We start from the raw sequence: 72089 nt of genomic DNA, 5'->3' as shown, positions 1-72089 counted from the left end.
CCGGCCCCCCCGCTCCGTGCCGAGTGTCCGGCCCCCCCGCTCCGTGCCGAGTGTCCGGCCCCCCCGCTCTGTGCCGAGTGTCCAGCCCCCCCGCTCTGTGCAGAGTGTCCGGCCCCCCCGCTCTGTGCCGAGTGTCCGGCCCCCCCGCCCCGTGCCGAGTGTCCGGCCGCCCCGCTCCGTGCCGAGTGTCCGGCCCCCCCGCTCCGTGCCGAGTGTCCGGCCCCCCCGCTCCGTGCCGAGTGTCCGGCCCCCCCGCTCCGTGCCGAGTGTCCGGCCCCCCCCCCCCCCCCGCTCCGTGCCGAGTGTCCGGCCCCCCCGCTCCGTGCCGAGTGTCCGGCCCCCCCGCTCCGTGCTGAGTGTCTGGCCCCCCCGCTCCGTGCTGAGTGTCTGGCCCCCACCGCTCCGTGCCGATTGTCCAGCCCCCCCGCTCTGTGCAGAGTGTCCGGCCGCCCCGCTCCGTGCCGAGTGTCCGGCCCCCCCGCTCTGTGCTGAGTGTCTGGCCCCCACCGCTCCGTGCCGAGTGTCCGGCCCCCCCGCTCCGTGCCGAGTGTCCGGCCCCCCCGCTCTGTGCAGAGTGTCTGGCCCCCACCGCTCCGTGCCGAGTGTCCGGCCCCCCCGCTCCGTGCCGAGTGTCCGGCCCCCCCGCTCCGTGCAGAGTGTCCGGCCCCCCCGCTCCGTGCCGAGTGTCCGGCCCCCCCGCTCCGTGCCGAGTGTCCGGCCCCCCCGCTCCGTGCCTAGTGTCCGGCCCCCCCGCTCCGTGCAGAGTGTCCGGCCCCCCCGCTCCGTGCAGAGTGTCCGGCCCCCCCGCTCCGTGCCGAGTGTCCGGCCCCACCGCTCCATGCCGAGTGTCCGGCACCCCCGCTCCGTGCAGAGTGTCCGGCCCCCCCGCTCCGTGCCGAGTGTCCGGCCCCCCCGCTCCGTGCCGAGTGTCCGGCCCCCCCGCTCCGTGCCGAGTGTCCGGCCCCCCCCGCTCCGTGCCGAGTGTCCGGCCCCCCCGCTCCGTGCCGAGTGTCCGGCCCCCCCCCGCTCCGTGCCGGGGTTTATGCTCCACACCAGCCCCCTCCCACCCTCTCCATCTCCCCCCATCACCATATCCTTCTATTCCTTTCTCCCCCATGTGTTTATCCAGCCTCCCCTTAAATACATCGATACTATTCACCTCAACCCCTCCCTGTGGCAGCGAGTTCCACATTCTCACCCCGCTCTGGACACAAAATGCAGCAAGGGGAAAAAGCAGGAATATGGTATTGAGATAGAGGATCAGCTATGATCATATTGAATGGCGGTGCAGGCTCGAAGGGCCGAATGGCCTACTACTGCTCCTATTTTCTATGTGTCGGAAGAAGTTTCTCCTAAATTCCCGATTGGATTTATTAGTGACTATCTTATATTTATAGCCCCTAATTCTGGTCTCCTCCACAACTGGAAACATTTTCTCTACGTCTAACCTATCGAATCCCTTCATAATCTTACAGAGCTCGATTAGGTCACCCGTTAGCCTTCTCTTTTCTAGAGAGAAGAGCCCCAGCCTGTGTCCTGGGGACAGCCCAACCAAACCTTTGCCCCTAAATCCCTTGGCCCGATGAACAAAGGGTGACAGGTGAATGAGTCCAGTGATGTAGACCTGCCAGTGTGAGCAATCCGACAGTCTAGCAGATAACGGACGTGCAAACAGGGCACTTAGAAAATAATAGGATTGGGCAAAGTCAACACGGATTTATGAAAGGGAAATCATGTTTGACAAATCTGTTCCGAGTTTTTTCAGGTTGTAATGAGTAGAATAGATAAGGGGGAACCAGTGGATGTGGTGTATTTGGATTTTCAGAAGGCATTCGACAAGAGGCTATTTATCAAAATGAGGGCTCATGGGATTGTGGGTAACATACTAGCATGGATTGAGGATTGGTTAACGGACAGAAAACAGAGAGTAGGGATAAACAGGTCGTTTTCGGGTTGGCAGGCTATAACTAGTGGGGTGCCACAAGGATCAGTGCTGGGGCCCCAGCTATTCACAATCTATATCGATGATTTGGATGAGGGGACCAAATGTAATGTATCTAAGTCTGCTGATGATACAAAGCTCGGTGGGAATGTAAGTTGTGAGGAGGATGCAAAGAGGCTTCAAGGGGATAGAGACAGGCTCAGTGAGTGGGCAAGAACATGGCAAATGGAATATAATGTGGAGAAATATGAAGTTATCCACTTTGGTAGGAAAAATAAAAAAGCAGAATATTTTTAAACGGTGAGAGATTGGGAAATGTTGGTGTTCAGAGGGACCTGGGTGACCTTGTACACCAATCACTGAAAGTTAACAGGCAGGTACAGCAAGTGATTAAAGCAAATGGGATGTTGGCCTTTATTACAGGAGGGTTTGAGTATAAGAGTAAAGATGTCTTACTGCAATTATATAGGGCCCTGGTGAGACCACACCTGGAACACTGTGTACAGTGTCGGTCTCCTTATCTAAGGAACAATATACTTGCCACAGAGGGAGTGCAACGAAGGTTCACCAGACTGATTCCTGGGATGGGGGGATTGCCCTATGAGGAGAGATTGAGCAGACTAGGCCAATATTCTCTAGAGTTTAGAAGAATGAGAGGTGATCTCATTGAAACAGACACAATTCTTACAGGGCTCGACAGGGTAGATGCAGGGAGGATGTTTCCCCCGGGCTGGGGAGTCTAGAACCAGGGGTCAGTCTCAGGATAGGGTTCAGCCAGTTAGGACTGAGATGAGGAGAAACTTCTTCACTCAGAGGGTGGTGAATCTTTGGAATTCTCTGCCCCAGAGAGCTGTGGAGGCTCAGTCTTTGAGTTTATTCAAGACCAAGATTGATAGATTTTTGGATATTAAGGGAATCGAGGGATATGGGCACAGTGCAGGAAAGTGGAGTTGAGGTAGAACAGCCACGCTCACATTGAATGGTGGAGCAGGCTCGAGGGGCCGTATGGCCGACTCCTGCTCCTATTTCTTATGTTCTTATAAACTGTTGGTAATATAATCTAATCTCCAGCTCATGCACTCCTACACATCATGAGGTTGTGTTGTGACACTCTGCTCTCTCAGGAAATTGTTTTTAATTCTGTAATGTTTGCCCCTCCCATTGGGTTCAAACTATCCTGCTGCCAAAAAAACACCCAGCAGGTTAATGTTTAATTGTTTTTCTGTTATATACAAATTACTCCGACCCTCTGATCACGATTGAGCTCAGTGTTGAAGAAGATCGTGTGTTGACACTCGCTGAAACAATGGGCTCCTTTTGGAGAACGGCGTGGGCCTTTAGGGACCAGCTGATCATAATCCTGCTTCCCCTTCTCATGTTACCCCTGCCGCTGGTCATTGCCACTAAGGTAAGGAGACAGGTCTCAGGACCCAGCAGCAGTCCCTGCGAGAGGCACCAGCGGGCGGATTAAGTGGAGGGAGCTTGCTAGGCATAGGGACAGTACCACTGCGTGAGGTTCTGGTGCTGGGGGGGTGTCCGGAGATGACTGCAGCTCGTGTACAGCGCGGTCACGGGAGGTGCTGCAGCCCAGGTGCTTGCTCCTATTTTAAGGTGGAATTTGAAATCCCGTCAGCCTGACTCAGGCACAGTGGTCGTTCGACAACAGGAATTTCGCGTAATGTTTCCATTGAAATGGTTACACGGTTTTTAGAACAGCAGCTCACGCAGGAGTGCATGTGGGCCAGAAAGGTGAGGCAAAGGGAAATTGAGAAAGAGAGACAGAGAGCTTTACTCTGTATCTAACCCCCTGTACCTGCCCTGGGAGTGTTTGATGGGACAGTGTAGAGGGAGCTTTACTCTGTATCTAACCCAGTGCTGTACCTGCCCTGGGAGTGTTTGATGGGACAGTGTAGAGGGAGCTTTACTCTGTATCTAACCCCATGCTGTACCTGCCCTGGGAGTGTTTGATGGGGCAGTGTAGAGGGAGCTTTACTCTGTATCTAACCCCCTGTACCTGCCCTGGGAGTGTTTGATGGGACAGTGTAGAGGGAGCTTTACTCTGTATCTAACTCCCTGTACCTGCCCTGGGAGTGTTTGATGGGACAGTGTAGAGGGAGCTTTACTCTGTCTCTAACTCCCTGTACCTGCCCTGGGAGTGTTTGATGGGACAGCGTAGAGGGAGCTTTACTCTGTATCTAACCCCCTGTACCTGCCCTGGGAGTGTTTGATGGGACGGTGTGGAGGGAGCTTTACTCTGTATCTAACCCCGTGCTGTACCTGCCCTGGGAGTGTTTGATGGGACAGTGTAGAGGGAGCTTTACTCTGTATCTAACCCCGTGCTGTACCTGCCATGGGACTGTTTGATGGGACAGTGTAGAGGGAGCTTTACTCTGTATCTAACCCCCTTTACCTGCCCTGGGAGTGTTTGATGGGACAGTGTAGAGGGAGCTTTACTCTGTATCTAACCCATGCTGTACCTGCCCTGGGAGTGTTTGATGGGACAGTGTAGAGGGAGCTTTACTCTGTATCTAACCCGTGCTGTACCTGCCCTGGGAGTGTTTGATGGGACAGTGTAGAGGGAGCTTTACTCTGTATCTAACCCCGTGCTGTACCTGCCCTGGGAGTGTTTGATGGGACAGTGTAGAGGGAGCTTTACTCTGTATCTAACCCCGTGCTGTACCTGCCCTGGGAGTGTTTGATGGGACAGTGTAGGGGGAGCTTTACTCTGTATCTAACCCGTGCTGTACCTGCCCTGGGAGTGTTTGATGGGACAGTGTAGAGGGAGCTTTACTCTGTATCTAACCCCCTGTACCTGCCCTGGGAGTGTTTGATGGGACAGTGTAGAGGGAGCTTTACTCTGTATCTAACCCATGCTGTACCTGCCCTGGGAGTGTCTGATGGGACAGTAAGGTGTTCTCAGCTAACCTCCCTCACCCTGATGCTGATCGGGTGTTCCGATGCTGCGAGTGTTAATAACGCCGTGGATTAGAGTTTGTTTAAAGAGTGCTGATGATTGTCGATGTTTATGGTGCATTATCAAGGCCCTTTCTGCTGATTGTAATTGTCTATCAGTCTGACGATAAGCAAAATCTATGGACTTCATGACATAGTCGTGCTTATTTGGTAAGAAAAATCCTGCTGTCCTGCCAAAAGTAAAGTATTAATCGTCCTAGCACCTCCTGACATTGTGTAACTACGAGACAGACTGGGTCCTGATTGTACACACTCCAATCGCGAGTCTTTGTTTTATTTACGGTATAAATACAGATTCGCCCTTGTGGAGTAGCTAGAATCATAGAAACTTACAACATGGAAGGAGGCCATTCGGCCCATCACGACCAAGTGCTACCCAGCATAATCCCACTTCCCAGCTCTTGGTCCGTAGCCCTGTAGGTTACAGCACTTCAGGTGCACATCCAGGTACTTTTTAAATGTGGTGAGGGTTTCTGCCTCTCCCACCCTTTCAGGCCGTGAGTTCCAGACCCCCACCACCCTCTGGGTGGAAAAAATTCCCCTCAAATTCTTTTCTAAACCTTCTACCAATTACTTTAAATCTATGCCCCCGGTTGTTGACCCCTCTGCCAAGGGAAATAGGTCCTTCCTATTCACTCTATCTAGACCCCTCATCATTTTATACACCTCAATAAGGTCTCCCCTCAGCTTCCTCTGTTCCAAAGAAAACAACCCCAGCCTCTCCAATCTGTCCTCAGAGCTACAATTCTCCAGTCCCGGCAACATTGCAGTTCCATGGCAATGTACTGGACAGCAACTTCAATCTCTATCTATCTCTGCCAGCACTATTTTGTCCTTGTGCGAGGGCATCCGGCCTCTTGGGGAAATGGAACCTCTCGTTGACAAGTTGCAAATTAAAGACAAGTGACAGCATTAGGGCGGTGGATACTTATTTCAGCTTCTTATTAAGCTTCAAAATGATTTTCTGACATGTGTCTTCTCCCACAGCTCAGAATATATTAAACATTCATTCCTGGGATGTGGGCATCGCTGGCAAGGCCGGCTGTTATTGCCCATCCCTAATTGCCCTCGAGAAGGTGGTGGTGAGCCGCCTTGTGGTATCGCTATGTAGTAGTTTTGATCCAACTGAGTGGCTTCCCAGGTCACCTCAGAAGGCAGTTAAGAGTTAAACCATGCTGTGTGGGACTGGAGTCACGTAGGAGAGAAGAAAGTAAGATTTGCATTAATAAAGCGCCTTTAACAACCTCAGGATGTCCCAAAGTGCTTTACAGTCAATGAAGTAATTTTGAATTGTGGTCATTATTTTAATGTAGGCCCGGACAGGGTAAGGAGAGCAGGTTTTGTTCCCTGAAAGAACAGCAGTGAAGATGCTGGCTTTTTACAACAATCGACAGCTTCAGCAACAACTTGCATTTATATAGCACCTTTAACGTAGTAAAACAGGTACAGCATGGGGTTAGATACAGAGTAAAGCTCCCTCTACACTGTCCCATCAAACACTCCCAGGGCAGGTACAGCACGGGGTTAGATACAGAGTAAAGCTCCCTCTACACTGTCCCATCAAACACTCCCAGGGCAGGTACAGCACGGGGTTAGATACAGAGTAAAGCTCCCTCTACACTGTCCCATCAAACACTCCCAGGGCAGGTACAGCACGGGGTTAGATACAGAGTAAAGCTCTCTCTACACTGTCCCATCAAACACTCCCAGGGCAGGTACAGCACGGGGTTAGATACAGAGTAAAGCTCCCTCTACACTGTCCCATCAAACACTCCCAGGGCAGGTACAGCACGGGGCTAGATACAGAGTAAAGCTCCCTCTACACTGTCCCATCAAACACTCCCATGGCAGGTACAGCATGGGGTTAGATGAAGAGTAAAGCTCCCTCTACAGTGTCCCATCAAACACTCCCAGGGCAGGTACAGCATGGGGTTAGATACAGAGTAAAGCTCCCTCTACACTGTCCCCATCAAACACTCCCAGGGCAGGTACAGCACGGGGTTAGATACAGAGTAAAACTCCCTCTACACTGTCCCATCACACACTCCCAGGGCAGGTACAGCACGGGTTAGATACAGAGTAAAGCTCCCTCTACACTGTCCCATCACACACTCCCAGGGCAGGTACAGCATGGGTTCGATACAGAGTAAAGCTCCCTCTCCACTGTCCCATCAAACACTCCCAGGGCAGGTACAGCACGGGTTAGATACAGATTAAAGCTCCCTCTACACTGTCCCCATCAAACACTCCCAGGGCAGGTACAGCACGGGTTAGATACAGAGTAAAGCTCCCTCTTCACTGTCCCCATCAAACACTCCCAGGGCAGGTACAGCACGGGTTAGATACAGAGTAAAACTCCCTCTACACTCTCCCCATCAAATACTCCCAGGGCAGGTACAGCACGGGTTAGATACAGAGTAAAGCTCCCTCTACACTGTCCCATCACACACTCCCAGGGCAGGTACAGCACGGGTTAGATACAGAGTAAAGCTCCCGCTACACTGTCCCCATCAAACACTCCTTGGGCAGGTACAGCACGGGTTAGATACAGAGTAAAGCTCCCTCTACACTGTCCCATCACAGACACCCAGGGCAGGTACAGCACGGGTTAGATACAGAGTAAAGCTCCCTCTACACTGTCCCATCACACACTCCCAGGGCAGGTAGAGCACGGATTAGATACAGAATAAAGCTCCCTCTACATTGTCCCATCACACACTCCCAGGGCAGGTACAGCACGGGTTGGATACAGAGTAAAGCTCCCTCTCCACTGTCCCCATCAAATACTCCCAGGGCAGGTACAGCACGGGTTAGATACAGCGTAAAGCTCCCTCTACACTTTCCCCATCAAACACTCCCAGGGCAGGTACAGCACGTGTTAGATACAGAGTAAAGCTCCCCCACAATGTCCCATCACACACTCCCAAGGCAGGTACAGCACGGGTTAGATACAGAGTAAAGCTTCCTCTACACTGCCCCATCACATACTCCCAGGGCAGGTACAGCACGGGTTAGATACAGAGTAAAGCTCCCTCTACACTGTCCCATCAAACACACCCAGGGCAGGTACAGGGGATTAGATACAGAGTAAAGCTCCCTCTACATTGTCCCATCAAACACTCCCAGGGCAGATACAGCACGGGGTTAGATACAGAGTTAAGTTCCCTCTACACTGTCCCATCAAACACACCCAGGGCAGGTAGAGCACAGATTAGATACAGAGTAAAGCTCCCTCTACACTGTCCCATCACACACTCCCAGGGCAGGTACAGCACGGGTTAGATACAGAGTGAAGTTCCCTCTACACTGTCCCCATTTAATACTCCCAGGGCAGGTACAGCACGGGTTAGATACAGCGTAAAGCTCCCTCTACACTGTCCCATCAAACACATCCAGGGCAGATACAGCACGGGGTTAGATACAGAGTAAAGCTCCCTCTACACTGTCCCATCAAACACTCCCAAGGCAGGTACAGCACGGGTTAGATACAGAGTAAAGCTCCCTCTACACTGTCCCATCACACACTCCCAGGGCAGGTACAGCACGGGGTTAGATACAGAGTAAAGCTCCCTCTACACTGTCCCATCAAACACTCCCAGGGCAGGTACAGCACGGGGTTAGATACAGAGTAAAGCTCTCTCTACACTGTCCCATCACACACTCCCAAGGCAGGTACTATTGTGTTCCTAACACAAATGAGGCTGCACACAGGGAGGTTGAAGTAATAGTGACCTCAGTCTTTAATAAGACACTCCAGAGTGAGTAACAGGTCTTAGGGGCCGGCTTATATACAGTGCTCCCAAGGGATGCTGGGATCCCTTGGGACTTCAGGGGATGCGCTCCCTGGTGGCGGAACATGGGAGTGCATGCTTTACAGATACACAACATCACTCCCCCCCAAAGTCAAAGTGAAAACTATTTACAAGGTGAGGCGGTCGGGAGCCTTTCTTTCCCTGGTGGACCGCCTCGGTACAAATGTCTGTTCTGGTGTGTTGGCTGTGCCCTCGCTGGGCTGGCGTGTTGTTGGCCCTGCAGGGCTGCTGGGTGAGCCTGGCCTTGCTGGGCTGTTGGGCGTGATGGGTTCGATTTCCTGGTCCGGGGTGGTGTTGTTGATCCTTTGGGTGTGTGTTGTGGGCTCGAAAAAGGTGGTGTCTGCTGTGGGTTGTTCAGGGCAGTCTGTGAACCGCAGCCTCGTTTGGTCCAGGTGCTTTCTGCAAATTTGTCCATTGTCTAGTTTGACTACAAACAGCCTACTCTCTTCTTTAGCTATCACCGTGCCCGCGATCCACTTGGGACCATGTCCATAGTTTAGCGCATACACAGGGTCATTCAGATCAATTTCCCGTGACACAGTGGCGTGACCATCGTTTACATTTTGTTGCTGCCGCCTGCTCTCTACCTGGTCATGCAGGTTGGGGTGAACCAGCGAGAGTCTGGTTTTAAGTGTCCTTTTCATGAGTAGCTCAGCCGGGGGCACCCCTGTGAGTGAGTGGGTCTCGTGCGGTAGCTGAGCAGTACTCGGGACAGGCGGGTTTGGAGTGAGCCTTCTGTGACTCGTTTAAGGCTGTGTTTGATGGTCTGTACTGCCCGCTCTGCCTGCCCATTGGAGGCTGGTTTAAACGGGGCCGAGGTGACATGTTTGATCCCATTGCGGGTCATGAATTCTTTAAATTTGGCACTGGTGAAACATGGCCTGTTGTCACTGACCAGTATATCAGGCAGGCCGTGGATGGTAAACATGGCCCTCAGGCTTTCAATGGTGGTGGTGGCAGTGCTTCCCGACATTATTTCACACTCAATCCATTTTGAAAAAGCATCCACCACCATCAGGAACATTTTACCGAGAAATGAGCCGCATAGTCGACACGGATCCTCGACCATGGTCTGGAGGGCCAGGACCACAAACTTAGTGGTGCCTCTCTGGGCGCGTTGCTCAACTGAGCACATACGCTGCATTGCCGTACACAGGACTCCAAGTCAGAGTCGATACCGGGCCACCACACGTGGGATCTGGCTATCGCTTTCATCATTACTATACCCGGGTGTGTGCTGTGGAGATCCGAGATGAACGTCTCCCTGCCCTTTTTGGGTAGCACTACGCGGTTACCCCACAACAGGCAGTCTGCCTGAATGGACAGCTCGTCCTTTTGCCGCTGGAACGGCTTGATTGGCTCTTGCATTTCAATGGGGATGCTGGCCCAGCTCCCATGCAGTACACAGTTTTTTACTAGGGACAGCAGAGGATCTTGGCTGGTCCAAGTCCTAATCTGGCGGGCCGTGACAGGTGATTTATCATTTTCAAACGCTTCCAACAAGTCTGCGGGCTGCGCCACCATCAACAAGTTTGCAGGCTGCACCATTTCCACCCCCGTGGTGGGCAATGGTAGCCGACTGAGAGCATCCGCACAGTTCTCGGTGCCTGGCCTGTGGCGGATGGTATAGTTATACGCTGATAGCGTGATTGCCCATCTTTGTATGCGGGCTGAGGCATTAGTATTTATCCCCTTGTTTTCAGTGAACAGGGATATGAGAGGCTTGTGATCGGTTTCCAGCTCAAATTTGAGGCCAAACAGGTACTGATGCATTTTCTTTACCCCGAACACACATGCTAATGCCTCTTTCTCAATCATGCTGTAGGCTCTCTCGGCCTTAGACAAGCTCCTGGAAGCATAGGCGACAGGTTGCAACTTCCCCGCAACGTTAGCTTGTTGTAATACACACCCGACTCCGTATGCCGATGCATCATATGCTAGCACAAGTCTTTTACACGGGTTATACAATACAAGCAGCTTGTTGGAGCATAAAATGTTTCTGCCTTTCTCAAAAGCAATTACTTGGTTTTTTCCCCATACCCAGTTCTCACCTTTGCGCAATAACACATGTTGGGGCTCTAAAAGGGTGCTTAACCCCAGTAGGAAGTTACCAAAATAGTTGAGGAGTCCCAGGAACGACCGCAGCTCCATGACGTTCTGTGCCTGAGCGCATTCCTGATAGCCTCTGTCTTGGCATCTGTGGGCCGAATGCCGTCCGCCGCGATCTTTCTCCCCAAAAACTCCACTTCTGTTGCCATGAAGACGCATTTCGACCTCTTCAGCCGCAGCCCTACGCGATACAGTCGCTGGAGGACCTCCTCCAGGTTTTGTAGGTGCTCGACGGTGTCCCGACCCGTGACCAATATGTCGGCCTGAAAGACCACCATGTGTGGTACCGAATTGAGTAGGTTCTCCATGTTTTTCTGGAAGATCGCTGCAGCCGACCGAATTCCAAACGGGCATCTGTTGTAGATGAACAGTACCTTGTGCGTGTTGATGCAGGTGAGGCCCTTCAAAGACTCCTCCAGCTCCTGCGTCATGTAGGCCGAAGTCAGGTCGAGCTTGGTGAATGTCTTGCCTCCTGCCAGCGTCGCAAATAGGTCGTCTGCCTTAGGTAGCGGGTATTGGTCCTGTAGCGAGAAACGATTAATAGTTACTTTATAATCAGCGCAAATCCTGACCGTGCCATCGTTTTTGAGTCCTGGAACAATCAGGCTGGCCCACTCGCTGAATTCCACTGGGGAGATGATGCCCTCGCGTTGCAGCCTGTCCAGCTCGATTTCCACTCTCTCCCTCATCATATGAGGTACCGCTCGCGCCTTGTGGTGAATGGGTCATGCCTCTGGGGCCAAATGGATCTGCACCTTCGCCCTGGAAAAGTTTCCAATGCCTGGCTCAAAAAGGGAAGGAAATTTGTTAAGAACCTGGGTAGATGAGTCCTCATCGACATGTGATAGCGCTTGGATGTCATCCCAGTTCCAGCGGATTTTGCCCAGCCAGCTCCTTCCAAGCAGTGTGGGGCCATCGCCCGGGACAATCCAGAGTGGCAGTTCGTGCACTGTGCCCTCGTAGGTGACCTTGACCATGGCGCTGCCCAGGGCAGTGATAAGCTCTTTGGTGTACGTTCTCAGTTTCGTGTGGATGGGGCTCAGGGCTGGTCTGACTGCCTTGTTGCACCACAGTCTCTCAAACATCTTTTTACTCATGATGGATTGGCTAGCGCCAGTGTCCAGTTCCATGGCTATGGGTAAGCCATTCAATTTTATGCTTCGCATTATAGGTGGACATTTCGTCGAAAATGTGTGCACCCCGTGTACTTCAGCATCTACCTCCTCTCTCTGAGGCTCGAAATTGCTTTGATCCACCATGGACCGATCTTCCTCTGCCACGTGGTGGTTAGCAGGTTTTGCAGAGCTCGCAGCTCATTTGCAAGCTCATTGGAGGTGCCCCATTGTTCCACAGCTCTTGAAAACATACCCTTTGAAGTGGCATGAATAGGCTGAATGGAGGCCTCCACAATGCCAACAAGGTGTGAATTGCCTTGCATTCATCCTTTGTTGGGGACTCTGAGTCATCTGGGTCACCTGAGGCCTGCTGGCAGTTGCAGACTCGTGGTTTCTGCCCTGTACATTTCTGCTCGCAAACTCAGTTCCAGTTAATTAATGAACATTGCTAGCACTTGTGTGCTGAGAGATTTGTTTGGTGTTATCACTGATGGACATAAACGCCTGTGCTATCGCAATGGCCTTACTGAGGGTCGGTGTCTCTACAGTCAAAAGTTTTTATAGGATGGTCTCGTGACCAATGCCCAGTACAAAAACGTCTCTGAGCATTTGCTCCAGGTAGCCATCAAACTCACATTGTCCTGCAAGTCGACTTAGCTCGGCGACATAACTCGCCACTTCCTGACCTTCAGATCGCTGGCACGTGTAGAACCGATACCTCGCCATCAGCACGCTCTCCCTCGGGTTAAGATGCTCCTGAACCAGTGTACACAGCTCCTCTTACGACTTATCTGTGGGTTTCACCGGAGCCAGAAGATTCTTCATGAGGCTGTAGGTCGGTGCCCCGCAGACTGTGAGGAGGACCGCTCTCCTTTTTGCAGCGCTTCCTTCTCCGTCCAGCTCGTTGGCTACAAAGTACTGGTCTAGCCGTTCGACATATGCTTCCCAGTCCTCATCCTCCGAGAACTTCTCCAGGATGCCCACAGTTTGCTGCGTCTTTGCGTTGGATTCGTATTCTCGTCGCCAGTTATTGTGTTTCTAACACAGATGAGACTGCACACAGGGAGGTTAAAGACACAGTGACCTCAGTCTTTAATAAGACACTCCAGAGTGAGGAACAGGCCTTAGCGGCCGGCTTATATACAGTGCTCCCAAGGGATGCTGGGATCCCTTGGGACTTCAGGGGATGAGCTCCCTGGTGGCGGAACATGGGAGTGCATGCTTTACAGATACACAACAGGTACAGCACAGCGTTAGATACAGAGTAAAGCTCCCTCTACACTGTCCCATCAAACACTCTCAAGGCATGTGCAGCACGGGGTTAGATACAGAGTAAAGCTCCCTCTACACTGTCCCATCAAACACTCCCAGGGCATGTACAGCACGGGTTAGATACAGAGCACATCACAGATTAGATTCCTTAATGTTAAGAATTAATTTTGACATGCTGCTCCTTGGTGCTTGCTGGGATTGTACACTGTCCAAAGTGCACACATTCTTAGCCCACAGTCTCGCAGCCATTAACATTAAGAGATGTAACATGCCCTGCTACTCGGGGAGCGGGTTTTGGTTTGTAAGAGGCCCGTAGGTCTGTGGACACAAGTTATATGTTTCATAGAAACATAGAAACATAGAAAATAGGTGCAGGAGTAGGCCATTCGGCCCTTCTAGCCTGCACCGCCATTCAATGAGTTCATGGCTGAACATGCAACTTCAGTACCCCATTCCTGCTTTCTCACCATACCCCTTGATTCCCCCTAGTAGTAAGGACTTCATCTAACTCCTTTTTGAATATATTTAGTGAATTGGCCTCAACAACTTTCTGTGGTAGAGAATTCCACAGGTTCACCACTCTCTGGGTGAAGAAATTCCTCCTCATCTCAGTCCTAAATGGCTTCCCCCTTATCCTTAGACTGTGTCCCCTGGTTCTGGACTTCCCCAACATTGGGAACATTCTTCCTGCATCTAACCTGTCTAACCCCGTCAGAATTTTAAACGTTTCTATGAGGTCCCCTTTCATTCTTCTGAACTCCAGTGAATACAAGCCCAGTTGATCCAGTCTTTCTTGATAGGTCAGTCCCGCCATCCCGGGAATCAATCTGGTGAACCTTCGCTGCACTCCCTCAATAGCAAGAATGTCCTTCCTCAGGTTAGGAGACCAAAACTGTACACAATACTCCAGGTGTGGCCTCACCAAGGCCCTGTACAATTGTAGCAACACCTCCCTGCCCTTGTACTCAAATCCCCTCGCTATGAAGGCCAACATGCCATTTGCTTTCTTAACCGCCTGCTGTACCTGCATGCCAACCTTCAATGACTGATGTACCATGACACCCAGGTCTCGTTGCACCTCTCCTTTTCCTAATCTGTCACCATTCAGATAATAGTCTGTCTCTCTGTTTTTACCACCAAAGTGGATAACCTCACATTTATCCACATTATACTTCATCTGCCATGCATTTGCCCACTCACCTAACCTATCCAAGTCGCTCTGCAGCCTCATAGAATCCTCCTTGCAGCTCACACTGCCACCCAACTTAGTGTCATCCGCAAATTTGGAGATACTACATTTAATCCCCTCGTCTAAATCATTAATGTACAGTGTAAACAGCTGGGGCCCCAGCACAGAACCTTGCGGTACCCCACTAGTCACTGCCTGCCATTCTGAAAAGTCCCCATTTACTCCTACTCTTTGCTTCCTGTCTGACAACCAGTTCTCAATTGCACATTAATCTCTTGTGTGGGACCTTGTCGAAAGCCTTCTGAAAGTCCAAATATACCACATCGACTGGTTCTCCCTTGTCCACTCTACTGGAAACATCCTCAAAAAATTCCAGAAGATTTGTCAAGCATGATTTCCCTTTCACAAATCCATGCTGACTTGGACCTATCATATTACCTCTTTCCAAATGCACTGCGATCACATCCTTAATAATTGATTCCATCATTTTACCCACTACCGATGTCAGGCTGACCGGTCTGTAATTCCCTGTTTTCTCGCTCCCTCCTTTTTTAAAAAAGTGGGGTTACATTGGCTACCCTCCACTCCATAGGAACTGATCCAGAGTCAATGGAATGTTGGAAAATGACTGTCAATGCATCCACTATTTCCAAGGCCACCTCCTTAAGTACTCTGGGATGCAGTCCATCAGGCCCTGGGGATTTATCGGCCTTCAATCCCATCAATTTCCCCAACACAATTTCCCGGCTAATAAGGATTTCCCTCAGTTCCTCCTCCTTACTAGACCCTCCGATCCCTTTTATATCCGGAAGGTTGTTTGTGTCCTCCTCAGTGAATACCGAACCAAAGTACTTGTTCAATTGGTCCGCCATTTCTTTGTTCCCCGTTATGACTTCCCCTGATTCTGACTGCAGGGTACCTACGTTTGTCTTTACTAACCTTTTTCTCTTTACATATCTATAGAAACTTTTGCAATCCGTCTTAATGTTCCCTGCAAGCTTCTTCTCGTACTCCATTTTCCCTGCCCTAATCAAACCCTTTGTCCTCCTCTGCTGAGTTCTAAATTTCTCCCAGTCCCCGGGTTCTCTGCTATTTCTGGCCAATTTGTATGCCACTTCCTTGGCTTTAATGCTATCCCTGATTTCCCTTGATAGCCACGGTTGAGCCACCTTCCCTTTTTTATTTTTACGACAGACAGGAATGTACAATTGTTGTAGTTCATCCATGCGGTCTCTAAATGTCTGCCATTGCCCATCCACAGTCAACCCCTTCAGTATCATTCGCCAATCTATCCTAGCCAATTCATGCCTCATACCTTCAAAGTTACCCTTCTTTAAGTTCTGGACCATGGTCTCTGAATTAACTGTTTCATTCTCCATCCTAATGCAGAATTCCACCATATTATGGTCACTCTTCCCCAAGGGGCCTCGCACAACGAGATTGCTAATTAATCCTCTCTCATTACACAACACCCAGTCTAAGATGGCCTCCCCCCTAGTTGGTTCCTCGACATATTGGTCTAAAAAACCATCCCTTATGCACTCCAGGAAATCCTCCTCTACCGTATTGCTTCCAGTTTGGTTAACCCAATCTATGTGCATATTAAAGTCACCCATGATAACTGCTGCACCTTTATTGCATGCACCCCTAATTTCATGTTTGATGCCCTCCCCAACATCACTACTACTGTTTGGAGGTCTGTACACAACTCCCACTAACGTTTTTTGTCCTTTGGTATTCTGCAGCTCTACCCATATAGATTCCACATCATCCAAGCTAATGTCCTTCCGAACTATTGCCTTAATTTGCTCCTTAACCAGCAATGCTACCCCACCTCCTTTTCCTTTTATTCTATCTTTCCTGAATGTTGAATACCCCTGGATGTTGAGTTCCCAGCCCTGATCATCCTGGAGCCACGTCTCCGTAATCCCAATCACATCATATTTGTTAACATCTATTTGCACAGTTAATTCATCCACTTTATTGCGGATACTCCTTGCATTAAGACACAAAGCCTTCAGGCTTGTTCTTTTAACACCCTTTGTCCTTTTAGAATTTTGCTGTACAGTGGCCCTTTTTGTTCTTTGCCTTGGGTTTCTCTGCCCTCCACTTTTCCTCATCTCCTTTCTGTCTTTTGCTTTTGCCTCCTTTTTGTTTCCCTCTGTCTCCCTGCATTGGTTCCCATCCCCCTGCCATATCAGTTTAAATCCTCCCCAACAGCACTAGCAAACACTCCCCCTAGGACATTGGTTCCGGTCCTGCCCAGGTGCAGACCGTCCGGTTTGTACTGGTCCCACCTCCCCCAGAACCGGTTCCAATGCCCCAGGAATTTGAATCCCTCCCTGTTGCACCACTGCTCAAGCCACGTATTCATCTGCGCTATCCTGCGATTCCTACTCTGACTATCATGTGGCACTGGTAGCAATCCCGAGATTGCTACTTTTGAGGTCCTACTTTTTAATTTAGCTCCTAGCTCCTTAAATTCGTTTCGTAGGACCTCATCCCTCTTTTTACCTATGTCGTTGGTACCAATGTGCACCACGACAACTGGCTGTTCTCCCTCCCTTTTTAGAATGTCCTGCACCCGCTCCGAGACATCCTTGACCCTTGCACCAGGGAGGCAACATACCATCCTGGAGTCTCGGTTGCGGCCGCAGAAACGCCTATCTATTCCCCTTCCAATTGAATCCCCTATCACTATCGCTCGCCCACTCTTTTTCCTGCCTTCCTGTGCAGCAGAGCCAGCCACGGTGCCATGAACTTGGCTGCTGCTGCCCTCCCCTGATGAGTCATCCCCCTCAACAGTACCCAAAGCAGTGTATCTGTTTTGCAGGGGGATGACCACAGGGGACTCCTGCACTACCTTCCTTGCACTGCTCTTCCTGTTGGTCTTCCATTCCCTATCTGGCTGTGGACCCTTTCCCTGTGGTACGACCAACTCGCTACACATGATACTCACGTCATTCTCAGCATCGTGGATGCTCCAGAGTGAATCCACCCTCAGCTCCAACTCCGCAACGTGGTCTGTCAGGAGCTGGAGGCGGATACACTTCCCGCACACGTAATCGTCAGGGACACCGGAAGTGTCCCTGAGTTCCCACATGGTACAGGAGGAGCATAACACCCGACCGAGCTCTCCTGCCATGACTTAACCCTTATATACACTTAAATTGGCAACAACAGTGTTAAAAGTTACTCACTGATATAGAAGAGAAAAAAGAAAAACTACTCACCAATCACCAGCCAATCACTTACCCTCTTGGCTGTGACGTCACCTTTTTATTTCTTTCTACTTCTTTTTTGCCTTCTCCCTGTAGCTGCACAAGTCACGCCTTTTATAGTCCTCTCCACGCACCTCCTCGACGCTGCTCCCGACTGCCGCCGACTCTCGAGAAGGCTCTGAATTTCACACCAGGGTGGAATGAAAGGGAGAAAGTTGCAGAAGTGTTCCATCACTATCTCGTTCTGTAGGGGACCTTGTCAGAATGCGAAAGTGTTGTGTCGGTGATTGGTTACAGTGGGTACAGGGGGAAGAGACCATGTTGAGTACTCACACAGCTGGGGTTGGGAGCTGAAATGGTGTGCCGTGTGCGCAAGGCCCAAATCAGGATCGAAGGTTCACTCCACTGCCTGGGCAAATCATAGTTTAAAACTGGCATCCGTTAGTTAATTTTAGGAATGGATGACTGTGGTTGAGCAGAATGACCTTCCTCATTTACTCGTGATCGTTCGAGTGTGACTTGAACCTGCAATCCAACTAGATCTCTGCATTCCTCCAATTGCAGCCTCCTGTGCATCCCAGATTTTCCTCACCCCATTATTGGCAGCCGTGCCTTCAGCTGCACAAGCCCTAAGCTCTGAAATTCCCTCCCTAAACCTCTCCACCTCCTTAAGATGCTCCTTAAAGCCTACCTCTTTGACCAAGCTTATGGTCACCTGCCCTAACATCTTTTTTGCCTTGGTGTCAAACCTTTGTCTAATAACACTCCTGTGAAGCACCTTGGGACATTTTATTGCATTCAAGGCATTATATGAATGCAAGTAACTAATGTCCTTTAGGGAAGGAAATCTGCCACCCTTACCCGGTCTGGCCTATGTGTGACTCCAGACACACAGCAATGTGGTTGACTCTTAACTGCCCACTGAAATGACCCAGCGAGACACTCAGTTCTAAAAAAAAGGCTACGAGAAATAGTAGGAATAAAACCGGATGGGCCACGCGGCATCAATCTCGGCACCGGCCAGGGACACGGCAACGGCACACCCAGCCCAGGTGACCCTGCAAAGTCCTCCTCGCTAACATCTGGGGACTTGTGCCAAAATTGGGAGAGCTGTCCCACAGACTGGTCAAGCAACAGCCTGACATAGTCATACTCACAGAATCATATCTTTCTGCCAATGTCCCAGACTCCTCCATCATCATCCCTGGGTATGTTCTGTCCCACCGGCAGGACAGACCCACCAGGGATGGGGACACAGTGGTGTACAGTCGGGTAGGAGTGGCCCTGGGAGTCCTCAACATTAATGCCGGACCCCATGAAGTCTCATGGCTTCAGGTCAACCATGGGCAAGGAAACCTCCTGCTGATTACCACCTACTGCCCTCCCTCGGCTGATGAATCAGTATCCTCCATGTTGAACACCATTTGGAAGAAGCACTGAGAGTAGCAAGGACACAGAATGTACTCTGGGTGTGGGACTTCAATGCCCATCACCAAGAGTGGCTTGGTAGCACCAGTACTGACCGAGCTGGCCGAGTCCTGAAGGACATAGCTGTCAGATTGGGCCTGAGAAAGGTGGTGAGAGAACCAACACGAGGGAAAAACCTACTTGACCTCGTCCTCATCAATCTCCCTGTCACAGATGCATCTGTCCATGACAGAATTGGTAGCAGTGACCATCGCACAGTCATTGTGGAGACGAAGTCCTGACTTCACACTGAGGACACCCTCCATCGTATTGTGTGGCACTATCACTGTGCTAAATGGGATAGATTGAGAACAGATCTATCAGCTCAAAACTGGGCATCCATGAGGCACTATGGGCCAAAGGCAGCAGCAGAATTATATTCCACCACGTTCTGTAATATCATGGCCCGGCATATCCCTCACTCTACCATTACCATCAAGCCAGGGGACCGACCCTGTTTCAATGAGTGCAGAAGAGCATGCCAGGAGCAACACCAGGCGTACCTAAAAATGAGGTGCCAACCTGGGGAAGCTGCAACACAGGTCAACATACATGCTAAAAGGCAGAAGCACCATGCTATAGACAGGGTTAAGCAATCCTGTCTTCGGCCAATTCGATTCACTCCACGTGATATCAAGAAATGGCTGAGCTCACTGGATACAGCAAAGGCCGTGGGCCGCGACAACATCCTGGTTGTCGTGCTGAAGACTTGTGCTCCAGAACTAGCCACGGGTCTAGCCAAGTTGTTCCAGTACAAGCTGTTCCAGTACATCTACCCGACAATGTGGAACACTGCCCGGGTATGTCCTGTCCACAAAAAGCAGGACAAATCCAATCCAGCCAATTACCGCCCCATCAGTCTACTGTCAATCATCAGCAAAGTGATGGAAGGTGTCATCGACAGTGCTATCAAGCGGCACTTACTCACCAATAACCTGCTCACTGATGCTCAGTTTGGGTTCCACCAGCACCACTCGGCTCCAGATCTCATTCCAGCCTCGGTCCAAACATGGACAAAAGAACTGAATTCCAGAGGTGAGGTGAGAGTGACTGCCCTCGACAACAAGGCAGCATTTGACCGAGTGTGGCATCAAGGAGCCCTGGTAAAACTGAAGTCAATGGGAATCAAGGGGATAATTCTCCAATTCTGGTTGGAGTCATACCTCGCACAAAGGAAGATGGTTGTGGTGGTTGGAGGTCAATCATCTCAGCCCCAGGACATCACTGCAGGAGTTCCTCAGGACAGTGTCCTCGGCCCTAATGATCTTCCCTCCATCATAAGGTCAGAAGTGGGGTCGTTAAGTGCTCTGCATTAGTTAGATATATTCAAAAGGGAGTTAGATGTGGCCCTTACGGCTAAAGGGATCAAGGGGTATGAAGAGAAAGCAGGAATGGGGTACTGAAGTTGCATGATCAGCCATGATCATATTGAATGATAGTGCAGGCTCGAAGGGCCGAATGGCCTATTCCTGCACCTATTTTCTATGTTTTTATGCATTCTGGGCATCAATGCTCAGGTCAATTATAGGTCAGGTTGACCTAACTTCTCTTTTTTTAACATGTGATTGCGAAAGTTCATTTGAGGTTATAGATATTCTGTTGCTGCGGGAATGTTCTCTGCAATTTCAATTCACTGACTGACTTTCACTTCATTTTTATTTTAGTGCCATGCGAAATTTTCATGTGACAATTGACACACAATTGTCACAACCCGTGAGTCTCCTGCAGCCTTTCTCATGGTGAAGGCATCGTCCATAAATCTGTGGGCTGGGATTGTGACCTCCAGCTCTGACCCCACTGGAGTTTGTGGGGATCAATGGGAGGGCACCTAATTTGCCTAGGGCTGCCGGGCACATCTCTGGTGCTGTGCCAGTCCCACGTGTGGCCAGGAGAACATGCATCTCTATCGCGCCTTTCACCACCTCAGACATCCCAAAGCGCTTTACAGCCAATGAAGTACTTTTTGAAGTGTAGTCACTGTTGTAATATAGGGAACGTGGCAATTTGCGCACAGCAAGCTCCCACACACAGCAATGTGATAATGACCAGACAATCTGTTTTAGCAATGTTGGTTGAAGGATAAATACGTGACAGGACACCAGGGAAAACTGCCCAGTTCTTCTTTGAAATAGCACCATGGGATCTTTTATGTCCACCTGAGAGGGCAGAGGGGCCTTGGTTTAACGTCTCATCCGAAAGGCAGCACCTCCGACAGTGCAGCACTCCCGCAGTACTGCACTGGGAGTGTTGGATTATATTATGGGACTCAAGTCTCTGTAGTGGGACCTGAACCCGCGACCTACTCACTCAGAGACGAGAGTACTGCCCACTGAGCCACGGCTGACACTTCGGGTGGGAGGTGTCTGATCCCAAGTGGTGCTCACCTGCGCTCATTTTGCAAGCCAATAAGGTTGGTGTTCCATCCTTCAGTGATACAGTGGGTCGATTCTAAGCCGAGGACGTAGGAACCCCTCTCACCACCCCGCAGTGTAAGAAGTCTCTGCCCTATTGGGGGTCATTGGCCTGGTAAAGGATGGGGCAAAAGATGCCCCATTACAAGGCTACCCAGGACCACCCCACCCCCTCCAGAATCAATAGAGCCAACTACTTTAAACACCACTGTCCTTTATATCGTATAGAATATTGTGTAATGAGAGAGGATTAATTAGCAATCTTGTTGTGCGAAGCCCCTTGGGGAAGAGTGACCATAATATGGTAGAATTCTTCATTAAGATGGAGAGTGACACAGTTAATTCAGAGACTAGGGTCCTGAACTTAAGGAAAGGTAACTTCGATGGTATGAGACATGAATTGGCTAGAATAGACTGGCGAATGATACTTAAAGGGTTGACGGTGGATACACAATGGCAAACATTTAAAGATCACATGGATGAACTTCAACAACTGTACAACCCTGTCTGGCGTAAAAATAAAATGGGGAAGGTGGCTCAACCGTGGCTAACAAGGGAAATTGGGGATAGTGTTACATCCAAGGAAGAGGCATATAAATTGGCCAGAAAAAGCAGCAAACCTGAGGACTGGGAGAAATGTAAAATTCAGCAGAGGAGGACAAAGGGTTTAATTAGGAGGGGGAAAATAGAGTATGAGAGGAAGCTTGCAGGAAACATAAAAACTGACTGCAAAAGCTTCTAGGTATGTGAAGAGAAAAAGATTAGTGAAGACAAATGTAGGTCCCTTGCAGTCAGAATCAGGTGAATTTATAATGGGGAACAAAGAAATGGCAGACCAATTTAACAAATACTTTGGTTCTGTCTTCATGAAGGAAGACATAAATAACCTTCCGGAAATACTAGGGAACTAAGGGTCTAGTGAGAAGGAGGAACTGAATGAAATCCTTATTAGTCAGGAAATTGTGTTTGGCAAATTGATGGGATTGAAGGCCGATAAATCCCCAGGGCCTGATAGACTGCATCCCAGAGTATTTAAGGAAGTGGCCCTAGAAATAGTGGATGCCTTGGTGATCATTTTCAAACATTCTATAGACTCCGGATCAGTTCCTATGGACTGGAGGGTAGCTAATGTAACCTCACTTTTTAAAAAAGGAGGGAGAGAGAAAGCGGGTAATTATAGACCGGATAGCCTGACATCAGTAGTGGGGAAAATGTTGGAATCAATTATTAAAGATGTAATAGCAGCACATTTGGAAAGCAGTGACAAGATCGGTCCAAGTCAGCATGGATTTATGAAAGGGAAATCCTGCTTGACAAATCTTCTGGAATTTTTTGAGGATGTAACTAGTAGAGTGGACAAGGGAGAACCAGTGGATGTGGTGTATTTGAACTTTCAAAAGGCTTTCGAAAAGGTCCCACACAAGAGATTGGTGTGCAAAATTAAAGTACATGGTATTGGGGGTAATGTACTGACGTGGATAGAGAACTGGTTGGCAGACGGAAAGCAGAGAGTCGGGATAAACGGGTCCTTTTTAGAATGGCAGGAGGGACTAGTGGGGTGCCGCAGGGTTCAGTGCTGGGACCCCAGCTATTTACAATATATAATAAGTTTGCAGATGAGACTAAGCTGGGTGGCAGTGTGAGTTGTGAGGAGGATGCTAAGAGGCTGCAGGGTGACTTGGATAGGTTAGGTGAGTGGGCAAATGCATGGCAGATGCAGTATAATGTGGATAAATGTGAGGTTATCCACTTTGGTGGCAAAAACAGGAAGGCAGAATATGATCTGAATGGTGACAGATTAGGAAAAGGGGAGGTGCAACGAGACCTGGGTGTCATGGTACATCAGTCATTGAAAGTTGGCATGCAGGTACAGCAGGTGGTGAAGAAGGCAAGTGGTATGTTGGCCTTCATAGCTAGGGGATTTGAGTATAGGAGCAGGGAGGTCTTACTGCAGTTGTATAGGGCCTTGGTGAGGCCACACCTGGAATATTGTGTTCAGTTTTGGTCTCCTAATCTGAGGAAGGACATTCTTGCTATTGAGGGAATGCAACGAAGGTTCACCAGACTGATTCCCGGGATGGCAGGACTGACATATGAAGAAAGACTGGATCGGCTAGGCTTATATTCACTGGAATTTAGAAGAATGAGAGGACATCTCATAGAAACATATAAAATTCTGACGGGATTAAACAGATTCGATGCAGGAAGAATGTTCCCAATGTTGGGGAAGTCCTGAACCAGGGGTCACAGTCTAAGTATAAGGGGTAAGCCATTTAGGACCGAGATGAGGAGAAACTTCTTCACCCAGAGAATTGTGAACCTGTGGAATTCTCTACCACAGAAAGTAGTTGAGGACAGTTCGTTAGATATATTCAAAAGGGAGTTAGATATGGCCCATATGGCTAAAGGGATCAAGGGGTATGGAGAGGAAGCAAGAATGGGGTACTGAGGGAATGATTAGCCATGATCTTATTGAATGGTGGTGCAGGCTCGAAGGGCCGAATGGCCTACTCCTGCACCTATTTTCTATGTTTCTGTAGAGTTACATCACGTCTACAGCACAGAAACAGGCTACCCCCCCCCCGCTCCGTGCCGAGTGTCCGGCCCCCCCGCTCCGTGCCGAGTGTCCGGCCCCCCCCGCTCCGTGCCGAGTGTCCGGCCCCCCCGCTCCGTGCCGAGTGTCCGGCCCCCCCGCTCCGTGCCGAGTGTCCGGCCCCCCCCGCTCCGTGCCGAGTGTCCGGCCCCCCCGCTCCGTGCCGAGTGTCTGGCTCCCCCGCTCCGTGCCGAGTGTCCGGCCCCCCCGCTACATGCCGAGTGTCCGGCCCCCCCCGCTCCATGCCGAGTGTCCGGCCCCCCCGCTACATGCCGAGTGTCCGGCCCCCCCGCTCCGTGCCGAGTGTCCGGCCCCCCCCGCTCCGTGCCGAGTGTCCGGCCCCCCCGCTCCGTGCCGAGTGTCCGGCCCCCCCGCTCCGTGCCGAATGTCCGGCCCCCCCCGCTCCGTGCCAAGTGTCCGGCCCCCCCCGCTCCGTGCCGAGTGTCCGGCCCCCCCCTGCTCCGTGCCGAGTGTCCGGCTCCGTGCCGAATGTCCGGCCCCCCCCTCCGTGCCGAGTGTCCGGCCCCCTCCGCTCCGTGCCGAGTGTCCGGCCCCCCCCCCTGCTCCGTGCCGAGTGTCCGGCCCCCCCGCTCCGTGCCGAGTGTCCGGCCCCCCCGCTCCGTGCCGAGTGTCCGGCCCCCCCGCTCCGTGCCGAGTGTCCGGCCCCCCCGCTCCGTGCCGGGGTTTATGCTCCACACCAGCCCCCTCCCACCCTCTCCATCTCCCCCCATCACCATATCCTTCTATTCCTTTCTCCCCCATGTGTTTATCCAGCCTCCCCTTAAATACATCGATACTATTCACCTCAACCCCTCCCTGTGGCAGCGAGTTCCACATTCTCCCCCCTCTCTGGGTAAAGAAGTTTCTCCCGAATTCCCGACTGGATTTATTAGTGACTGTCTGGTATTGATGGCCCCGAGTTCTGGTCTCCCCACAAGTGGGAACATCTTCTCCACTTCCACCCTAACAAAATCTTTCAGGATTGTAAAGCCCTCTAACAGGTCACCCCTTGACCTTTTCTTTTCTAGATAAATGAGCAACGCCTGTTCAATCTTTCCTGATTCGTTATAACCTCTCAGTTCTGGTATCATCCTTGTAAATATTTTTTGTATCTTCTCCAGTGTCTCTATATCCTTTTCAATAATATGCAGACCAGAACTTTGCACAGTACTCCAAGTGCAGTCTAACCAAGGTTCGATACAGGTTTAACATAATGTCTCTGCTTTTCAATTCTATCCTTCTAGAAATGAACCCAGTGCTGGGTTTGAGTTTTTTTCATGGCCTTATTAGCCTATATCATTATAGTATAGTCGAGATATTGTAGTATATTAGAGATTATACATTGTATATGTTATAGTATGTAGTATTTATATTATTCCCTACACAACCTCTAATTCTAAGATGATTTCACTAATGCATCATCTGCGAAAGGGGTGCAGGAACAGAGAGACGCGGGCTGTATGTACACAAATCTTTGAAGGTGGGAGGACAAGTTGAGAAGGCTGTTAAAAGATTTGTTAAACCTTTATAAGATACCAGTTAGGCCTCAGTAGGAGGGCTGTGTCCAATTCTGGGCACCGTACTTTACGAAGAACGTCAAGGCCTTGGAGAGTGTGACATCTTCACAGAGCACAGCACACACAGCTCCCGAAGGCGGCAGGCTGCTCTCGCGGAACTCTCCAGAACAGAGATTTATTAGAATGGCCCCGGGGATGCGGGACTTCAGTTACATGGAGAGACTGGGAAAGCTGGGATTGTTCTCCTTCGAGCAGAGAAGGTGATGGGGCTATTTAATAGAGGTGTTCAAAATTATTAATGTTTATATAGAGTAAATAAGGTGAAACAGTTTCCAGTCAGCAGAGGGTTGGTAACCAGAGGACGCAGGTTTAAGATAATTGGCAAAAGAACGCAGGAGAGGATTCCAGAGATTTACCAGAGTGATTCCTGGGATCAGGGGCTTCAGTTTATATGGAGAGGCCGGGGAAAAATCCAGGGGGATGTGGAGATTTTTTTTACGCAGCGAGTTGCTGTGATCGGGAACGCAGTGGGAGCAGATTCAAGAGTGACTTTACAAAAGGGAGTTGGATAAATACTTGAATATGGGAAAGAGCAGGGGGGGGGGTGGGGGGGAGTGGGACTAATTGGAACACTCATTCAAAGAGCCGGCACAGGCACGATGGGCTGAATGGCCTTTTCTGTGCGGTATGATTCTATATATATATATTATAAAGTGTTGCTGAGTGCTTCCCTTGTCCTTGTTCCAGGAGGCAGGCTGTGGCTACATAATCATACTGATGGCCATGTACTGGTGCACAGAAGCTCTCCCACTTGCCGTCACTGCCCTGATACCTGTCCTGCTATTCCCCATGTTTGGAATCATGAAATCGTCAGAGGTAAGTCGCCGAGATGTGGGGCTCAACATTCCTCTTTTACACAAGTGACATGAAGTGCTAGCGGGCTAATGGTCAGTGCCAGGGTGGCTTAGTAGGGAGGGGTTGGGGGTCTGTGTTGACTGACTATTGCTGGATTCCGATTTTAATGGAAATTACGGGTCGTCGGTTTGTATTTATGGTCATGGAGGAATGGAAATTTTCGATCCTGCCACTGTACTGTAACTTTAATGATTCGGGTTGTTGAACACCAATCATCTTAGCCCCAGGACATCTTAGCAGGAGTTCCTCAGGGCAGTGTCCTAGGCCAACCATCTTCAGATGCGTCATCAATGACCTTGCCTCCTTCGTAAGGTCAGAAGTGGGATGTTCGCTGATGACTGCAATGTTCAGTTCCATTCACAACTCCTCAGATAATGAAGCAGTCCGTGCCCACATGGAGCAAGACCTGGACAACATTCAGGCTTGGACTAATAAGTGGCAAATAATATTTGTGCCACACAAGGGCCAGGCAATGACCATCTCCAACAGCAGAGAGTCTAACCACCGCCCCATGACATTCAGTGGCATCACCATTGTTGAATCCCCCACCATCAACATCCTGAGGGCTACCATTGACCAGAAACTCAGATGATTAGTTTTAGCAATATTGTTTGAGGGATAAATATTGGCCATGCCACTTGGGGAGAACTACCTTGCTCTTCCAATAGTGCCGTGGAATCTTTCACATCCACCTGAGAGATGCGAGCATCAGTTTAACGTCTTATTCGCAAGACTGCCCGTCCGACAGTGCAGCACTCCCTCAGTACTGCCCCTCCGACAGTGCAGCACTCCCTCAGTACTGCCCCTCCGACAGTGCAGCACTCCCTCAGTACTGCCCCTCCGACAATGCAGCACTCCCTCAGTACTGCCCCTCTGACAGTGTGGTGCTCCCTCAGTACTGCCCCTCCGACAGTGCAGCACTCCCTCAGTACTGCCCCTCCGACAGTACAGCACTCCCTCAGTACTGCCCCTCCGACAATGCAGCACTCCCTCAGTACTGCCCCTCTGACAGTGCGGCGCTCCCTCGGTACTGCCCCTCCGACAGTACGGCGCTCCCTCAGTACTGCTCCTCCGACAGTGCAGCACTCCCTCAGTAATGACCCTCCAACAGTACAGCACTCCCTCAGTACTGCCCCTCCGACAGTGCAGCACTCCCTCAGTACTGCTCCTCCGACAGTGCAGCACTCCCTCAGAAATGCCCCTCCGACAGTGTGGTGCTCCCTCAGTACTGCCCCGCCAACAATGCAGCACTCCCTCAGTACTGCTCCTCCGACAGTGCAGCACTCCCTCAGAAATGCCCCTCCGACAGTGTGGTGCTCCCTCAGTACTGCCCCGCCAACAATGCAGCACTCCCTCAGTACTGCCCCTCCGACAGTGCAGCGCTCCCTCAGTAATGCCCCTCCGACAGTGTGGTGCTCCCTCGGTACTGCCTCGCCGACAATGCAGCACTCCCTCAGTACAGCACTCCCTCAGTACTGCCCCTCCGACAGTGCAGCGCTCCCTCAGTAATGCACTGGGAATGTCGGCCTGGATTATGGGCTTAAGTCTCTGGAATACGGCTTGAGAGCTTTCTGACTCCGAGGCGAGAACCTGAGCCTCAGCTGGCACCTTGAATGTAACCGCAGGACACCATTCCCTGAAGGTGATTCAGTTGTGAAAATATTTTCCCTTCAATCAACTGGTAATAATGTAATTTAATTATTGTCTCATGTTCTTATAGTATCACTTTCCAAATTTCAGCGTAGAAATAATTGTATTAGTGGATGAATGCTTAACCTGTTCGCACAACGTTTCTCTGTTCATTATTGTAACACGCGGGATCAGCACCTAGGCTAAGGCAGCAGGATGAGAGATGTTCGTCCAGTAATATCACCATTTCTAGGCTGTGGAGAGGTGCTGGTAGTTGATAACACACACACACGCACACACATACAGACACATGCGCACCAACACACACACGTCTGCGCACACACACAAATGCACATGTACAAACATATGCACATACACAAACACATGCACGTGCGCCCGCACGCATACTGTGCTACAGTGATGTTCTACCGCTGTGTGCTTTCTGTTCCAGGTGTGCATGCAGTATCTGAAGGACACCAACATGCTGCTTTTCGGTGGATTGATGGTGGCAATTGCAGTGGAACACTGGAACCTTCACAAACGCATTGCACTGAGGGTGCTGCTCATTGTTGGAGTCAAGCCGGCTCTGTAAGACTCCATTAATGATTGGTTTACTGTCAGGCGGTGGGGTGAGGGCTGTTGTGCTTGCTTTAGTCACTTGAATTCCCTGTTGGATTTATTAGTGACTATCTTGTATTTATGGCCTCTTGTTTTGGACTCCCCCACAATTGGAAACATCTTCTCTGTGTCTATCCTAGCAAACCCCGTCATCATTTTAAAGACAACAACAACGTGTATTTATATAGCGCCTTTAACAGAGTAAAACGTCCCAAGGTGCTTCACAGGAGCGTTATGAGACAAAACAAATAAATCTGACACTGTGCCACATAAGAAGAAATGATGGCAGATGGCCAAGCCTATCCTGTCACTCCTCAGCTTCACTTGTCGAGAGCAACGAGCCCTAGTCTGTCCAGTCTTTCAGTCGAGCTAAGAAAGAACTTGCACTTTGTGCCTTCTCACATCCTCAGGGCCCCCCAAAGTGCTTGACAGCCAAAAATCTGTATTCAGAATAAATATTTAGATTAAATGAAGAATTGATTTGGGACTTCAAGAGCTCAGGTGATCGAGACCAAATTGCAAATATTGGATCAGTCCAAAAGAATAGACTTCCAATTCTATTTCAAGTGCTTTCATGCTAGGCATACATTCAATCAAACTCAACAACTTGTATTTCTACAGCGCTTTCAAAGTAGTAAAACATCCTAGGGTGTTTCACAAGAGCATTATCAGACAAAATTTGACACCAAGCCACATAACATGATATCGGGACAAGTGACCAAAAGCTTGGTTAAAGAGTTAGAGAGGTAGAGTTACGGAGAGGTTTAGGGAGGGAATTCCAGAGCTTAGGGCCTTGGCAGCTGAAGACACGGCCGCCAATGGTGGAGCGATTCAAATCGGGGATGCTCAAGCGGCCAGAATTAGAGGAGCGCAGAGTTCTCGGAGGGTTGTAGGGCTGGAGGAGGTTATAGAGATCACCATCACAGGCAGTCCCTCGGAGTCGAGGAAGACTTGCGTCCACTCCAAAAGTGAGTTCTCAGGTGACTGAACAGTCCAATACGGGAATTACAGTCTCTGTCACAGGTGGGACAGACAGTAGTTGAAGAAAAGGGTGGGTGGGACTGGTTTGCCGCACGCTCCTTCCGCTGCCTGCGCTTGGTTTCTGCATGCTCTCGGCGACAAGACTCGAGGTGCTCAGCGCCCTCCCGGATGCATTTCCTCCACTTAGGACGGTCTTTGGCCAGGGACTCCCAGGTGTCAGTGGGGATGTTGCACTTTACCAGGGAGGCTTTGAGGGTGTCCGTGTAACGTTTCCTCTGCCCACCTTGGGCTCGCTTGCCGTGTAGGAGTTCCAAGTAGAGCACTTACTTTGGGAGTCTTGTGTCAGGCATGCGAACAATGTGGCCTGCCCAACGGAGCTGGCCGAGTGTGGTCAGTGCTTCGATGCTGGGGATGTTGGCCTGAACAAGGTCACTAACGTTGGTGCATCTGTCCTGCCAGGGGATTTGCAGGATCTTGTGGAGACAATGCTGGTGGTAGAGAGGGGGCGAGTGCCATAGAGAGGATAAAAATGTTAAAATCTAGGTGTTGCCGGACTGGGAGCCAAAGTGCATTATGGTGGGATCTTCCTTTCCAGGTTAATGATGGGGTTCATGGGCGTGACTGCTTTCCTCTCGATGTGGATCAGTAACACAGCCACCACCGCCATGATGGTCCCCATCGCACAGGCCGTGTTAGACCAACTCAACAAAGCAGAGATCGATCATATGGAGCTTGATGAGATCTACGAAAATCAGGTGGAGAAACTGGAACAGAAGGGCACAGCAAAGCCCGAAGGCAAAGTGATCAGCAATTCCCATGCCACTGATGTGCTGCCTGAGAATGTCTACAGCACCACCTTGGCCACAGGGAAGGCCATGCAACCAAATGGTTTAGAACAGGACAAGAATAGTGCAGCTGATCAATGTAAGAAAGAGTCATCACTTTAACTGGCTTTTCTATATTTTGGTTTTAGTTTCCGTATGAAAAATGTTAACAAAGCACTGAGGTTTATTTCTAGGGGTGTAGAATACAAAAGTAGTGAAGTTATGCTGAACTTGTATAGGACCCTGGTCAGGCCGCACTTGGCGTATTATGCACAGTTCTGGTCTCCATACTATAAAAAGGATATAGAGGCACTGGAGAAAATGCAGAAAAAGATTTACAAGGATCTATCCACGTCACTGAAGTCCCTCATCCCTGGAACCATTCTGGTCAATCTTTTCTGCACTGTGTCTGAGGCCTTCACATCCTTCCTACAGTGCGGTGCCCAGAATTGGACACAATACTCCAGGTGAGGCCGAACCCGTGTTTTTGCTTTTGTACACTATGCCTCTACTTATGAAGCCCAGGATCGCGTATGCCTTTTTAATCGTTTTATCAACCTGCCCTGCCACCTTCAACGATTTGTGGGCATATGCTCCCGGGTATCTCTGTTCCTGCACCTCCTAGTTTAATACTACTGAGTGATTTGCGGGGCCATTTCAGGGGGTAGTTCAGAGTCAACCACATTGCTGTGGGTCTGGAGTCACATATAGGCCAGACCGGGTAAGGACGGCAGAGTTCCTTCCCTGAAGGACATTAGTGAACCCGATGACGTTATTACAACAATCCGGTAGTTTTATGGTCACCGTTACTGATACAGTACTAGCTTTTTAGTCCAGATTTTAAAAATTTCATTAACTGATTTGTGCTCTGGGCACAAATTCGATTTTAGAAGCGGATATCAATTGGGCAAATCCTTTTCCATTCATTGCATAGAATCCCAATGGATTCAACCCCTTTCCATTCACTTCCACTGTACACAATTCTAATTGACTCAATCCCTTCCCATTCACTCCCACTGTACACAATCCCAATGGACCCAAACCCCTTCCCATTCACTCCCACTGTACACAATCCCAATGGACCCAAATCCCTTCGCATTCACTCCCACTGTACACAATCCCAATGGACCCAAACCCCTTCCCATTCACTCCCACTGTACACAATCCCAATGGACCCAAATCCCTTTGCATTCACTCCCACTGTACACAATTCCAATGGACCCAACCCCTTCCCATTCACTCCCACTGTACACAATCCCAATGGACCCAAACCCCTTTCCATTCACTCCCACTGTACACAATCATCCCCTTTGGTCACAACTTCAGGTCTAAATGTAAAATTTCAACAGCTATTTGTATTGTGTCCATACAACAACAACTTGTATTTATATGGTGTCTTTAACGTAGTAAAATGTCCCGCGCGCTTTACAGGACCGTTATAAAACAAACTTGACAACGAGCCACAAAAGGAGATATTAGGGCAGATGACCAAAAGCTTGGTCAAAGAGGTAGGTTTTTAAGGAGGAAAGAGAGGTAGCGAGGAAGTTTATGGAAGGTAATTTTAGAACTTAGGATCTAGGTAGCCGAAGGCAGTTACCAATGGTGGAGCGATTAAATTCAGGAATGCTCAAGAGGCCAGAATTGGAAAAACGCAGATATCTCGGAGGGTTTTGGGGCTGGAGGAGGTTGCAGAGATAGGGAGGGAATGGCCATAGAGGGATTTGCAAACAAGGATGAGAATTTTAAAATCAAGGCGTTGCTTAACTGCGAGTCAGTGTAGGTCAGCGAGTACAGGGGGGTTGGGTGAATGGAGCTTGGTACAAGTTAGTACATGGGCAGCAGAGTTTTGGATGACCTCAAGTTTACAGAAATAGAATGTAGGAGCTGGCTAGGAGTATGTTTGAATAGTAAAACACATTAGTCTTTTTGTCAGAAGACCATTGACCATCTAAACTACCCCTCCAATCAGTCTCCTTCCTGGTATTCTGGAACTTGCAGCCCTGCACCCCCATTTCATTACAATAATTCACCCCGTCCTTTGTTTTTTAACCCTACCATGTCTTTCTGTTCAACCCTTCCCCCAACACCAATAATCTGTTCTACAAAGCTATCACACCTCATACTGAAAAGAAATGTTGATTAAATGTTCTACTTTCTCTTGACACCCTTATCTTTAAATTACATCCTCTATTCCTCACAGCCTGTGTTCAACGGTAGAACACTCCCCAATCCAAACTTTTCATTCCAATTAAACTCTTAAAGGCCTTCATCCACTTTCCTTTCTCTGGAGAATAAAGTACCCATGCTGTACCTGCCCTGGGAGTGTTTGATGGGACAGTGTAGAGGGAGCTTTACTCTGCATCTAACCCCCTGTACCTGCCCTGGGAGTGTTTGATGGGACAGTGTAGAGGGAGCTTTACTCTGTATCTAACCCCCTGTACCTGCCCTGGGAGTGTTTGATGGGACAGTGTAGAGCGAGCTTTACTCTGTATCTAACCCCGTGCTGTACCTGCCCTGGGAGTGTTTGATGGGGACTGTGTAGAGGGAGCTTTACTCTGTATCTAACCCGTGCTGTACCTGCCCTGGGAGTGTTTGATGGGACAGCGTAGAGGGAGCTTTACTCTGTATCTAACCCCCTGTACCTGCCCTGGGAGTGTTTGATGGGACAGTGTAGAGGGAGCTTTACTCTGTATCTAACCCCCTGTACCTGCCCTGGGAGTGTTTGATGGGACAGTGTAGAGGGAGCTTTACTCTGTATCTAACCCCGTGCTGTACCAGCCCTGGGAGTGTTTGATGGGACAGTGTAGAGGGAGCTTTACTCTGTATCTAACCCCGTGCTGTACCTGTCCTGGGAGTGTTTGATGGGACAGTGTAGAGGGAGCTTTACTCTGTATCTAACCCGTGCTGTACCTGCCCTGGGAGTGTTTGATGGGATATTGTAGAGGGAGCTTTACTCTGTATCTAACCCGTGCTGTACCTGCCCTGGGAGTGTTTGATGGGACAGTGTAGAGGGAGCTTTACTCTATGTAACCCCGTGCTGTACCTGCCCTGGGAGTGTTTGATGGGACAGTGTAGAGGGAGCTTTACTCTGTATCTAACCCGTGCTGGACCTGTCCTGGGAGTGTTTGATGGGACAGTGTAGAGGGAGCTTTACTCTGTATCTAACCCGTGCTGTACCTGCCCTGGGAGTGTTTGATGGGATATTGTAGAGGGAGCTTTACTCTGTATCTAACCCCCTGTACCTGCCCTGGGAGTGTTTGATGGGACAGTGTAGAGGGAGCTTTACTCTGTATCTAACCCCGTGCTGTACCTACCCTGGGAGTGTTTGATGGGACAGCGTAGAGGGAGCTTTACTCTGTATCTAACCCCGTGCTGTACCTGTCCTGGGAGTGTTTGATGGGACAGTGTAGAGGGAGCTTTACTCTGTATCTAACCTGTGCTGTACGTGCCCTGGGAGTGTTTGATGGGACAGTGTAGAGCGAGCTGTACTCTGTATCTAACCCTGTGCTGTGCCTGCCCTGGGAGTGTTTGATGGGACAATGTAGAGGCAGCTTTACTCTGTATGTAACCCCCTGTACCTGCCCTGGGAGTGTTTGATGGGACAGTGTAGAGCGAGCTTTACTCTGTATCTAACCCCGTGCTGTACCTGCCTGGGAGTGTTTGATGGGGACAGTGTAGAGGGAGCTTTACTCTGTATCTAACCCGTGCTGTACCTGCCCTGGGAGTGTTTGATGGGACAGTGTAGAGCGAGCTTTACTCTGTATCTAACCTGTGCTGTACCTGCCCTGGGAGTGTTTGATGGGACAGTGTAGAGCGAGCTTTACTCTGTATCTAACCCCGTGCTGTGCCTGCCCTGGGAGTGTTTGATGGGACAATGTAGAGGGAGCTTTACTCTGTATCTAACCCCCTGTACCTGCCCTGGGAGTGTTTGATGGGACAGTGTAGAGGGAGCTTTACTCTGTATCTAACCCCCTGTACCTGCCCTGGGAGTGTTTGATGGGACAGTGTAGAGGGAGCTTTACTCTGTATCTAACCCCGTGCTGTACCTGCCTGGGAGTGTTTGATGTGACAGTGTCGAGGGAGCTTTACTCTGTATCTAACCCGTGCTGTACCTGCCCTGGGAGTGTTTGATGGGACAGTGTCGAGGGAGCTTTACTCTGTATCTAACCCCGTGCTGTACCTGCCCTGGGAGTGTTTGATGGGACAGTGTAGAGGGAGCTTTACTCTGTATCTAACCCCGTGCTGTACCTGCCCTGGGAGTGTTTGATGGGACAGTGTAGAGGGAGCTTAACTCTGTATCTAACCCGTGCTGTACCTGCCCTGGGAGTGTTTGATGGGACAGCGTAGAGGGAGCTTTACTCTGTATCTAACCCCCTGTACCTGCCCTGGGAGTGTTTGATGGGACAGTGTAGAGGGAGCTTTACTCTGTTTCTAACCCCCTGTACCTGCCCTGGGAGTGTTTGATGGGACAGTGTAGAGGGAGCTTTACTCTGTATCTAACCCCCTGTACCTGCCCTGGGAGTGTTTGATGGGACAGTGTAGAGGGAGCTTTACTCTGTATCTAACCCGTGCTGTACCTGCCCTGGGAGTGTTTGATGGGACAGCGTAGAGGGAGCTTTACTCTGTATCTAACCCCGTGCTGTACCAGCCCTGGGAGTGTTTGATGGGACAGTGTAGAGGGAGCTTTACTCTGTATCTAACCCCGTGCTGTACCTGTCCTGGGAGTGTTTGATGGGACAGTGTAGAGGGAGCTTCACTCTGTATCTAACCCGTGCTGTACCTGCCCTGGGAGTGTTTGATGGGATATTGTAGAGGGAGCTTTACTCTATGTAACCCCGTGCTGTACCTGCCCTGGGAGTGTTTGATGGGACAGTGTAGAGGGAGCTTTACTCTGTATCTAACCCGTGCTGTACCTGTCCTGGGAGTGTTTGATGGGACAGTGTAGAGGGAGCTTTACTCTGTATCTAACCCCGTGCTGTACCTGCCCTGGGAGTGTTTGATGGGATATTGTAGAGGGAGCTTTACTCTGTATCTAACCCGTGCTGTACCTGCCTTGGGAGTGTTTGATGGGACAGTGTAGAGGGAGCTTTACTCTATGTAACCCCGTGCTGTACCTGCCCTGGGAGTGTTTGATGGGACAGTGTAGAGGGAGCTTTACTCTGTATCTAACCCGTGCTGTACCTGTCCTGGGAGTGTTTGATGGGTCAGTGTAGAGGGAGCTTTACTCTGTATCTAACCCGTGCTGTACCTGCCCTGGGAGTGTTTGATGGGATATTGTAGAGGGAGCTTTACTCTGTATCTAACCCCCTGTACCTGCCCTGGGAGTGTTTGATGGGACAGTGTAGAGGGAGCTTTACTCTGTATCTAACCCCGTGCTGTACCTACCCTGGGAGTGTTTGATGGGACAGTGTAGAGGGAGCTTTACTCTGTATCTAACCGGTGCTGTACCTGCCCTGGGAGTGTTTGATGGGACAGTGTAGAGGGAGCTTTACTCTATGTAACCCGTGTTGTACCTGTGTTCTCTGATACTATTGCAAAGAATAAGATAACCAACTTTGCTTCAAAAGTAAGATTCTGATCGATTTTTCTTTAGGTAATGGACAGGTTCATGTCGCAGAAAACAGGACCACAATAGAGGAGGAAGACAACATTAAATTACAGAAGCATCTGAAGCTGTCCAAAGGAATGAGTCTGAGTGTGTGCTATGCAGCAAGTATCGGGGGGACCGCAACTCTCACCGGCACCACTCCAAATCTGATCATGAAGGGACACTTGGATGAGTGAGTATCTGCAGTCCATTGCAAATGGGCTATTGCTTTAACAAAGACTCGGTATCCATCCAAAATTCCACCAACTTCATTCTATCAACATAGAAACATAGAAAATAGGTGCAGGAGTAGGCCATTCGGCCCTTCGAGCCTGCACCACCATTCAATATGATCATGGCTGATCATTCAACCTCTGTACCCCATTCCTGCTTTCTCTCCATACACTTGATCTCTTTAGCCATAAGGGCCATATCTAACTCCCTCTTGAATATATCCAATGAACTGGCATCAACAACTCTCTGCGATAGAGAATTCCACAGGTTAACAACTCTCTGGGTGAAGAAGTTTCTCCTCATCTCAGTCCTAAATGGCCTACCCCTTATCCTTAGACTATGTCCCCTGGTTCTGGACTTCCCCAACGTCGGGAACATTCTTCCTGCATCTAACCTGTCCAGTCCCATCAGAATTTTATATGTTTCTATGAGATCCCCTCTCATCCTACTAAACTCCAGTGAATACATGCCCAGTCGATCCAGTCTCTCCTCATATGTCAGTCCTGTCATCCCGGGAATCAGTCTGGTGAACCTTCGCTGCACTCCCTCAATAGCAACAACACCCTTCCTCAGATTAGGAGACCAAAACTGAACACAATATTCCAGGTGGGGCCTCACCAAGGCCCTGTACAACTGCAGTAAGACCTTCCTGCTCCTATACTCAAAACCCCTAGCTATGAAGGCCAACATGCCATCTTCTTCACCGCCTGTTGTACCTGCATGCCAACTTTCAATGACTGATGTACCATGACACCCAGGTCTCGTTGCACTTCCCCTTTTCCTAATCTGCCGCCATTCAGATAATATTCTGCCTTCCTGTTTTTGCCACCAAAGTGGATAACCTCACATTTATCCACATTATACTGCATCTGCCATGCGTTTGTCCACTCACCTAACCTGTCCAAGTCACCCTGCAGCCTCTTAGTGTCCTCTTCACAGCTCACACCGCCACCCACCTTAGTGTAATTTGAAAACTTGGAGATATTACACTCAATTCCTTCATCTAAATCATTGATGTATATTGTAAATAACTGGGGTCCCAGCACTGAGCCCTGCGGCACCCCACTAGTCTCTCCTGCCATTCTGAAAAGGACCTGTTTATCCCGACTCTCTGCTTCCTGTCTACTATCCACATCGGTACATTATCCCCAATACCATGTGCTTTAATTTTGCACATCAATCTCTTGTGTGAGACCTTGTCAAAAGCCTTTTGAAAGTCCAAATACACTACATCCACTGGTTCTCCCTTGTCCACTCTACTAGTTACATCCTCAAAAAATTCTAGAAGATTTGTCAAGTATGATTTCCCTTTCATAAATCCATGCTGACTTGGACCGATCCTGTCACTGCTTTCTAAATGCGCTGCTATTTCATCTTTAATAATTGATTCCAACATTTTCCCCACCACCGATGTCAGGCTAACCGGTCTATAATTCTGTGTTTTCTCTCTCCCTCCTTTTTTAAAAAGTGGTGTTACATTAGCTACCCTCCAGTCCATAGGAACTGATCCAGAGTCTATAGAATGTTGGAAAATGATCACCAATGCATCCACTATTTCTCGGGCCACTTCCTCAAGCCCTCTAGGATGCAGACTATTAAGCCCTAGGGATTTATCGGCCTTCAATCCCATCAATTTCCCTAACACAATGTCCCACCAAATAAGGATTTCCTTCAGTTCCTCCTTCTCACTAGACCCTCGGTTCCCTAGTATTTCCGGAAAGTTATTTGTGTCTTTCTTCGTGAAGACAGTACCAAAGTATTTGTTTAACTGGTCTGCCATTTCTTTGTTCCCCATTATAAATTCACCTGAATCCGACTGCAAGGGACCTATTTTGTCTTCACTAATCTTTTTCTCTTCACATATCTGTAGAAGCTTTTGCAGTCAGTTTTTATATTCCCAGCAAGCTTCCTCTCATACTCTATTTTCCCTCTCCTAAATAAACCCTTTGCCCTCCTCTGCTGAATAATAAAATTCCCCTTGTCATCTGTTTGCTGCTTTTTCTGGTCAATTTATATGCCTCTTCCTTGGATTTAACACTATCTTTAATTGCCCTTGTTAGCCACGGTTGAGCCACCTTCCCCGTTTTATTTTTACTCCAGACAGGGATGTACAATTGTTGAAGTTCATCCATGTGACCTTTAAATGTTTGCCATCGCCTATCCACCGACAACCCTTTAAATATCATTCGCCAGTCTATTCTAGCCAATTCAGATTTCATACCATCGAAGTTACCTTTCCTTAAGTTCAGGATCCTAGTCTTTGAATTAACTGTGTCACTCTCCATCTTAATAAAGAATTCTACCATATTATGGTCATTCTTCCCCAAGGGGCCTCGCACAACAAGATTGCTAATTAGTCCTTTCTCATTACAGATCACCCAGTCTAGGGTGGAAAGCCTTCTAGTTGGTTCCTCGACATGTTGGTCCAGAAAACCATGCCTAATACACTCCAGGAAATCCTCCTCCACAGTATTGCTACCAGTTTGGTTAGCCCAGTCAATATGTAGATTAAAGTCGCCCATGATAACTGCTGTACCTTTATTGCACACATCCCTAATTTCTTGTTTGATGCCCTCCCCAACCTCACTACTACTGTTTGGTGGTCTGTACACAACTCCCACTAGCGTTTTCTGCCCCTTGGTATTCCATAGCTCCACCCATACCGATTCCACATCATCCAAGGCTAATGTCCTTCCTTACTATTGCATTAATTTCCTCTTTAACCAGCAACGCCACCCCGCCTCCTTTTCCTTTCTGTCTATTTGCTGCCTACGCAGTTAATTCGTCCACCTTATTACGAATACTCCTTGCATTGAGGCACAGAGCCTTCAGGCTTGTCTTTCTAACACACTTTGCCCCTTTAGAATTTTGCTGTAATGTGGCCCTTTTTGCTTTTGCCTTGGGTTTCTCTGCCCTCCACTTTTACTTTTCTTCTTTCTATCTTTTGTTTCTGCCCCCATTCTACTTCCCTCTGTTTCCCTGTATAGATTCCCATCCCCTTGCCATATTAGTTTAACCCCTCTCCAACAGCACTAGCAAACACTCCCCCGAGGACATTGGATCTGGTCCTGCCCAGGTGCAGACCGTCCGGTTTGTACTGGTCCCACCTCCCCCAGAACCGGTTCCAATGTCCCAGGAATTTGAATCCCTCCCTTCTGCACCACTCCTCAAGCTCCCATTCACCACTGACCGCACGAACCTTAATCAGCTAACGCATCTGCCAACGCATCAGATTCAAAATCCTTGCCCTTGTCTACAATTTCCTCCAAGGATTTGCCTCTCCCACTTAAGATTATGCCTTGTGTTAGCTCTGATACTTCTTTTCCCGTCAGTGCTTCCTGCTTGGAGACAGTGTTAAAGATCCAGGGCGTCTTTTTATTAAAGGGGTTAATTAAATGGAATTTCTGCCACGCCATGTCAGTTTAGCTCAACTGATAGCTTCCCCATCTCTGAATCAGTCATGAGCTAAAGACTTGAGCACACAATGTGGGCTGACGCCTCAGTGCACTAGTGAGGGAGTGCTACATTATCGGAGGTGTCGATATTTAACTGAGGCCCTGTCTATCTGGTCAGGTAGATTAAAAGATCCCAGGGCACTATTTGGAAAAGTGGAAGTTATTCTCCTGGTCTCCCAGATAAATACAAAATCCAAACACTGAATATTCTTCCTCTTAAGAATATGAGAAAGCACAAATACGAAAAGGCATCATGCCTCCCCCTCCCTACCCGACCACACCCCAATCATGGACCCTACCCACCCATTTCATCTCCACCCACAGCCCATGTACACTCTCCCCTATCTCGGACTCTATCCACCCGGGGAGAGTTCTGTATAAAACGCATCTTTTTTTTAATACATTCACAGGATGTGGACGACACATGCAAGGCCAGCATTTATTGCCCATCCCTTGATTGCCCTTGAGTGGTGGAGAGCTGTCACTTCAGAGGGCAGTTAAGAGAGTCAGCACATTGCTGTGGGTCTGGAGTCACATGTAGGCCCAGACCGAGTAAGGGCGGCAGATTTCCTTCCCTAAAGGACATTAGGGAACCAGATGGGTTTGTACAATGGTCCAACACCATTACTGATACGAGCTTTTTATTCCAGATTTATTTCACTGAATTTAGAATTCCCCGGCTGCCGTGGTGGGATCTGAACTCATGTCTCTGGATCGTTAGTCCAGGCCTTTGCATTAGTAGTCCAGTAACATAACCACTATGCTACCGTACCCCATCGTAGAATCGTACAGCACAGAAGGGGGTCATTCAACCCATTGTACCTGTGTCAGATCTTTGGTAGAGCCATCCAGTTAGTCCCTCTCCTCTGCTCTTTCCCCATAGACCTGTCATTTTTTTCCCATTCAAGTATTTATCCAATTCTCTTTTGAAAGTTACTATTGAATTCCATTCAGACAGCGCGTTCCAGATCACAACAACTCAATGTGGAAAACAAATGGTTCCTCATGTTGCCTCTGCTTCTTTTGCCAATCACCTTCAATCTGTGTCCCCTGGTCACTGACCCTCCTGCCCCGGGGAACAGTTTCTCCTTATTTACTCGATCAAAACCCTTCATGATTTTGAACAGCTCTATCAAATCTCTGGTTAACTGTTATGTATGAATAAAGAGTCTGACCAGGTACTATGAGCTCAAAGTAAAGTGTAACCTTAGTCTTTTACTGCAGGTCTCCAGAGTGCCTCTCCAACCTGTGAGGCCTCCTTAAGTACCTGTGCTCCCAAGGGATTGTGGGATCCCTTGGGACTCCAGGGGATGAGCCCTCTGGTGGTTAAACAAGGTATTTACTGGTTTACATATATAACAACACTCCCCCCCCCCCCCCGCCAAAGTCAATAGTGTAACTATTTACAAGGTGAGTCGATCTGGGGCCTTTTTTGCCCTGGTTGATCGTCTCGGTGCAAATGCTGGTTTTGGTGAGTCGTTTGTTGGGCCCTCGCTGGGCTGCTGTGCAGCTGGCCTTGCTGGGGTGGTGAGTCCTGCTGGGCTGCTGTGGGTGATGGGTTCTGTTTCGTGGTCAGCCGCTGGATCGGTTGCCACTGGTGTGTATGTTGGGGGTCAAAAAAGGTAGAGTCTATTGTGGGTTGCTCTGGATAGTCCGTGAATCTGAGTTTGGTTTGGTCCAAGTGTTTCCTGTAGGTGAGTCTATTTGAAAGTTTGACCAAAAACACCCGACTCTCCTTTTTGGCCATGAAGCCACTTGGGACCTTGTCCATAGTTCAACACAAATACAGGATCATTAATCTCGATTTCGCGTGACACATTTGCGCGATCATGATATGTACTTTGTTGAAGCCGCCTGCTCTCTACCTATTCATGTAGATCAGGGTGGAATAATGAGAGCCTTGTCTTAAGTGCCCTTTTCATGAGCAGTTCAGCGGGAGGAACCCCAGTGAGCGAGTGGGGTCTTGTGCAGTAACTAAGCAGGACTCGAAATAGGCGAGTCTGCAGTGAGCCTTCAGTTACCCTCTTCAAGCTCTGCTTGATGGTTTGCACTGCTCTCTCCGCCTGACCATTGGATGCTGGTTTGAACGGGGCAGATGTAACATGTTTGATCCCATTGCGGGTCATGAACTCTTTGAACTCGGCACTGGTGAAACATGGCCCGTTGTCTCTCACAAGGACATCAGGCAGGCCGTGCGTGGCAAACATGGCCCGCAGGCTTTCAGTGGTGGCAGTGGACATGCTTGCCGACATTATCTCACATTCAATCCATTTGGAGTATGCATCTACAACCACGAGGAACATTTTACCCAAAAACGGGCCTGCATAGTCGACATGGACCCTGGAACACGGTTTGGAGAGCCAGGACCATAAACTTAGAGGTGCCTCCCTGGGTGCATTGCTTAACTGTGAACATGTGTTACATTTGTGCACGCAGGACTCTAAGTCCGCATCGATAGCGGGCCACCACACGTGGGATCTGGCTATCGCTTTCATCATTACAATGCCTGGGTGGGTACTGTGGAGATCACTGATGAAAGTGTCCCTGCCCTTCTTAGGGACCACGACCCGATTACCCCACAGAAGGCAGTCTGCCTGTATGGACATTTCATCTTTGCGCCATTGATACAGCTTTATCTCTTCCTGCATTTCCACTGGGACACTGGACCAGCTCCTGTGGAGCACACAGATTTTTACTAGGTACAGTAAGGGGTCCTGGCTCATCCAGGTTCTAATCTATCGGGCGGTAACAGGTGATTGCTCACTCTCGAATGCTTCCATTACCATGACTAAATCCACGGGCCGTGCCATTTACATCCCCGTGGTGGGCAATGGCAGCCTACTGAGAGCAACAGCACAGCTTTCTGTGCCTGGCCTGTGGCGGATGGCGTAATTGTATGCGGACAATGTGAGCGCCTATCTCTGGATGCGGGCCGATGCATTCGTATTTATCCCCTTACTTTCAGAAAAAAGGGATATAAGTGGCTTATGGTCAGTTTCCAATTCAAATTTGAGCCCAAACAGGTATTGATGCATTTTCTTTACCCCATAAACACACGCTAACGCTTCTTTTTCGATCATGCTGTAGGCTCTCTCAGCCTTGGGCAGACTCCTGGATGCATAAGCAACAGGTTGCAATTTCCCAGATTTATTAGCTTGTTGCAATACACACCCGACACCGTATGACGACGCATCACATGCTAGTACCAAACGCTTACATGAATTTGTTTAAGCATAACAATTTTCTAGCTTTTACAAAGGCATTTTCTTGGTTTTGCCCCATACCCATTCGTCCCCTTTACGCAGTCAGGCGTGCAGGGGTTCTAACAGTGTGCTGACACCCGGTAAGACGTTACCAAAGTAGTTCAGGAGTCCTAGAAACGACCACAGCTCCGTTACGTTCTGTGGCCTCGGTGCGTTCTCGATTGCCTCTGTCTTCGAATCGGTGGGCCTGATGCCATCCGCCGCAATCCTCCTCCCCAGGAACTCCAATTCAGGCACCAGGAAAACACACTTTGAGCGTTTTAACCTGAGCCCCACGCGGTTGAGTCGACTAAGAACCTCCTCCAGGTTCTACAGATGCTCGACTGTGTCCCGACCTGTAACCAAGATGTCGTCCTGGAAGACCACCGTGCGCGGGACCAACTTCAGTAAGCTTTCCATGTTTCTCTGGAATATCGCCGTGGCTGATCGAATTCCAAACGGTCATGTGTTGTAACTGAAGAGACCTTTGTGCGTGTTGATGCAGGTGAGGCCCTTCGAAGATTCCTCCAGCTCCTGCGTCACGTAGGCCGAGGTCAAGTCCATCTTCGTGAACATCTTTCCTCCCGCCAGCGTCGCAAAAAGGTCATCAGCCTTTGGTAGTGGGTATTGATCCTGCAGGGAGAAACGATTGATAGTTACTTTGTAATCACCACAGATTCTGACGGTGCCGTCTCCCTTGAGGACTGGAACAATCGGATTGGCCCACTCGTTGAATTCGATCGGCGAAATGATGCCCTCTCGTTGCAGCCGGTCCAGCTCGATCTCCACCCTCTCTCTCATCATGTACGGTACTGCTCTCGCCTTGTGATGGATGGGTCGCGCCCCCGGAATTAGGTGGATCTGCACTTTTGCTCCTTGGAACTTCCCGATGCCTGGTTCAAACAGCAATGGGAACTTGCTTAAGACCTGGGCACACGAAGTGTCGTCAGCAGACGAGAGCGCTCGGACGTCGTCCCAGTTCCAGCGTATCTTTCCCAGCCAGCTCCTGCCGAGCAGCGTGGGACCATCGCCCGGTACCACCCAGAGTGGTAACTTATGCACCGCTCCATCGTAGGTGACCTTTACGGTAGCACTGCCAATTACGTGAATCAGTTCCTTTGTGTAAGTTCTCAGTTTAGTGCGAATGGGAGTCAGGACTGGCCTTGAGGCCTTGCTGCACCACAATTTATCGAAAGTCTTTTTGCTCATAATGGACTGGCTCGCGCCCGTGTCCAGCTCCATTGACACTGGGAGTCCATTTAATTCAACCTTCAGCATTATCGGGGGACACCTTGTGGTAAATGTGTGCACCCCATGTACCTCTGCCTCCTCAGTCTGAGGTTCTGGTTCATTGTGATCCACCATGGATCTGTCCTCCTCTGCAACATGGTGGTTTGCAGGATTAGCAGGGTCTGCAGCTCGCCTGCACATTCATTGGAGGTGTCCCATTATTCCATAGCCCTTGCAAACGTGCCCTTTGAAGTGGCATGAATGGAAATGATGATCACCCTTGCAGCACCAACAAGGTGTTAATGGCCTTGCATTTATCACCCTTGATGGTGGACTCTGAGACATCTGCAGACATGCAGCTGCAGGCATGTGGGACCTGCTCTGTACGTTGCGATTTGAAAACAACATCACTTTGTGCACAGTACTTGTAGCAGCACTCATGTGCTGAGAGATTTGCTTTGTGTTGTCACTGGTGGCGATGAATGCCTGGACTATCGCTATGGACTTACTCAAGGTTGGGGTCTCTACAGTCAAAAGTTTGCGAAGTATCACTTCATGGCCAATGCCAAGTACGAAGAAGTCCCTGAGCATGTGCTCCAAATGTCCTTCAAATTCGCAATGTCCTGCAAGGCGTCTCAGCTTGGCGACATAGCTCACCACTTCCTGGCCTTCAGACCTTTTGTACGTGTAGAACCGGTACCTCGCCATCAGAACGCTTTCCTTCGGGTTCAGGTGCTCCCAGACCGGTGTGCACAAATCGTCGTATGATTTCGCCGTGGGTTTCACTGGAGCGAGCAGGTTTTTCATGAGGCCATACGTTGGTGCCCCGCAGACGGTGAGGAGAATCGCCCTTCGTTTGGCAGCGTTCGCTTCTCCTTCCAGCTCGTTGGCCACGAAGTATTGCTTGAGTCACTCCACAAAGGGTTCCCAGTTATCTCCCTCCGAAAATTTCTCCAGGATGCCCACGGTTCTCTGCATCGTTGGGTTCGTCATCTGTATCTCGTCGCCAGTTGTTATGTATGAATAAAGAGTCTGACTAGATACTGTGAGCTCAAAGTAAAGTGTGACCGTAGCCTTTTATTGCAGGTCTCCAGAGTGCCTCTCCAGTCTGTGAGGCCTCTTTAAGTACCAGTGCTCTCAAAGGATTGTGGGATCTCTTGGGACTCCAGGGGATGAGCCCTCTGGTGGCTACACAAGGTATATACAGGTTTACATATATAACATTAACCTTCTCTGCTCTAAGGAGAACAACACCGGCTTCTCCAGTCTCTCCATATAACTGAAACCCCTCATCCCGGGACCATTCTGGTCAATCTCTGCGCCCTCTCCCAGGCCGTGACATCCTTCCATTAGTGCAGTGCCCAGAATTGTGCAACTTACTCCAGCTGAGGCCTAACCAGTGATTTATAAAGGTTTAGCATAACTTTTCTTGCTTTTGTACTCTATTCCTCTATTGATAAAGCCCAAGATCCCATATGCTTTTTTTAAACAGCCTTCTCAACTTGCCCTGCCACCTTCAAAGATTTGTGTACAGACACTCCAGGTCTCTCTGTTCCTGCACCCCCTTTAGAATTGTACCATTTAATTTATTGCCTCTCCTCATTCATCCTACCAAAATATATCACGTCACGTGTTTGTGTGACTCAAAAGATACTTCAGGTTAACTGCACCAGTCTGGTTTATTTTTGATTAATGGTGTCCACACAAATATTTTACATAGAAACATAGAAACATAGAAAATAGGTGCAGGAGTAGGCCATTCGGCCCTTCTAGCCTGCACCGCCATTCAATGAGTTCATGGCTGAACATGCAACTTCAGTACCCCATTCCTGCTTTCTCACCATACCCCTTGATTCCCCTAGTAGTAAGGACTTCATCTAACTCCTTTTTGAATATATTTAGTGAATTGGCCTCAACAACTTTCTGTGGTAGAGAATTCCACAGGTTCACCACTCTCTGGGTGAAGAAATTCCTCCTCATCTCGGTCCTAAATGGCTTCCCCCTTATCCTTAGACTGTGTCCCCTGGTTCTGGACTTCCCCAACATTGGGAACATTCTTCCTGCATCTAACCTGTCAAACCCCGTCAGAATTTTAAACGTTTCTATGAGGTCCCCTCTCATTCTTCTGAACTCCAGTGAATACAAGCCCAGTTGATCCAGTCTTTCTTGATAGGTCAGTCCCGCCATCCCGGGAATCAGTCTGGTGAACCTTCGCTGCACTCCCTCAATAGCAAGAATGTCCTTCCTCAGGTTAGGAGACCAAAACTGTACACAATACTCCAGGTGTGGCCTCACCAAGGCCCTGTACAATTGTAGCAACACCTCCCTGCCCTTGTACTCAAATCCCCTCGCTATGAAGGCCAACATGCCATTTGCTTTCTTAACCGCCTGCTGTACCTGCATGCCAACCTTCAATGACTGATGTTCCTTTGCTTTCAGGATCTTCCCAGGGAATGGAGAGATTATCAATTTCGCAACCTGGTTTGGGTTTGCATTTCCTTGTATGTTAATCATGTTGATCCTGACATGGATTTGGCTGCAGATTATGTATCTGGGATTTAAGTAAGTGCCATTGCTCCTCTTGTCAAGACTTCTTTGTTTTATATCCCGCAGTTCCCGGAGCGTTCTGGGATAAATTGTTGGGTTTAGAACACTTTTCATTGGCAATGTTTAGAGGGTTACCAAGTTAGAGAATTGTCCTGGAGTCTCCAGGAATTAAAGATTAATCTGCTACGAGCAACACCCAGGAGAAAAATTATAAGGCGCATTAAAAAAACACTTCTGTCTTATTAATTATAAAAATATTGGCGGTGGGAAAAAAACTGTCTGTTTGACTGATGGCCAAGAATCGTTCATTGGGTAATGGAGAGTCAGTTTGCTTTCTGATTGGTGTGGGCATTGCGAGGATGGACGTGTCGGGCGACCAATGGCGAGACAGTGTGGGGTTGGCGGCAGGAGGTCATGTGATGACATCTCCAAGAACATTGTCCAACCCAGTCTGTGTTCTAGAATGATGATGCCCCAACCAGGACAGTGATCCTGAAGGAGATCAGGAGTGCCCAGCATGGATCGTCAATCCTGTGCCTCCAGAGATAGGCCAGGTTCTGGGAACAGGGGCAATGATAGCAGAGTAGAAATGTAACCCCAATTCTGCTCTCCATTCAAGCCTGACTGCCCTCCATGGAGCTTGATTGGTCAATTTCCTAACATAGGACATCATACAAGTAATGGGTGCTAAATGGGACAGTGCAGAGGGAGCTTTACTCTGTATCTAACCCGTGCTGTACCTGCCCTGGGAGTGTTTGATAGGACAGTGTAGAGGGAGCTTTACTCTGTATCTAGCCCCGTGCTGTACCTGCCCTGGGAATGTTTGATGGGGAAAGTGTAGAGGGAGCTTTACTCTGTTTCTAACCCTGTGCTATACTTGCCCTGGGAGTGTTTGATGGGACAGTGTAGAGGGAGCTTTACTCTGTATCTAACCCTGTGCTGTACCTGCCCTGGGAGTGTTTGATGGGACAGTGTAGAGGGAGCTTAACCATGTATCTAACCCGTGCTGTACCTGCCCTGGGAGTGTTTGATGGGACAGTGTAGAGGGAGCTTTACTCTGTATCTAACCCCATGCTGTACCTGCCCTGGGAGTGTTTGATGGGACAGTGCAGAGGGAGCTTTATTCTGTATCTAACCCCATGCTGTACCTGCCCTGGGAGTGTTTGATGGGACAGTGTAGAGGGAGCTTTACTCTGTATCTAACCCCATGCTGTACCTGCCCTGGGAGTGTTTGATGGGACAGTGTAGAGGGAGCTTTACTCTGTATCTAACCCCGTGCTGTACCTGCCCCGGGAGTGTTTGATGGGACAGTGTAGAGGGAGCTTTACTCTGTATCTAACCCCATGCTGTATCTGCCCTGGGAGTGTTTGATGGGACAGTGCAGAGGGAGCTTTACTCTGTATCTAACCTCCTGTACCTGCCCTGGGAGTGTTTGATGGGACAGTGTAGAGGGAGCTTTACTCTGTATCTAACCCCATGCTGTACCTGCCCTGGGAGTGTTTGATGGGACAGTGCAGAGGGAGCTTTATTCTGTATCTAACCCCATGCTGTACCTGCCCTGGGAGTGTTTGATGGGACAGTGTAGAGGGAGCTTTACTCTGTATCTAACCCCATGCTGTACCTGCCCTGGGAGTGTTTGATGGGACAGTGTAGAGAGAGCTTTACTCTGTATCTAACCCCGTGCTGTACCTGCCCCGGGAGTGTTTGATGGGACAGTGTAGAGGGAGCTTTACTCTGTATCTAACCCCATGCTGTATCTGCCCTGGGAGTGTTTGATGGGACAGTGCAGAGGGAGCTTTACTCTGTATCTAACCCTGTGCTGTACCTGCCCTGGGAGTGTTTGATGGGACAGTGTAGAGGGAGCTTTACTCTGTATCTAACCCCCTGTACCTGCCCTGGGAGTGTTTGATGGGACAGTGTAGAGGGAGCTTTACTCTGTATCTAACCCCATGCTGTATCTGCCCTGGGAGTGTTTGATGGGACAGTGCAGAGGGAGCTTTACTCTGTATCTAACCCCGTGCTATACCTGAGTGTGTGATGGGAATGATCTGTCCTGCACCTTGATAACTTGACAAAGCCACAAGTGTCAGGGCTATATGGATGCACGGCCTGTATCTGAGCCAGGGATTGTGAAGGGTGGATGTAGTGACGATGATTCAGCTTATCAACAGTCAACAGTTCAATCTGTGGCTTGGTCCTGTGATTGAACTTTGGACTAATGTTCAATCCATTGCAGCACATGCACCGGTATTTACTGATACAAAGGCCAGGAAGTTCCTGCGTTCCATCCTTGGTCTATGCTGGGGTGGCGGTCGCCGCTACAATTGGCCTCAGCACCCTTGTGTTAGCTGGGGGCTTGCGGGGGGGGGGGGGCGGCGGGGGTGTGAAGGGAAGAACTCCACTCCTGCTCACTCTGCGAGAGCCCCCACCACCACTCCCCTTCCCCCGGGTTGGGAAGCAAAGTGTGCACTGATGCTGGGTGTGGCCTCCCATAGCCGCCAATACCCTCGACCCTCGGGAACCACAATTCTGACCAGCCACTGAGCTGCGACAGTGTGCGTAGTGGGTCCGTCTAAATGCGGAGGCTCAGACCCTTGGAGATTGGCTCATCACCACCCGTGGGGCGTGACAGGAAGGACACAGCAACACCGCCGCCGCAGTCAATCTGCCAGAAACAAAAGTACTTGGATGTGTACTTGAAATGTTGTAACCTATAGGGCTATGGACCAAGAGCTGGAAAGTGGGATTAGGCTAGATTGCTCTTTGTCGGCCGGCACGGACACGATGGGCCAAAATGGCTTCCTTATGTGCTGTAAATCTCTATGGTTCTCTGGCTCCAAGAGTGGAAAGGAACCCAGGAAGGGACTAACTGAGAGCTTAGTCCTCCAAACACAGCGGTGGAAAGGACTTTAAACCAGTAACGTGGATGGGAAGGGTCTGGGCAGATATAATACTAACCTGAAGATAAGGGGAAGATTGAAGGAGGGCAAAGATCAGAGTGCAAATAGCGATAAAGATAATGTGAACACTCTTGGAACATAAAAGGTTAGAGGAAGGTAGAATAAAACATCTGCTAAAATAAATTAGGAGCAATGAAATATAAGAAAAGATTAATATGGCTCTATAGGATTCCAGAGAACATCAGCAACAGGAAAGGGGGATTGGAAACACTGATTAGAAGAGAGCAGTAAAATGTAATCGGGCTGATGGAAACAGGTTGCAGACGGGTCAGGATTGGCAATTAAATATTGCAGGCTATAATGTATTTAGAAATGATACGGAAGGAAGAAGGGAAGTGGGGCAGCTGTGTTAATCAGAAATAACAACGGCAGGATATAACTAATAAAGATATGGAAACAAATTCCATATGGATTGAGATAAAGGATAAGGGGGGGATCGGTCACACTATTAGGGGTATAGTACAGATCACCAAATAACAGAAAGGAAGTGGAGCAAGAAATATGTAGGCAAATATATGAAATAAGTTTTTTTTTTAAGCGAATCATGGTGGATTTCAACTATCCTCAAATGAACTGGCAGTGAGAGGGAAGGAAAAGGGGATAGACTTTTACTGTATGTACAAGATTCCTTTCTGATTCAATACGCAAGAAGTCCAACAAGGGAAATCAGATGGAGTTGGATAAGTATCTGAAGGAAAAAAATTGCAGGGCTATAGGGAAAGGACAGGGGAGTGGGACTAGCTGAGAGTTGGCACGGGCTCGATGGGCCGAATGGCCTTTTCCCCTGCTGTAACCATTCGATGATTCTATGAAGGGAGGAAGCTCTGCTAGACCTAATAATGGGAAATGAACTGAAGCAGATAAGAGAAGTAAGCGTGGGAGAACATCTGGGCAATAGCGATCACAATATAATACGGTTTAAGGTAATGACTGAGAGAGATGTAGATAATACAAAGACCGAAATAATAGATTGGAAAAAAGGCAACTATGAGGACATTTTTATTATTCATTCCTGGGATGTGGGCGTCGCTGGCAAGGCCGGCATTTATTGCCCGTCCCTAATTGCCCCTTGAGAAGGAGGTGGTGAGCCATCATTTCAGAGGGCAGTTAAAAGTCAACCACATTGCTGTGGATCTGGAATCACATATAGGCCAGACCGGGTAAGGGCGGCAGATTTCCTTCCCTAAAGAACATTAGTGAACCAGACGGGTTTTTAAGACAATCCGGCAGTTTCATGATCACCATTACTGATACTAGCTTTTTATTCCAAATTTATTTAATTTCATTTAAATTTCCCAGCTGTCATGGTGGGATTTGAATTTACGTCTCCATATTATTAATCCAGGCCTCTGGGTTAACAGGAATAGTGCCAGAGGACTGGCGAAGACCAAATATAATTTCTATCTTCAAAATTTGGGAGGCACAACTAATAATGAGAAATACAGCATCAAAATACAGCCAAATGCAAATGGCAAATAATTCTATATTCGCCAAGAGTGAGGTGGTTCACTGTGGTAGGAGGAATAAGAAGGACACATTCCTAGGAAGATAAGCAACTAAATGGGGTAGAGGAGCAGAGATCTGGGAATATAGATAAACAAATCGCTAAACATAGCAATCCAAGTTGATAAAGTCATAAAGTGTGCAAACAAGGTAGTAGGATTAATTTCTAGAAGAACCGAATACAAAAGCTGGGAGGTAATGTTAAATCTATACAGAACCTTGGAGAGACCACTCTGAGCACTGTGCACAGTTCTGGTCTCCATTGTACAAAAAGGACTGTTGAAACATTGGAGAACGTGTAGAAAGGATATACAAGGATGTTATCAGAATTGATACAACAACGACTTGAATTATATAGTGCTTTTAACATTACAGTTCCTACATTACAACAGTGACTACACTCCAAAAGTACTCCATAGGCTGTAAAGCGCTTTGAGACATCCAGTGGTCGTGAAAGGCGCTATATAAATCCAAGTCTTTCTTTCTTTAACGTAGTAAAACATTCCAAGGTGCTTTACTGGAGCATTATAAAACAAAATTTGACACCAAGATAAGGAGATATTAGGGCACGTGACTAAAAACTTGGTCAAAGAGGTGGATTTTAAGAAGCGTCTTAAAAGAGGAAATAGAGGTAGAGACGTGGCAGCTGAAGGCACAGCATTATCGGGAAAGATTCAGCAGGCTGGGGCTCTTTTCTCTGGAAAAGAGATTAAGAGGCGATCTGATCGAGGTCTTTAAAATTATGAAGGGGTTCATAGGATGTGTCATGTATCCTACATGGCTACTGTTGGTACTATCACAAGGTGTGCCACCAGAGGGCACCGCAGTGGGAGACTTGTAGCTTACCTGTACAGGTGTGCCTGGCCGAGTATAAAGGGCAGGCCACTAGGTGTGATCCTCAGTCTGGAGTTATCACTAAAGGACTAAGGTCACGACAGTTCAACACGTTGCCTCATGGAGTCATTAGTGGAACATCTAAGGACACAACAGGGTGGATGTGGAGAAACTGTTTTCACTTGTGGGTGGGTCCAGAACAAAGGGACATAAATATAAGCTAGTCACTAACAGATCAAATAAAGCATTTAGGGGGAATTCCTTTACACAGAGGGCGGTGAGAATGTGGAACTTGCAGCCACATGGAGTGGTTGGAATTCTGTATCCCAGAGGGCTGTGGAGGCTCAGTTGTTCAGTATATTCAAGACATAGATCAATAGATTCCTGGGCACTAAGGAAATTAAGGGATATGGGGATAGGGCGGAAAAGTTGAAGTCGAAGATCAGCCATGATTTTACTGAATGGTGGAGCAGGCTCGAGGGGCCGAATGGCCGACTCCTGCTCCTATTTCTTATCTTCTTACGACACTAACGCTGGTGCTCGCTCTTTCGCCACCTCCCTCAGCTTTAAGGAGAATTTCGGCTGCGGGACTGCGAAGTCAAAGAAGGATATTTCTGCCTACCAAGTGATTAAGGAGGAGATGAAAAGCTTGGGGCGGATGACGTTTGCGGAGATTGCGGTGCTGATCCTATTCATCCTGTTGGTCGTGCTGTGGTTTACCAGGGAACCGGGCTTCATACCAGGCTGGGCTACCGTCCTCTTTAACCACGGCGGGATGGAGTAAGTCTCTCTCTCTCTCTCATTATAATTTGTGTTCCCTTCACTCTCTGAACGACCCGTCTCAAACTCTTGCTCCTTGTCTCTCTTCAGTTACGTCACTGATGCTACCGTCGTAATATTCATCTCGGTGATCATGTTTATAACTCCATCGGACAAACCGCGGCTCCCGTGTTTCAACAATGGCTGGGAAGATGCAGACAAGAACGGCAAAGGTATGCAACAATTAGGAACAGGGAGTTTGCACAGTCTGCTGCTGATGGTAGTCTTCTTAATTGCTGTCCTTTTTTGTTTTAAATTCATTCTCGGGTTGTGGGCATCGCTGGCAAGGCTGGCATTTACTGTCCATCCCCTAGTAGCCCTGAGAAAGTGGCCTTTCATGACGTCCCAAAATGCTTTGCAGCCAATGAAGTACATTTTCTGACGTGTAGTCACTGTTATTATGTAGGAAACGTGACAGCCAATCAGCACACAGAAAGCTCCCACAAACAGCACTGTAATAATGACCAGATCATCTGTTTCAGTCATGTTGATTGAGGGATAAATATTGGCCAGGACACCGTGGATAACTCCCCTGCTCTTCTTCAAAACAGTGTCGTGGGATCTTATACGTCTACCTGAGAGAGCAGACAGGGCCTCGGTTTAACGTCTCATCCGAAAGACAGCATCTCCGACAGTGCAATGCTCCCTTAGTACTACCCCTCCGGTAGTGCAGCACTCCCTCAGTACTGCACAGGAGTGCCAGCCTAGATTTTTGTGCTCAAGTCTTTGGAGTGGGATTCGAGCACACGACCTTCTCACTCAGAGGCGAGGATGGTACTAACACTCACAGCGAAGGAGAGGCACTGGGAGTGGTGAAGGGTCATTGACCCGAAACATTAACTCTGTTTCTCGCCACAGATGCTGCCTGACCTGCTGAGATTTCCAGCATTTTCTGTTTTTATTCCAGATTCCAGCATCCGCAGTATTTTGCTTTTGTACTAGTGGCATACGCAAGTTGAATGTGCTGTAGAGCCTGAGAATAAGTCCCCAGTTCAACTACTGACCAATATTGTGTCCCCCCCAGGTAACAAATGCAGGTATGGGCCTGCTCCAGCTCTACTGGACTGGAAAACCGTTCAACAGAAGCTGCCGTGGAATGTAGTGATCCTGTTGGGAGGGGGTTTCGCTCTGGCTAAAGGCAGTGAGGTAACCTGGTCTGTTACTATTGGAGACACACACTCAGGAATCTGGAAGGGGGAGTGGAGGGGGGGGTCATGGGCTTACAATTCATGATTTTGTTTCCCCCATTTAGAGGTCTGGTTTTTCAGAATGGCTTGGGGGTCAACTTACCCCACTGGAGGCAATCCCACCGTGGTCCATCATCATCCTCCTTTGCCTCTTGATTGCCACCTTCACGGAATGTGCCAGCAATGTAGCCACAACATCGCTCTTCCTCCCGATACTGGCTGCGATGGTGAGTGCTCGAAAACAAATTGTCGTCACATTAACTATCAACATGCTTCTAACAAGGATATCTCCATCTTCTCCTGCCTGCATGTATTTTGTCGTCTATTCATATCTCCCTATTTCTGTCCATTGAATCTCCTCCCACAGCCCATGTACACACTCCCCTGTCACTGACTGTACCCACCCATTGAATCCCCTCCCACAGCCCATGTACACTCTCCCCTGTCACTGACTGTACCCACCCATTGAATCCCCTCCCACAGCCCATGTACACACTCCCCTGTCACTGACCCTACCCATTGAATCCCCTCCCACAGCCCATGTATACACTCCCCTGTCACTGACTGTACCTACCCATTGAATCCCCTCCCACAGCCCATGTACACTCTCCCCTGTCACTGACTGTACCCACCCATTGAATCCCCTCCCACAGCCCATGTACACACTCCCCTGTCACTGCCTGTACCCACCCATTGAATCTCCTCCCACAGCCCATGTACACACTCCCCTGTCACTGACTGTACCTACCCATTGAATCCCCTCCCACAGCCCGTACACTCTCCCCTGTCACTGACTGTACCCACCCATTGAATCCCCTCCCACAGCCCATGTACACTCTCCCCTATCACTGACTGTACCCACCCATTGAATCTCCTCCCACAGCCCATGTACACTCTCCCCTGTCACTGACTGTACCCACCCATTGAATCCCCTCCCACAGCCCATGTACACTCTCCCCTATCACTGACTGTACCCACCCATTGAATCTCCTCCCACAGCCCATGTACACTCTCCCCTGTCACTGATCCTACCCATTGAATCTCCTCCCACAGCCCATGTACACTCTCCCCTGTCACTGACTGTACCCACCCATTGAATCTCCTCCCACAGCCCATGTACACACTCCCCTGTCACTGACTGTACCCACCCATTGAATCCCCTCCCACAGCCTATGTACACTCTCCCCTGTCACTGACTGTACCCACCCATTGAATCTCCTCCCACAGCCCATGTACACTCTCCCCTGTCACTGACTGTACCCACCCATTGAATCTCCTCCCACAGCCCATGTACACTCTCCCCTGTCACTGACTGTACCCACCCATTGAATCCCCTCCCACAGCCCATGTACACACTCCCCTGTCACTGACCCTACCCATTGAATCCCCTCCCACAGCCCATGTACACACTCCCCTGTCACTGACTGTACCCACCCATTGAATCCCCTCCCACAGCCCATGTACACACTCCCCTGTCACTGACTGTACCCACCCATTGAATCCCCTCCCACAGCCCATGTACACTCTCCCCTATCACTGACTGTACCCACCCATTGAATCTCCTCCCACAGCCCATGTACACTCTCCCCTGTCACTGACTATACCCACCCATTGAATCCCCTCCCACAGCCCATGTACACTCTCCCCTATCACTGACTGTACCCACCCATTGAATCCCCTCCCACAGCCCATGTACACTCTCCCCTGTCACTGACCCTACCCATTGAATCCCCCCCCACAGCCCATGTACACACTCCTCTATCAAGGACTCTACCCACCATTTAATCTTTTGAGATAAAGTTCTGTTAGCAAGAACAATAATTTGCATTTATACGGCGCCTTTAACACAGTAAAATGTCTGAAGGCGCTTCACAGGAGTGTTCTCAAACAAAATTTGATAACTCCTTGAGTAAGAGAATCTAGAGAAAGTCCAGAACATTTCTCTGTTGTCACCTCCACTCATCAAACTTGGCCTGCCGCCCTCTCGCCCACATTCCCTCTCGCCCCATCTCAACCCCTCTCAGAAACATCAACATGTAGATTTTAAACTTTCCCCTGCTAGTCTATCCTTTATATCCAGAACACATCTCTCATTCTACCCGCACACAGTTACAATATGCCCGAGATAGGTTCCTCATGAATTAGTTATATAGATAGGTCGATAGATGGATAGTCAAATAGATAAATTGATATGACATATCATTGTATTTATATAGTGCCTTCAATGCAGTAAAACGTCCCCAGGCGCTTCACAGGAGGGTTATCAAACAACGTTGACACCGAGCCACACAAGGAGATATTAGGACAGATGATGGAGCATCTTAAAAGAGGAGAGGTGGAGAGGTTTAGGGAAGGAATTCTAGAGCTCGGGGCCCAGGCAGCAGACGGCACGGCCACCAATGGTGGAGCGATGAAAATTGGGGCTGCACAAGTGGGCAGACCTGGAGGAGCGCAGAGATCTCGGAGGGTTGTGGGGCTGGAGGAGGTTAGAGATGGGGAGGGGAATTGTCATGGAGGGATTTGAAAACAAGGATGAGAATTTTAAAATATATAGTTATATAGATAGGTCAATGTATAGAGATAGATAGATGCATTGATAGATGCAGACAGATCTACAGATAGATAAACAGATACGTGATTGGTTAGGGAGATAGAGAACGGGATATAGAGAGAAAAAGCTCCGCTCTCTACTGTTTGGCAGATCAGCCGAGCCCTTGATTCTGAGTGTACATCGGGGTTCCATCAAGGTTACAGCAGGGGCATAAACCCCAAGGAAATTCACCCCCATTGAGATAGAGATCAATTGATTGATAGAAGGAGAAAGGGAGATCGTGATACACAGAAAGAAACAAAGCTATGGGTAGAACAAGTGAGAGTTGGATGAACAGCGAGGTTAGGTGCATGAATACACAGAGAGCTGATCGACAAACATTGATTATTAGCAATAGATCCAACTTACTTTTACATAGATGCAAATTATTGTTACATACAACTGCTCTGCAGTGACTGAGTGAGTAAATGTAGGACCCAGTGTGATACTTGGGGGTTGTCAAACCTTCAGCATTGTTCTGGAGTCTCCAGGAATTGAAGCTTAATTTCCAGCATAAACCCAGGAGAAAAACTGAAGGGGCATTTCAAAAAACAAACATTTTCTTTCAATATTTTTGTGTATTAGTTAGAAAAATGCAGTTCGGCTGACCATCCTGAATCATCCACTCGGGTAACAATTAGCATCTGTACATTTTTCGATTGGCCATGGAAAGTGGGGCTACGCAAAGATGGACATGTCGGGCAACCAATGGGAAGAGCATGGGGCTGAGGATTTAATTGAGGTGTGTAAAATGATGAGGGGCCTAGAGAGAGTGGTCAATAACCAGGGGGCATAGATTGAAAGTAATTGGTAGAAGGATTAGAGAGCAGTTGGAGAACTTGTTTCACCCAGAGGGTGGTGGGGGTCTGGAACTCACTGCCTGAAAGGGTGGTAGAGGCAGAAACCCTTATCACATTTAAGAAGTATTTGGATATGCTCTTGAAGTGTTGTGACCTATAGGACTACGGACCAAGAGCTAGAAGGTGGGATTAGGCTGGATAGCTTTTTCGGCCGGCACAGACAAGATGGGCCGAATGGCCTCCTTCTGTGCCGTAAATTTCTATTTCTATTCTATGTGATGAAACCTCCAGGAATACGTCCAACTGGAGTTGGTATAAAAACATAGAAACATAGAAAATAGGTGCAGGAGCAGGCCATTCAGCCCTTCTAGCCTGCACCGCCATTCAATGAGTTCATGGCTGAACATGAAACTTCAGTACCCCATTCCTGCTTTCTCGCCATAACCCTTGATCCCCCGAGTAGTAAGGACTTCATCTAACTCCCTTTTGAATATATTTAGTGAATTGGTCTCAACTACTTTCTGTGATAGAGAATTCCACAGGTTCACCACTCTCTGGGTGAAGAAGTTTCTCCTCATCTCGGTCCTAAATGGCTTACCCCTTATCCTCAGACTGTGACCCCTGGTTCTGGACTTCCCCAACATTGGGAACATTCTTCCTGCATCTAACCTGTCTAAACCCGTCAGAATTTTAAACGTTTCCATGAGGTCCCCTCTCATTCTTCTGAACTCCAGTGAATACAAGCCCAGTTGATCCAGTCTTTCTTGATAGGTCAGTACCGCCATCCCGGGAATCAGTCTGGTGAACCTTCGCTGCACTCCCTCAATAGCAAGAATGTCCTTCCTCAAGTTAGGAGACCAAAACTGTACACAATATTCCAGGTGTGGCCTCACCAAGGCCCTGTACAACTGTAGCAACACCTCCTTGCCCCTGTACTCAAATCCCCTCGCTATGAAGGCCAACATGCCATTTGCTTTCTTAACCGCCTGCTGTACCTGCATGCCAACCTTCAATGACTGATGTACCATGACACCCAGGTCTCGTTGCACCTTCCCCTTTCCTAATCTGTCACCATTCAGATAATAGTCTGTCTCTCTGTTTTTACCACCAAAGTAGATAACCTCACATTTATCCACATTATACTTCATCTGCCATGCATTTGCCCACTCACCTAACCTATCCAAGTCACTCTGCAGCCTAATAGCAACCTCCTCGCAGCTCACACTGCCACCCAACTTAGTGTCATCCGCAAATTTGGAGATACTGCATTTAATCCCCTCGTCTAAATCATTAATGTACAATGTAAACAGCTGGGGCCCCAGCACAGGACCTTGCGGCACCCCACTAGTCACTGCCTGCCATTCTGAAAAGTACCCGTTTACTCCTACTCTTTGCTTCCTGTCTGACAACCAGTTCTCAATCCATGTCAGCACACTACCCCCAATCCCATGTGCTTTAACTTTGCACATTAATCTCTTGTATGGGACCTTGTCGAAAGCCTTCTGAAAGCCCAAATATACCACATCAACTGGTTCTCCCTTGTCCACTTTACTGGAAACATCCTCAAAAAATTCCAGAAGATTTGTCAAGCATGATTTCCCTTTCACAAATCCATGCTGACTTGGACCTATCATGTCACCATTTTCCAGATGCACTGCTATGACATCCTTAATAATTGATTCCATCATTTTACCCACTACTGAGGTCAGGCTGACCGGTCTATAATTCCCTGTTTTCTCTCTCCCTCCTTTTTTAAAAAGTGGGGTTACATTGGCTACCCTCCACTCCATAGGAACTGATCCAGAGTCAATGGAATGTTGGAAAATGACTGTCAATGCATCCACTATTTCCAAGGCCACCTCCTCAAGTACTCTGGGATGCTGTCCATCAGGCCCTGCGTGTTGCGTGTTGCTGTTGGTCTTGCCGAGTATAGTGAGTGTTGTATGTTTGTATTTGCAGGCCCAACGTATCAATATCAACCCGCTCTACGTCATGCTCCCGTGCACCCTCTGTGCTTCATTCGCATTCATGTTGCCAGTGGCAACCCCTCCAAACGCCATCGTCTTTTCCCACGGGTACCTGAAGGTGTCTGACATGGTAGGTATTCAAAAAAATTTAAACATTACTCCCCAGCAGAGTTCAAGGACGTTCCGGTGAGTTTGGAGAATCGGGATGTTTTCCCGCTTCGGTGCCCCAGAATTTTGCTTCCTTCGTTCTTCGGGACGTGGACATTGCTGGCCATCCCTTAGCTGCCCCTGGAGGTGGTGGTGGTGAGCCGCTTTCTTGAACCGCTGCAGTCCGTGTGGTGAAGGTGCTCCCACAGTGCTGTTAGGGAGGGAGTTCCAGGATTGTGACCCAGAGACGATGAAGATTGCTTCCCCAATAAAATCCTGATCGGGGGAAGGGAGGGTAGGACGGCCTCCAACCCCCAGTCCAGTAGCTGGCTGCGGGTGTTCCTGAGCTACCCTGGGAACTTTGCCCAGCGTGATACTCTTTAAGGTATCAGCCATGGCTCAGTGGGCAGCACTCTCACCTGAGTTAGAAGGTTGTAGTTTTAAGCCTCACGCCAGACGAGCAAATAATCCAGGCCGACACTCCCACTGCAGTACTGTTGGAGTTCTGCACTGTCAGCGAGGCAGTTGTGAGGGAGTGCTGCACTGTCTTTTGGATGAGATGAACCGTGGCCCAGTCTGCGCACTCATGTGGATGTAAAAGATCCCTTGATGCTATTTCGCTATACCTGCCCTGGGAGTGTTTGATGGGACAGTGTAGAGGGAGCTTTACTCTGTATCTAACCCCGTGCTATACCTGCCCTGGGAGTGTTTGATGGGACAATGTAGAGGGAGCTTTACTCTGTATCTAACCCCGTGCTGTACCTGCCCTGGGAGTGTTTGATGGGACAGTGTAGAGGGAGCTTTACTCTGTATCTAACCCCGTGCTGTACCTGCCCTGGGAGTGTTTGATGGGACAGTGTAGAGGGAGCTTTACTCTGTATCTAACCCCGTGCTGTACCTGCCCTGGGAGTGTTTGATGGGACAGTGTAGAGGGAGCTTTACTCTGTATCTAACCCCGTGCTGTACCTGCCCTCGGAGTGTTTGATGGGACAGTGTAGAGAGAGCTTTACTCTGTATCTAACCCCCTGTACCTGCCCTGGGAGTGATTGATGGGACAGTGTAGAGGGAGCATTACTCTGTATCTAACCCCCTGTACCTGCCCTGGGAGTGTTTGATGGGACAGTGTAGAGGGAGCTTCACTCTGTATCTAACCCTCTGTACCTGCCCTGCGAGTGTTTGATGGGAGAGTGTAGAGGGAGCTTTACTCTGTATCTAACCCATGCTGTACCTGCCCTGGGAGTATTTGCTGGTACAGTGTAGAGGGAGCTTTACTCTGTATTGAACCCGTGCTGCACCTGCCCTGGGAGTGTTTGATGGGACAGTGTAGAGGGAGCTTTACTCTGTATCTAACCCATGCTGTACTTGCCCTGGGAGTATTTGATGGTACAGCGTAGAGGGAGCTTTACTCTGTATCTAACCCGTGCTGTACCTGCCCTGGGAGTGTTTGATGGGACAGTGTAGAGGGAGCTTTACTCTGTATCTAACCCGTGCTGTACCTGCCCTGGGAGTGTTTGATGGGATATTGTAGAGGGAGCTTTACTCTGTATTGAACCCGTGCTGCACCTGCCCTGGGAGTGTTTGATGGGACAGTGTAGAGGGAGCTTTACTCTGTATCTAACCCGTGCTGTACCTGCCCTGGGAGTGTTTGATGGGACAGTGTAGAGGGAGCTTTACTCTGTATCTAACCCATGCTGTACCTGCCCTGGGAGTATTTGATGGTACAGTGTAGAGGGAGCTTTACTCTGTATTGAACCCGTGCTGCACCTGCCCTGGGAGTGTTTGATGGGACAGTGTAGAGGGAGCTTTACTCTGTATCTAACCCATGCTGTACTTGCCCTGGGAGTATTTGATGGTACAGCGTAGAGGGAGCTTTACTCTGTATCTAACCCGTGCTGCACCAGCCCTAGGAGTGTTTGATGGGACAGTGTAGAGCAATGGTGCAGCAGGGAGGGATTCAAATTCCTGGGGCATTGGGACCGGTTCTGGGGGAGGTGGGACCAGTACAATCCGGACGGTCTGCACCTGGGCAGAATCAGAACCAATGTCCTCGGGGGAGTGTTTGCTAGTGCTGTTGGGGAGGAGTTAAACTAATATGGCAGGGGGATGGGAACCAATGCAGGGAGACAGAGGGAAACAAAAAGGAGGCAAAAGCAAAAGACAGAAAGGAGATGAGGAAAAGTGGAGGGCAGAGAAACCCAAGGCAAAGAACAAAAAGGGTCATTGTACAGCAAAATTCTAAAAGGACAGAGTGTGTTAAAAAAACAAGCCTAAAGGCTTTGTGTCTTAATGCAAGGAGTATCCGTAATAAAGTGGATGAATTAACTGTGCAAATAGATGTTAACAAATATGATGTGATTGGGATTACGGAGACGTGGCTCCAGGATGATCAGGGCTGGGAACTCAACATCCAGGGGTATTCAACATTCAGGAAGGATAGAATAAAAGGAAAAGGAGGTGGGGTAGCATTGCTGGTTAAGGAGGAGATTAAGGCAATAGTTCGGAAGGACATTAGCTTGGATGATGTGGAATCTATATGGGTAGAGCTGCAGAACACCAAAGGGCAAAAAACGTTAGTGGGAGTTGTGTACAGACCTCCAAACAGTAGTAGTGATGTTCGGGAGGGCATCAAACAGGAAATTTGGGGTGCATGCAATAAGGGTGCAGCAGTTATAATGGGTGACTTTAATATGCACATAGATTGGGCTAACCAAACTGGAAGCAATACGGTGGAGGAGGATTTCCTGGAGTGCATAAGGGATGGTTTTTTAGACCAATATGTCGAGGAACCAACTAGGGGGGAGGCCATCTTAGACTGGGTGTTGTGTAATGAGAGAGGATTAATTAGCAATCTCGTTGTGCGAGGCCCCTTGGGGAAGAGTGACCATAATATGGTGGAATTCTGCATTAGGATGGAGAATGAAACAGTTAATTCAGAGACCATGGTCCAGAACTTAAAGAAGGGTAACTTTGAAGGTATGAGGCGTGAATTGGCAGGGATGAATTGGCGAATGATACTTAAGGGGTTGACTGTGGATGGGCAATGGCAGACATTTAGAGACCGCATGGATGAACTACAACAATTGTACATTCCTGTCTGGCATAAAAATAAAAAAGGGAAGGTGGCTCAACCGTGGCTATCAAGGGAAATCAGGGATAGTATTAAAGCCAAGGAAGTGGCATACAAATTGGCCAGAAATAGCAGCGAACCTGGGGACTGGGAGAAATTTAGAACTCAGCAGAGGAGGACAAAGGGTTTGATTAGGGCAGGGAAAATGGAGTATGAGAAGAAGCTTGCAGGGAACATTAAGACAGATTGCAAAACTTTCTATAGATATGTAAAGAGAAAAAGGTTAGTAAAGACAAACGTAGGTCCCCTGCAGTCAGAATCAGGGGAAGTCATAACGGGGAACAAAGAAATGGCGGACCAATTGAACAAGTACTTTGGTTCGGTATTCACGAAGGAGGACACAAACAACCTTCCGGTTATAAAAGGGGTCGTGGGGTCTAGTAAGGAGGAGGAACTGAGGGAAATCCTTATTAGCCGGGAAATTGTGTTGGGGAAATTGATGGGATTGAAGGCCGATAAATCCCCAGGGCCTGATGGACTGCATCCCAGAGTACTTAAGGAGGTGGCCTTGGAAATAGTGGATGCATTGACAGTCATTTTCCAACATTCCATTGACTCTGGATCAGTTCCTATCGAGTGAAGGGTAGCCAATGTAACCCCACTTTTTAAAAAAGGAGGGAGAGAGAAAACAGGGAATTATAGACCGGTCAGCCTGACATCGGTAGTGGGTAAAATGATGGAATCAATTATTAAGGATGTCATAGCAGTGCATTTGGAAAGAGGTGACATGATAGGTCCAAGTCAGCATGGATTTGTGAAAGGGAAATCATGCTTGACAAATCTTCTGGAATTTTTTGAGGATGTTTCCAGTAGAGTGGACAAGGGAGAACCAGTTGATGTGGTATATTTGGACTTTCAGAAGGCGTTCGACAAGGTCCCACACAAGAGATTGATGTGCAAAGTTAGAGCACATGGGATTGGGGGTAGTGTGCTGACATGGATTGAGAACTGGTTGTCAGACAGGAAGCAAAGAGTAGGAGTAAATGGGTACTTTTCAGAATGGCAGGCAGTGACTCGTGGGGTACCGCAAGGTTCTGTGCTGGGGCCCCAGCTGTTTACACTGTACATTAATGATTTAGATGAGGGGATTAAATGTAGTATCTCCAAATTTGCGGATGACACTAAGTTGGGTGGCAGTATGAGCTGCGAGGAGGATGCTGTGAGGCTGCAGAGCGACTTGGATAGGTTAGGTGAGTGGGCAAATGAATGGCAGATGAAGTATAATGTGGATAAATGTGAGATTATCCACTTTGGTGGTAAAAACAGAGAGACAGACTATTATCTGAATGGTGACAGATTAGGAAAAGGGGAGGTGCAACGAGACCTGGGTGTCATGGTACATCAGTCATTGAAGGTTGGCATGCAGGTGCAGCAGGCGGTTAAGAAAGCAAATGGCATGTTGGCCTTCATAGCAAGGGGATTTGAGTACAGGGGCAGGGAGGTGTTGCTACAGTTGTACAGGGCATTGGTGAGGCCACACCTGGAGTATTGTGTACAGTTTTGGTCTCCTAACCTGAGGAAGGACATTTTTGCTATTGAGGGAGTGCAGCGAAGGTTCACCAGACTGATTCCCGGGATGGCGGGACTGACCTATCAAGAAAGACTGGATCAACTGGGCTTGTATTCACTGGAGTTCAGAAGAATGAGAGGGGACCTCATAGACACATTTAAAATTCTGACGGGGTTAGACAGGTTAGATGCAGGAAGAATGTTCCCAATGTTGGGGAAGTCCAGAACCAGAGGTCACAGTCTAAAGATAAGGGGTAAGCCATTTAGGACCGAGATGCGGAGGAACTTCTTCACCCAGAGAGTGGTGAACCTGTGGAATTCTCTACCACAGAAAGTTGTTGAGGCCAATTCACTAAATATATTCAAAAAGGAGTTAGATGAGGTCCTTACTACTAGGGGGATCAAGGGGTATGGTGAGAAAGCAGGAATGGGGTACTGAAGTTGAATGTTCAGCCATGAACTCATTGAATAGCGGTGCAGGCTAGAAGGGCTGAATGGCCTACTCCTGCACCTATTTTCTATGTTTCTATGTATCTAACACGTACTGTACCTGCCCTGGGAGTGTTTGATGGGGACAGTGTAGAGGGAGCTTTACTCTGTATCTAACCTTGTGCTGTACCTGCCCTGGGTGTGTTTGATGGCACAGTGTAGAGGGAGCTTTACTCTGTATCTAACCCCCTGTACCTGCCCTGGGAGTGTTTGATGGGACAGTGCAGAGGGAGCTTTACTCTGTATCTAACCCCCGTGTACCTGCCCTGGGAGTGTTTGATGGGACAGTGTAGAGGGAGCTTTACTCTGTATCTAACCCAGTGCTGTACCTGCCCTGGGAGTGTTTGATGGGGACAGTGTAGAGGGAGCTTTACTCTGTATCTAACCCGTGCTGTACCTGCCCTGGGAGTGATTGATGGGACAGTGTAGAGGGAGCTTTACTCTGTATCTAACCCCGTGCTGTACCTGCCCTGGGAGTGTTTGATGGGACAGTGTAGAGGGAGCTTTACTCTGTATCTAACTCTGTGGTGTTCCCGCACTAACATCTTACCCTCTTGATCTCAGCTGAGAAGTTCTGGTAATTTTCTCACCCCACCTTTCTGTTATCACACAGGCAAGAACTGGAATCATGGTTAACGTGATTGGTGTCCTTGTGATCACGCTGGCAGTGAACACCTGGGGTCTGCTCATGTTCGACCTGGGTACCTTTCCTGCCTGGGCAAATGTCACAATCCATCCATGAACTGAAGAAGGGATGTGAAAACCAGGTGTTCGTCGAAATATCAATCACACCACTGGCTACTGAACAATCTCGTGTGCAACCGTTAATTGTATTTTAATTATTTAAATGGTGCCACCCAGTTGCCTCATTTGGGTGACCGATTTTAATACGGGACTAAAATTAAACCGTACATTTTGAACTATGCGTCGAGACCGGGCAACGAGCAGCACTTGCTGACTGTGCAATGATGTAAATGTGTGTAGCTGTGTCTGTAAATACTAATGTCCAAGTAACTTCTACAAACTCCTGAGGTCCACAGGCAACTGCAGCAAGGTGGACAATGTTCCCGCACTTTGAGCAAGAAGTCTCTGGCACCGAAATCACAAATCATCAACAGCACTTGGTGTGGGCACTCTGTTGTTGATCCATCACAAGTGGGACACATTCCAGCTTCCTATTCTTTTTGTGTTTGGGACAGTGTATAGGGAGCTTTACTCTGTATCTAACCCCGTGCTGTACCTGCCCTGGGAGTGTTTGATGGGACAGTGTCGAGGGAGCTTTACTCTGTATCTAACCCCCTGTACCTGCCCTGGGAGTGTTTGATGGGACAGTGTAGAGGGAGCTTTACTCTGTATCTAACCCCCTGTACCTGCCCTGGGAGTGTTTGATGGGACAGTGTAGAGGGAGCTTTACTCTGTATCTAACCCCCTGTACCTGCCCTGGGAGTGTTTGATGGGACAGTGTAGAGGGAGCTTTACTCTGTATCTAACCCCCTGTACCTGCCCTGGGAGTGTTTGATGGGACAGTGTAGAGGGAGCTTTACTCTGTATCTAACCCGTGCTGTGCCTGCCCTGGGAGTGTTTGATGGGACAGTGTAGAGGGAGCTTTACTCTGTATCTAACCCCGTGCTGCACCTGCCCTGGGAGCATTTGATGGGACAGTGTAGAGGGAGCTTTACTCTGTATCTCACCCCGTGCTGTACCGGCCCTGGGAGTGTTTGATGGGACAGTGTAGAGGGAGATTTACTCTGTATCTAACCCCCTGTACCTGCCCTGGGAGTGTTTGATGGGACAGTGTAGAGGGAGCTTTACTCTGTATCTAACCCGTGCTGTGCCTGCCCTGGGAGTGTTTGATGGGACAGTGTAGAGGGAGCTTTACTCTGTATCTAACCCCCTGTACCTGCCCTGGGAGTGTTTGATGGGACAGTGTAGAGGGAGCTTTACTCTGTATCTAACCCCGTGCTGTACCTGCCCTGGGAGTGTTTGATGGGACAATGTAGAGGGTGCTTTACTCTGTATCTAACCCCCTGTACCTGCCCTGGGAGTGTTTGATGGGACAGTGTAGAGGGAGCTTTACTCTGTATCTAATCTGTGCTGTCAGTGTTGGGTGCCTGTACTTGTGAGTGTTGGATGTGTGTCTGTGCATTGGATGTGAGTGTGTGTCGGATGTGTGTGGGTACCTGTATGTGTATGTCTAGATGTGTGTGTGTGTCTGGGTGATTGCTTGTCTATGGTTCTATGGGTGTTAAGGTTCCAGAGGATTTGTCATTGGCAATTCTTCATATTACAGACTAACCTTAGTGAAGTCTGAAGAGAAACTGTGCTATTGTCACATGTTCCCTTCAAATGAATGAAGAGGATAAAGCACAGAGTGTTCCTATTCTGGAATTCTTCCTGAGTTTCTGAGGAGATGGAACTATGTGCATGTGTCAGCATCTGTTGGTGTCCATGTGGGGGTGTGTACTGGAGTGTGCGTGTAATGTGCGAGGTATGTGTGTGTGCGTGTAATGGGCGAGGTATGTGTGTGCGCGCGTAATGTGCGAGGTATGTGTGTGTGCGTGTAATGGGCGAGGTATGTGTGTGCGCGCGTAATGTGCGAGGTATGTGTCTGCATGTAATGTGCAAGGTACGTGTGTGTGCGTGTAATGTGCGAGCTTTGTGTGTGTGCGTGTAATGTGCGAGGTACGTGTGTGCGCGTGTAATGTGTGAGGTTTGTGTGTGTGCGTAATGTGTGAGGTATGTGTGTGTGTGTGTGTAATGTGCGAGGTACGTGTGTGTGCGTGTAATGTGCGAGGTACGTGTGTGTGTGCGTAATGTGCGAGGTACGTGTGTGGGTGTAATGTGTGAGGTATGTGTGTGTGTGTAATGTGCGAGGTATGTGTGTGTGTGTGTAATGTGCGAGGTACGTGTGTGTGTGTGTAATGTGCGAGGTACGTGTGTGTGTGCGTGTAATGTGCGAGGTACGTGTGTGTGTAATGTGCGAGGTATGTGTGTGTGCGTGTAATGTGCGAGGTATGTGTGTGTGCGCATAATGTGCGAGGTATGTGTGTGTAATGTGCGAGGTACGTGTGTGTGCGCATAATGTGCGAGGTATGTGTGTGTGTGTGTAATGTGCGAGGTACGTGTGTGTGAGTGTGTAATGTGCGAGGTACGTGTGTGTGTGTAATGTACAAGGTACGTGTGTGTGTGTGTAATGTGCGAGGTACGTGTGTGTGCGCATAATGTGCGAGGTATGTGTGTGTGTGTGTAATGTGCGAGGTACGTGTGTGTGCGTGTAATGTGCGAGGTACGTGTGTGTGTGTGTGTAATGTGCGAGGTACGTGTGTGTGTGTAATGTGCGAGGTACGTGTGTGTGTAATGTGCGAGGTACGTGCGTGCGTGTAATGTGCGAGGTACGTGTGTGTGCGCATAATGTGCGAGGTATGTGTGTGTGTGTGTAATGTGCGAGGTACGTGTGTGTGCGTGTAATGTGCGAGGTACGTGTGTGTGTGTGTGTAATGTGCGAGGTACGTGTGTGTGTGTAATGTGCGAGGTACGTGTGTGTGTGTGTAATGTGCGAGGTACGTGTGTGTGTGTGTGTAATGTGCGAGGTACGTGTGTGTGCGTGTGGAATGTGCGAGGTACGTGTGTGTGTGTATAATGTGCGAGGTACGTGTGTGTGTGTGTGTAATGTGCGAGGTACGTGTGTGTGTGTGTGTAATGTGCGAGGTACGTGTGTGTGTGTATAATGTGCGAGGTACGTGTGTGTGTGTGTAATGTGCGAGGTACGTGTGTGTGTGTGTAATGTGCGAGGTACGTGTGTGTGCGTGTGGAATGTGCGAGGTACGTGTGTGTGCGCATAATGTGCGAGGTATGTGTGTGTGCGTGTAATGGGCGAGGTATGTGTGTGCGCGCGTAATGTGCGAGGTATGTGTCTGCATGTAATGTGCAAGGTACGTGTGTGTGCGTGTAATGTGCGAGCTTTGTGTGTGTGCGTGTAATGTGCGAGGTACGTGTGTGCGCGTGTAATGTGTGAGGTTTGTGTGTGTGCGTAATGTGTGAGGTATGTGTGTGTGTGTGTGTAATGTGCGAGGTACGTGTGTGTGCGTGTAATGTGCGAGGTACGTGTGTGTGTGCGTAATGTGCGAGGTACGTGTGTGGGTGTAATGTGTGAGGTATGTGTGTGTGTGTAATGTGCGAGGTATGTGTGTGTGTGTGTAATGTGCGAGGTACGTGTGTGTGTGTGTAATGTGCGAGGTACGTGTGTGTGTGCGTGTAATGTGCGAGGTACGTGTGTGTGTAATGTGCGAGGTATGTGTGTGTGCGTGTAATGTGCGAGGTATGTGTGTGTGCGCATAATGTGCGAGGTATGTGTGTGTAATGTGCGAGGTACGTGTGTGTGCGCATAATGTGCGAGGTATGTGTGTGTGTGTGTAATGTGCGAGGTACGTGTGTGTGAGTGTGTAATGTGCGAGGTACGTGTGTGTGTGTAATGTACAAGGTACGTGTGTGTGTGTGTAATGTGCGAGGTACGTGTGTGTGCGCATAATGTGCGAGGTATGTGTGTGTGTGTGTAATGTGCGAGGTACGTGTGTGTGCGTGTAATGTGCGAGGTACGTGTGTGTGTGTGTGTAATGTGCGAGGTACGTGTGTGTGTGTAATGTGCGAGGTACGTGTGTGTGTAATGTGCGAGGTACGTGCGTGCGTGTAATGTGCGAGGTACGTGTGTGTGCGCATAATGTGCGAGGTATGTGTGTGTGTGTGTAATGTGCGAGGTACGTGTGTGTGCGTGTAATGTGCGAGGTACGTGTGTGTGTGTGTGTAATGTGCGAGGTACGTGTGTGTGTGTAATGTGCGAGGTACGTGTGTGTGTGTGTAATGTGCGAGGTACGTGTGTGTGTGTGTGTAATGTGCGAGGTACGTGTGTGTGCGTGTGGAATGTGCGAGGTACGTGTGTGTGTGTATAATGTGCGAGGTACGTGTGTGTGTGTGTGTAATGTGCGAGGTACGTGTGTGTGTGTGTGTAATGTGCGAGGTACGTGTGTGTGTGTATAATGTGCGAGGTACGTGTGTGTGTGTGTAATGTGCGAGGTACGTGTGTGTGTGTGTAATGTGCGAGGTACGTGTGTGTGCGTGTGGAATGTGCGAGGTACGTGTGTGTGTGTGTAATGTGCGAGGTACGTGTGTGTGTGTGTAATGTGCGAGGTACGTGTGCGTGTGTGTAATGTGCGAGGTACGTGTGCGTGTGTGTAATGTGCGAGGTACGTGTGCGTGTGTGTAATGTGCGAGGTACGTGTGTGTGTGTGTAATGTGCGAGGTACGTGTGCGTGCGTGTATGGCATGAAATCCCGGGCTTGCTGAGTCCGTACTGACCCGGTGGGGCCCCACAAAAGCTAGTTTTCGGCGCGCAGTGCACTTGCGGCAAAACTTGGCTTTTCCGATCTGGCAAGATATCTCTTGACAGATCTTCCGCATCCCCGGGAGAAGGACATGCGCGCGCGCGAGATTGGGTTATTTGCCCATTTCTTGCCCAGCGAATGTCCTTCAAACTCTTAGGCCTGGTAAAAGCACGCGCGTAGCCTACTTTCGTAGAAAAATTTCGGGTCGGAGGCGTTTGTCCGACGGAAGCCTCCGACCGGAATTTCAGGGCCATGTATGTGTGAGGTGTTTTGGTGTGTGTGTGTGTGTTGAGTTGTGTTTGTGTGAGGGTGTGTGTTGGTATGCGGGATAGTCTGCATGTGTTTTGATGTGTGTGTATGTGTGTGAGTGTCAAAAGAAAGAAATACTTGCATTTATATAGCGCCTTTCACCACCACCAGACATCTCAAAGCGCTTTACAGCCAATGAAGTACTTTTGGAGTGTAGTCAATGTTGTAATGTGTGTATGCTGGTATCTGTCAATATGTGAGGATATGATTAGGTGTGTATGGGAGCGTGTCTATGGGAGCATGTGCGTACATGAGTGTGTTTTGGTGTGTGCAAGTGTGTGTGTGTCCTTTATCTCCACAAAGAATTGCTCCCCTGTTGTACATGAGGCTCTTTGGTTACTAGGAGCCAGGCTCCGGCCTGATCAGTTGGCTTCCTCTTGTCCGCAAGATCTAGGCCAGTGTGCCATCTACTGGCCCCCCAAAAGCGGGTGAAACTCTTCTCCAGACGGTGATAGGCCCCTGGACTCAAAGAGCCGCTGTTGGTTCAGGAGGGATGTCCTCACCTGCCTTGGAGTTCCTGTCCCAACCTTCAAACTGCAACAGAACCCTAGGATCATGCAGCACAGGAGGAGGCCATTGTCCCATCATGCCTGTGCTGGCTCTTGGAGAGAGCTGTCCACTTAGTCCCGCTCACCGCCCCCGATCTTTCCCCATAAACCTTGTTGGGTTTCCTCTCTCCCGACCCTTTGACCTCCAGCTCCTCTCCCATTTCTCCTTCTTAGGCGTAGTCGAGGATGTCTTGTTTCCACAATATGAGTTCGAAGGTGACCAACGAGTCCTATGTGGGATCTACAGACTCTGTCACAGGTGGGGCAGGTGATGGTTGAAGGAACGAGTGGGTGGGGTGCTTGCTTTGTCTTACGCTCCTTCCGCATGCTCCCGACAAAGAAACTCAAAGTGTTCGGCGTCTTCTCGAATGCTTCTCCTCTTCTTTGAGCCGTCTTGGGCCAGGGTTGATGAGGATGTTACATTTTTTCAAAGAGGCTTTGAGGGCTTCCTTGAATCATTTTCTCTGCCCTCCTAGGACTCTCTTGCCATGACGGAGCTCAGAGTAGAGTATTTGTTTCGGGAGCCTTGTCTCAGGCAGACGGACAACGTGGCCCGTCCATTGGAGCTGATCGAGGCATTGATCACGCTCAATGCTGGGGATGTTGGCCTGAGAGTGAATATTGGTACGCCTATCCTGCCAATGGATTTGCAGGATTTTGCAGAGGCAGTGCTTTGAGGTGCCTACTGTACGTTGTCCATGTCTCTGAAGTATATAGGAGGGCAGGTAGCACTGCTGCTCTGTAGACCATGGGCTTGGTGCCGCGTTTGAGGTCCTGGTCTTCAAATACTCTTTTCCTCAGGCGACTGAAAGCTGCACTGACACAATGAAGGCGGTGTTGGATTTTGTCATCGATATCTGCCCTCGCTGACAGAGGGCTCCCAAAGTACGGAAAGTGTTTCACGCTGTGCAAGGTCTGGTCATGGATCTTGATAATCGGGGGGCAGTGCTGTGTGCCGGGGGCAGGTTGGTAGAGAACCTTTGTCTTACGGATGTTTAATGTCAGGCCCAGACACTCGTACTCCCATTATACTCCTGGC

At 49.1% G+C, this 72089-nt stretch overlaps 1 protein-coding gene across 1 annotated transcript; it reads left to right on the top strand.

Moving 5' to 3' along the window:
* Window positions 1–26371: 26371 nt before the first annotated feature.
* Window positions 26372–65746, top strand: LOC139226942 (solute carrier family 13 member 2-like). The gene is made up of 11 exons (XM_070858036.1): window positions 26372–26497; window positions 28617–28753; window positions 30360–30564; window positions 36193–36368; window positions 46776–46898; window positions 52745–52960; window positions 53051–53172; window positions 54024–54145; window positions 54252–54413; window positions 59536–59673; window positions 65429–65746. Exons 1-11 carry the CDS (start codon window positions 26399–26401, stop codon window positions 65555–65557), a joined length of 1629 nt encoding a protein of 542 aa, XP_070714137.1. The 5' UTR covers window positions 26372–26398; the 3' UTR covers window positions 65558–65746.
* Window positions 65747–72089: the final 6343 nt, after the last annotated feature.

This window comes from Pristiophorus japonicus, chromosome 16 (assembly GCF_044704955.1).
Source record: "Pristiophorus japonicus isolate sPriJap1 chromosome 16, sPriJap1.hap1, whole genome shotgun sequence".
NCBI classification, from domain to species: domain Eukaryota; kingdom Metazoa; phylum Chordata; class Chondrichthyes; family Pristiophoridae; genus Pristiophorus; species Pristiophorus japonicus.
Note: the sequence above shows the minus strand (reverse complement) of the source record. Positions and strands in the feature narration are given on the sequence as shown.

Bases quoted from the DNA above. Each gene is read 5' to 3' on its own strand.
- LOC139226942 (XM_070858036.1), top strand. From the start codon at position 26,399: ATGGCCATGTACTGGTGCACAGAAGCTCTCCCACTTGCCGTCACTGCC. The intron at 36,369-46,775 runs GTGAGTATCTGC...CTTTGCTTTCAG, and splicing joins ATGAAGGGACACTTGGATGA to GATCTTCCCAGGGAATGGAG. The intron at 59,674-65,428 runs GTAGGTATTCAA...GTTATCACACAG, and splicing joins ACCTGAAGGTGTCTGACATG to GCAAGAACTGGAATCATGGT.